The 72,089-nt window shown below is 46.4% G+C and overlaps 2 protein-coding genes across 4 annotated transcripts; one reads left to right on the top strand and one right to left on the bottom strand.

Moving 5' to 3' along the window:
- Positions 1-1,203: 1,203 nt before the first annotated feature.
- AIDA (axin interactor, dorsalization associated) lies at positions 1,204-29,152 on the bottom strand. 2 transcript variants are annotated; one of them, XM_044291393.1, is made up of 11 exons: positions 28,871-29,151; positions 24,231-24,300; positions 18,745-18,798; positions 17,112-17,166; positions 16,674-16,737; positions 12,021-12,133; positions 11,415-11,426; positions 10,582-10,704; positions 8,250-8,372; positions 6,164-6,281; positions 1,204-1,604 (listed from the first exon to the last, which is right to left on the bottom strand). In XM_044291393.1, exons 1-11 carry the CDS (start codon positions 28,975-28,977, stop codon positions 1,508-1,510), a joined length of 936 nt encoding a protein of 311 aa, XP_044147328.1. In that variant the 5' UTR covers positions 28,978-29,151; the 3' UTR covers positions 1,204-1,507. The 2 variants fall into 2 exon arrangements, with proteins under 2 accessions (XP_044147328.1, XP_044147329.1); XM_044291394.1 differs by lacking the exon at positions 11,415-11,426 and having other exon boundaries at positions 28,871-29,152.
- A 409-nt stretch (positions 29,153-29,561) lies between these two features.
- On the top strand, positions 29,562-55,055 carry BROX (BRO1 domain and CAAX motif containing). Of its 2 annotated transcripts, none has more exons than XM_044289340.1 (13): positions 29,562-29,692; positions 37,504-37,641; positions 38,795-38,901; positions 39,661-39,757; positions 41,782-41,877; positions 44,209-44,281; positions 46,440-46,545; positions 47,318-47,407; positions 47,864-47,949; positions 49,758-49,839; positions 50,763-50,913; positions 51,061-51,220; positions 54,442-55,055. In XM_044289340.1, exons 2-13 carry the CDS (start codon positions 37,541-37,543, stop codon positions 54,526-54,528), a joined length of 1,236 nt encoding a protein of 411 aa, XP_044145275.1. In that variant the 5' UTR covers positions 29,562-29,692; positions 37,504-37,540; the 3' UTR covers positions 54,529-55,055. The 2 variants fall into 2 exon arrangements, with proteins under 2 accessions (XP_044145275.1, XP_044145274.1); XM_044289339.1 differs by having other exon boundaries at positions 29,566-29,692; positions 37,489-37,641.
- Positions 55,056-72,089: the final 17,034 nt, after the last annotated feature.

The following is a 72,089-nucleotide window of genomic DNA, read 5'->3' on the forward strand; positions in this document are numbered from 1 at the left end:
AGCTGAGACACGCCTCCTGAGCTGTCATAGGGAGACCTGAGACACGCCTCCTGAGCTGCAGCAGAAAAGACACTCCCTGTGATCTGTCAGCTGGATATAAATGTAGCAAAGCAATGAATAGGGAGATCTCTGGATCCATGCGAGGTGCAGGGCTGGTTCTATAGACTGTAATCTGTAATGTCCTATATTATGTCTGATTTTCATTGTTTACATTAGTCATGGGTTAACCACTTTAAGTGGTGGGCCATTTATGTTTATTTTTTTGGCCAACCTGGGCAAGACCTGCAAGGGGAAAGCATACTTACTTGCTCCCCGCTGCTGGTTCCCCAATACTTCACTTGGCAGCCTCAGCTCCCTCGCGGTCAACATCTGCTTTAATGCCGATGACCTGCCCCTCTTGTGTCAAGTCAATTGGTCACATGATGAATGGGGGGGGGGGGGGGGGCACACCACCACTGCAGCCCATAATTGGCTGCAGCAGGGGGGGAACCCAAGCAATGCAGTAAGGGACCTAGTGGCAGGGAGCAGGTAAGTATTCTTCCTTTTGCAGGTCTGGCTAAGAGAGCAGGTTTGCTTAAAAAAAAAAAAAAAAAAGTGGCCAACCCCTTTAAGAGTGGAGTCAGTGACCACCGGGACTAGAGGTGGATTGAGACTGCTCAATTTTCATGCAGATTAATCGGGAAAGACCGTTCATGTAAATCTGTCCATATATATCCACCAATCGCTCAACAAACAAGTGAAACGCTCATTCATCGAGTGATTCTGTTGTTCGTGCAGACACTCCAATTCTTTTTTTCTAGGCGGCACAATGATTCTGTGTGGGGGTGAGCGATCGCAATAGCGATCCCTCGTCCTCATACAGTGAAGGACATCGCAGTCTCCTTCACTGAGCCAGCAGCTGACTGTCAGGAAAGACAGTTGATATAAAATTACAGCAAAAAAAAATAAAAAATACCATAACAAAATCCAATATAAAACATTTCACACAAAAATAAAGATAAATATCCAAGTCTGAAAAAAATAAAAAAAAGTCTGGAATATGAGTTACAAATCGCTTTATAAGGGGAATGTGATCAGAAACAAAACATGAGGAATATTATAAGTGGATGTAGAAAAGAAAAAAAAAAAAAAAAAAATGTACAAAACTGTAAATCTTCAAGTCTGTAAAACATATTTTTTTTTTCAATTTTGAAGAGCGAAGTCTCAGTATAAAATTCTGGATTTATTTTTTTTCAATGGCAATTATTTTAGTTATGATGTGGAAACGGGGGATTAAAACAAAAAACAACCCACTGCTGGCGGTAGAGGCTCTGGCCGCAGCGTGTAAGGAGTTATATACAGAAGTGAACCGGTCACCAAAGTTCTATTGTGGGCAGATGGCTCGGGTCCTGCGGGCTCTTATTGCTGTGGGACGTCACGCTGCAGGGTTGGCACCAGTACGTCCTGGAGGAGCGCGACCCGCGAGAGACACTTCTATGGGGTAGAGAGGTGGAAGACGGCAGAGTGGTCAGTCCTTGTGCAATGTCTGGTGTAAATGGAGATACAGTGGCTTCTTGGTTAGCAGCTGCAGTTTCTTCCGTTTAAAGTCTGTCGGTTTCTTGTAGCTGCGATTAAAGGAGGAAAAACAAAAACCTGTTATATTTTTTATTAAGTGCCGATTGTCCTGGTATAGTGCAACAGCACCACCAGGGCCATCTTTTTACACATTATTTCAAAATTGCAAGACGTGTCATAAATTAGCAATTTCTGTTATATTAAGGAAGGGATCAGCAAAAACCCTTCCGTTTCTGATAATACAACGGTCACACCTTTGAAAGTCAATGGGGACGGATCCGTTTTTTATTGTGTCCGCTGTGGTTTGCTCTCCGGTACGGAAACACAACTAAATGGAACGGAATGCATTTTGGAGCATTACGTTCTCTGTTCAGTTATGTTTTGTCCCCATTGACAATGAATGGAGACAAAACTGAAGCGTTTTTTTCTCCGGTATTGAGATCCTGTGACGGATCAATACCGGAAAAGTTAAATGCAGGTGTGAAAGTAGCTTTAGTTAGGTAGATCTCCCAATTGTGGAGAGAGAACTTTGTACTGTTCTTACTGCAGTACAGGATTCAGACAGAGGCCCTGGGTGTCCAAAGGGCTTCTCTGCCACATAAAACAACAATACTAATATTATATGTAATTTTTAGGGAGTTAGGAAAAAGTAACCTTCCCTGTAGGTGGTCCAGTAACCCTCACTACAACGTACTGTACACAACTCATGAGCTATAGCCCAAGATATTGAAATGACTGTAAAATAGGTGGTCAGTGAATCATGTTGTAAAAATAGGATTTTTTGTGCTTTCCTGTAAAATCCTTTTCTCGCCGAGTTCATTGGGGGACACAGAAGACCATGGGTATAGCTGCTGCCACTAGGAGGCGACACTAAGCAAAAAAGTGTGAGCTCCTCCTCTCAGCTACACCCCTCCTGCAGACACTGAGCTAATCAGTTTGTACAAAAGCAGTAGGAGCAGCCAGGAGAAGCCAACAGAACACAATAAAAAGGAAGAAAACCGGAATATAAGAAATAAGAAAACAGGGAATATAAGTCACGGCTTAGGAAACTTCAGAAGAAGTGGAGAGCACACAGACTAATCCACAAGATAGACAAGAACGAGGACATGTCGGTCACCAGAAGCAACGGAGCGATTGTGGAAGATACAGGAGAGAAATACATAGCCTGGATCTAGAAGACTGCTATGGAGTGATGCCCATGGATCAAAACCCCAGGAAGAAAAAAACACAGTGGAATACCGATTGGCCCTTGATATCCAGGCGCCATTTTCAGTTTGTCTTCTTCCAAAGAACTGCAGATGTGACAAAACTTGGGGGAAGTAGTAGGGATGCCTGAAGGCAAAGGCCCCACACACCATACCGAACTGCCAGAAGAGAAGAACACTCCAGCGGGACCATGACAAACAAGTGAGGGCTAGAGAACCTGGAAGTCAGGCATGATAATGGCCCACAAGGAAAAAATTATTGAGAGAGTAAAGAAACCCAAAGGGAACAAGGCAGTGGAACCGACCTAAAAAAAAAGTGTCATCCAGGATCAAAAACGTCCCCTTCAGACCTACGGCCAAGGGAGTTTCTTCATAAGACTGTTCCCCCAGGAAAACACCAATGTGGTAAGCAGAGGCATGTAGAGGAGGACCTTAAATTCCAGAATAAGGGGGAGGCGATAGCAACAACTATGGCCTCTAGGGTCAGAGGAGAGACTCCACCTGAAAATGAGGACAACAGCAATAGCCACCAAGAATTGGTGTAGCGCAGAAGGAAGAAAACTGGCAATCAGAGCAGACGTTCCACCTACAGGAGTGTGAACGCCGGGCGTGCCAATGACAATCAACCAAATCATATTGCCCCTCATGGGGACTCAAGGCACGAGGAAAGGTTTGAGGTATGCCAACGGCCTGTTAGAAGCTGCGACGTAGGCGCCAGACACCAATCCAAACTAAGATTACCTGAGGAAGGGGGTAGTGTGAAGCAGTCACAGTATCCAGCAGTAGTGCCAAAATACCACCTATAACAGAGGATAAGGTGACTGTAGGTACTATGTCTAGCTAGCCACTAGGCCACCCACGGAACGGGATGCCATGCGACAAAGAACAAATGAGAGTAGTCGCGGTATACAATGTTGAAGCAATTACTCTACTTAAGAAAGAAGGACAGTGTAATAGAAGGAACAGTGGAATTACTCTGCTGACGGAAAAAGGGGAACCGAAAAGATGCACTACCAGTGGACCCTGTACAAGCACTACTGGTTGTGCAACTACTCCGTCAATGGGGGTAGGGTAATGCTACAGGATCTCTAACATGCAATTGTGGTGCAACTAATCCCCCAATAGAAGGGGAAAGCTGACAGGACAGAGGATATCCAGTAGGAGAGTAATCACTCCGCCTGCGGAAGGGTTAATGCAACAGAACGTATGGTATCTGGTGGAAGTGCAATACTCCGCCTAAGGAAGGAGGGTAATGCAACAGTCTGTACAGGATCCAGTGGTAGTGCAATTACTCTATAGAAGGAGGGTAATGCTACAGAATGTACAGTACCCAGAGTAATTGCAAACACTCCCACTACAGAAGGGAGGTAATGCTACCGGAAGCATAGGATCCAGTGGTAGTGCGCCGCCTGTGGAAGGAGGGTAACGCTACCGGATGTACGGTATCCAGTGGTGGTGTAAATATTCCAGCCATGGAAAGACGGCAATGCTACCGGACATATAAGAACCAATGGGAAGTAAACACTCCGCCGATAGAAGATTACTCTGCCCATGGAAAGAAGATAATGCTACAGGCTGTACAGTACCCAGTGGAAGTGCAATTACTCCTCCATGGAAGGAGGGTAATGGCAAGGGCTGTACAGTACCCCGTGGTAGAGCAAGTACACTGCCTAGGAAGGAGGGTAGCACTACAGGCTGTATGGTATCCAATGCAAGGGCAATTACTCCGCCTATGGAAGAAGGGTAGCACTACAGCCTGTACGGTATCCAATGCAAGGGCAATTACTCCACCTATGGAAGAAGGGTATGCTACAGAATCTACAGGGTCCAGTGGTGAGAGCACATATTCCGCCTAAGGAGGGAAGGGAATGTGACAGGACTCATGGAATTCAGTGGTAGTGTAACTACTCCGCCTGTAGAAGGAGGGCAAGTTACAGGGAGTGCGGTATCCAGCGGTAGTGCCAAGATTCCTCTTACGCTATAGGATGTATGTAACCAGCGGTAGGGTAAAGAAATTCAGCCAACAGAATGGCGTGGGAACTAGGTTCAGAAGGACCAGATAGCTCCAAGGGTTAATAATATATAAATATATATAGGTTTTTTTACATATAGCTCAGTTCTAACAAAACAGAGCTAGGGGAACTGAACCCACATCAGTATGTACTAATGACCAGCACTGTAAGCCTCAGCAGAGAGCCCAGTAAGCTCTTTCCTCAGCACAGTAGTACTGAGGCAAGGAAGGGGTTAAGCAGAAGGCAGGGGCGGAGCTTATTGGGCAGCTGGTGGGGTGAAGGCATGGGCGCGAAATTTGCGCACTCTGAACATACAGATCCCGCCCCCGAAACACGCTAGGAGATACGGCCTGGTAGGCTGCAAAGCCGGGGCCTCGAGTACAGACGGGGCCGACCGCAAGAACTTCCGGTTGGGGCGGTAATGTTGGGAGCGGCGCGTACTGGGAAACAAGGAGGCGGGGAGCAGGCGTACCGATGCTCCGAGTAGAAAAGCGGCAGCCGCCCAAGGAGACATGCGACCGCTTGGGATTGGCTCGCATGGAAGGGGATGGGGCCGGGGACTGGAGGTGGGACCGAGGCAGTGAGTCACCGGATAAAGGGGCCAAGGTCTGGGAGAAACAACATATATTCCTGTGTTCACTTAGAGAACACAGGGGAAGAGGGGCTCAGGCACATTGGGGCAGCAGGGAAGGTAGGTAATATACTTACCCAGACGGTTTCTGCCCACAGCAGTGTCACCTTCCTCAGTGTGCTGCCCCTTGGGGAGGGCGTCTACACTGGTAATACACTGGTAACAGGGGGGGGACTTCTGGAAGTAGCAGATAAGGTGACACTGTAGCTGGTGGGCAACAGCGGATTTGAGATCCACTGTTCTTCCTTGTTTTCCAGAGGTGGGGAACGAGCAGCAGGCTTGACGACCCACTGGTCTCCCCCCTCAAGTGTGGGGAAAACAGGTGGTGAGAGCTGAAAAATAAAACAAAAAAGGAAAAAAACTTTGGCAGACCTGCAGAAAAAATGTCTGCCTCCTACAGACACTAAGCTAAAACTGAATAGCTCAGTGTCTGCAAGAGGGGTGTAGCTGAGAGGAGGAGCGAACACTTTTTTTTGCTTAGTGTCGCCTCCTAGTGGCAGCAGCTATACCCATGGTCTTCTGTGTCCCCCAATGATATGGGCGAGAAAAACTTTATATAACTTCTCCTGTACTGATCCTGAGTTACATCCTGTATTATACTCCAGAGCTGCACTCACTATTCTGCTGGTGCAGTCACTGTGTACATACATTACTACTCCTGTACTGATCCCGAGTTACATCCTGTATTTTACTCCTCTCGGCTCTGCTATCTTACCTGGGTCATATACCCTGTACACACTAGCAGTATGGGGGTCACTTACAGTTCTATTACTATCTGGCCTGGTTTGATTTCATCCATTTCCATGAAGCCAAAACACTTTGTGCTTGTAAAACGCTTCTTCGGCTTGTAGTGCTTGAACTCGAAAAAAATTGCGGCCCCTGGAAACCAATACACAAGAGGTTAATGAACCTGAAGGAGCAAAATCATTCCATCTTCTGAATGATCTCCACACACGTATTAAGTGCCTTGTATTAACTTTGTCTACCTAATAAATGCCATTGGCTGAAGGGACAACCCCTTTAAGAGGTGCTCCTTTAAAAGGGTTGTCCGGGTTCAGAGCTGAACCCGGACATACCTCCATTTTCACCCCGGCAGCCCCCCTGACTTAAGCATCGGAGCAGTTCATGCTCCGATGCTCTCCTTTGCCCTGCGCTAAATCGCACTAGGCCAGTGATGGCTAACCTTGGCACTCCAGCTGTGGTAAAACTACAACTCCCAAGATGCCCCCCTTGCTTGGCTGCTCTCAGAACTCTATAGAAATAAATGGAGCATGCTGGGAGTCGTAGTTTCAACACAGCTGGAGTGCCAAGGTTAGCCATCACTGCACTAGGCAAAGGCATTTTTTGGAGATCTGGTGACGTACCGGGGCTCTCCATGAGGCTGCCAGGAACCCTTTTGTTTTCAATAACACAATGCCGGGTGGAAACTTCCGCCCGGCAGTGTGTTCGGTGACGTCACCGGCACTGATGGGCGGGATTTAGCGCTGCCCTAGCCAGTAAAACGGCTAGGGCAGCGCTAAAGCACGCCCATCAGAGCCGTTGACGTCACCGAACACACTGCCGGGCGCAGGGCAAGGCAGCGCATCGGAGCAGGAGATGCTCCAATGCTAGCCTCAGGGGGGCTGCCTGGGTGAAAATAAGGGTATGTCCGGGTTCAGCTCTGAACCCGGACAACCCCTTTAATAGAAGAGTAAAATTAAGAAAAAAAAATTATGCAACTTTGCAAACTGAAAAATCTCCCGTTTTGTGTGCACAGCTCCCATTCAGTTCTGTAGGTTTCCATGGTTACAAACCACTGTTATCTGCTCCTGCAGTCGTGTCTTCGACCTTATCGCTTTTCTATGGTGCGTAGATAAGCATGAAGGTATGGACTCCAGAGAAGACTACACAGGCTTTGTTTGTAGTCTGTAACCATGGAGACATATAGGTCTGCATGGGGCCTGTACACACAAAATAGGAGATTTTTCTAAAGACCGTTCGCAAGGTTGCATAATTTATTTATTTATTTTTATTCTACTAACGGAGCACCTTTTAAAGAGGACCTCTCACCGCTCCTGACATGCCTGTTTTAATAGCTCCATGCAATAACAATTCTGGGGCATCTATTCTTATGGCTCTAGGTTGTGCCGTTCCTTTATTATTCCTACTAGAAGTTATAATTGAATGGCTAGCAGTCTGCAGTAAGGGTATGAAGGAGCGGTAACAAGTTGGGGGGGGGGGGGGTCCCTGCACAGTCTGAAAACAGCAGCACTGATTGGATAGAGTGAGTCTGTGCTGGTGCACCCCCCAACTGGTTACCACCCCCCCGTACCCTTACTGCAGACTGCTGGCAATTCATTCATAACTTCTAGCAGGAATAATAAAGGAACGGCACAACCTAGAGCCATAAGAGTAGATGCTCCAGAGTTGTTATTACATGTGGAATACGTAAAGCTATTAAAACTGGCATGTTAGGAACGGTAAGAGGTCCTCTTTAAAGGGGTTGTCTCACTTCAGTATATGGCTCTACCCCACTCTCTCCATTTGAATGCAGTGATCCGTTTTGACTGAGAAATTGAAAGGGTTAAACGGCAGAAATTAGCATCCTCCTAACTTTACAGCCATTGCTCCATTCCCGATTGCTCAGGCATGCTGACAGTTTCCACGTGATCAGCGCAACCAGCATGTTCGTTACAATGTGGCAACTGCCTGCTACTCACGACAAGAATGCTCGCCAACTTTCCTCAGTCTTTTCAGAATTTCTTTCTGACGCACAAGGACAACCCCCATCCTCCTGCGCAGCTCCCTGATCACAGCCCATCAGCCCCTCCTCCGCTCGTAGGAGGCATGGCTGGATTTATGGCTCACCTTTCGTAAGTTTTTCAACATGCTTCTGGATTTCAATTTCAACATTAAAATGCACGTATGTGTCCTCCTTCCTGGCCGCCATGGGCGTGTCCTGAACGGGCGTCAAATCAATGCCGTTAAGATCTTAAAAAATAAATAAAAAATAAAAAAAAGCAATAAGAAAAAAAATAAATAAATGGTTTCCACTTATTTCTCTGCTCTAATCTTCTATTGTTGATGGGACCGGTTTTATAAATAGCATCTATGTCGACTATTTCTTGCTTTGAAGGCGGGAAATAAGCGGAGCTGCCGTCATAGCAAGAACAGCAAAGTCATAATAAGATGCACCAGCTTCAACTAGCCTACTTGTTGATGGTTTCCATGGAATAACTTATGCACCATACTATAAAGAACTGTAAAATAACTAAATAGGTTAAGATATATTATGAGGATTTATAGGCCATAAGAATCAAAAGGTGAAGCTTGAAAAATTAAAGTAAACGTCCACTTTTTACCATCATGTCATTTATTTTTTGGTCAAACATTTTGTGCTCATTAAATTTCTTAATATATCTTTATAGAGGCCTTAGCTCCGTTTATCTGACACAGAGCTCCAAATAAACCCCTGCATAAACAAAACATGAAAAGATAAAAATCTGGCTTCCTGTGGCCACCACTAGGGGGAGCTCACTATATGCTGTGTTTACTCTCCAGACTGTATACAGTAAAGCTCCCCCTGGTGGCAGCCAGAATAGTATCATATAACTATACAGGGGACTTGGGGCTGTGTATTAGAAAAACAGAGCTCTGATCCTAACGATATATTAAGAAATGAATGCTGGGCCTTTAAAAGAAAAAGCTGGTGCTAAAGGATCAGGCATTGACTTTAAAGGGAGATGTAAAGGCTGCAGATTTCCATCCCAAGCACTTGTTGTTGTGTATTTTGTGCAGACCTGATCTTATCGGTCAAGCATGTCCAGGCTCGGACTGTACATAAATGCGTTACTGTCTCTTTAAGAATGTCAATTGAAAAAAAATAAAAAGCCTGCACCAAAAGCCTAAGCTGGGGAGTAGAGGTTATGCAATGCATTGCTCCAGCAGCACGTGGTGTCAATCTGAATCCAAAGGTGTGGAGCAGTGAGCTCGCCAGATGACGAGATCGAGAGAAAATCTTCTGACAGCAGCTGTGGGAGCTTGGACTGGGAGGGCAGGATTCCCAGAAAGGGGCAGCCATGTTATAGCGCTCCCGAGAGGATGGAGGGAAAGTAGAATAAACGGCAGAACATAGTATTACAGTATTGCAGACGCTGAGATATTATAATACAGGCCTCGAAAGATTTGTAATTTAAAAGGGGTTCTACAGTAATTTAAAAGTGATGATCTATCCTCTGGATAGATCATCAGCATCTGATCGGCGGGGGTCCGACACGCGGGATCCCCACCGATCAGCTGTTTGAGAAGGCAGTGGCGCTGGCAGTAGTGCCATGACCTTCTCACTATTTACCACAGGCCCAGTGACGTCACGACTAGTATCACTGGCCTGGGTGGGGCTAATCTCCATTCAAGTGAACAGAGCTTAGCCCCGCCCAGGCCAGTTGATACTAGTCGTGACGTCACTGGGCCTGTGGTAAACAGCGAGAAGGCCGCGGCACTACTGCCAGCGCCCCTGCCTTCTCAAACAGCTGATCGGCGGGGATCCCCGGTGTCGGACCCCCACCGATCACATGCTGATGATCTATCCAGAGGATAGATCATCAGTTTAAAATAACGGTAGAACCCCTTTAAGGAGCCGCATACATTATATCATTACAGATGAAGCAGAGCTGAACTGGTCCATTAAAGGGGAATTCCGGTCATAAGCAATTATCACCTCCCAGCAGGTTAACTGCTAGCTCAGAGGAGGTCTAATCACTGGGATCCCCATAATCATAAGAAAGGGGTCCAGTATCCAACCCCCTTCCCCCCGCCCTGTTTAAATGAAGTTGGGGGTCGAGCATGCACACTACCACTCCATTCAAACTCCGTGAGACTGAGGGAAAGAGTACAGCGCCTGGCCATCTCAGCTAGTGCCATGAGAATGAATGGAGCAGCAGTGCACACGAGCTGGGAGTCGGGCAGAGGAGACCATGCTGCTGCAGCAGCCATACTGATGTAATCTAAGATCTTGGCGCCCCCTGCTGGAAAAAGATATTCTCATTAATAAAAATAAAAAATAAAAAACCCTGAAGATATGGATTCAAGAGGAGAGCAGATTATATGTGTAATACCTCATACGTCATAGCTCCCTATACAATAACAGTCCATGCGGCCTCCCATACACAGACCACATGTGTGATGTCACCGGACCACTCACCCTTCACGCTGACCGTCATGTAGGGGTCAATACACTGACCAGCATCCTTCAAACCAATTTTCTCAATTCGGATGGTGAGGAGGGTCATGCCAGGCTCGGAGGGCAGTCTGGGCAGGAGAGTTCCTGGGATAGTAGGAGGGAAAAGTTTAAGATTTTGGTATTCCTGTAGGAAATTATTATTAGGCGATAGGATATGAAGCATTTACATCTTCACATGACTGCGTGGCGCTTACCGTCTACCAACCCCCTGCCCAAACAGGCATCCAAAAAAAAAAACACACATCAGAAAGTGAATTCTTAGTATTTATTTAGTGAGATAGGTATTTGCAGTTTCTACATTGGCCACTAGATGTCAGCACAACAAAGCCCTCATTGGAGAAAAACCTAACCTTGCTTTACAGCCTACAGTGAAACGGTCACTAGCAGGCTAAAGGTTTTAAGGGGGTTTTCTATGAACATACATGGCCATTGAAGGGTCCACCAGTGAACACTTTGGACCTTATATTCTGCTACTCAGATATCCCCAGCAGGCCCATAGAGAATGGAAGACATGGGACCCCATTCTCGTATGTGGAAGGACCCCCACTAATCTAGCAATTACAACTGGCTGTTACTGGAATACTCCTTCGGAATTTGGAGTAAAAAAACGGTGCTCCGATGCTCATGAAGATATACTGTGAACCTAATAGACCTTGTTTACGGCGGAGTTACACTTTAATCAATTGATTTGATTAAAGAGAGGCTTAAACCACCAATCTAGACCGCCTTGTCCAGAGCACACATGCTGGGGGGAGGGTTAAACTAGCAAAATAAAAAGCGTAATGTGTCCATACCTTGGATGGCTCCTTTAATGGGTGGGACACATGCAAATGAAGAGGCCATGCGGGGTGATAGGCGGCGCCAAACACAACGATGGGAGCACAACCACAGAAACGAGCAGGAGACAGAAACACAAGGAGGCAGATTGATCAGAACAGGCGGCATGACAGGAATACATGGCGTTACACGTCACGAGCTGTGAACCCTCCAAACGTGGTGACCCCGAAATACGCCATATACAGGCAGCCACGGCTACCCCCCGTAATAATAATGTCCCGTATATGGGAGGATTGTGCCCACTGCCGTAATACACATATTTGTATCGGTACTATGTCACACCTTCAGACTCCACTCTCACCCAGAGCTGCATTCACAATTCTGCTGTCTCCCCTTCAGGATATCGCAACGCCACTCCTGTAGTTCCTCGCACAGCAAGGATAGGAAAGTCCACGTGCAAGGATTTGTTTCAACTGTAGGGGTTGGATGGCATGTCACTATGATATGCCAACCCTGTATGATCGGTGGGGGTCTGATCGGCGTTGCCCCCCTCCCCTTCCCGCTAAGAACCCCAGAGAAGTCACCATGCAGGGCTCTGCTGGACCTAGACGACACATCCTTACCAGGTACTCGAGCAGGGATAGAGTCCGCAGAGCCGACCCCAGCGCCTCCTTCCTCTTCCTCCTCCTCCTCCTCCACTTCTAAATTCTCTTCTTCTCCTGGAGCCAAAATCCTCCTACGGAGCAGAATTATAAAAAATAAAAACCTAAATAAATAATATCAGTACAGAGCTGCACTTCTTACAGCGCCGGTCTGCTATATTAGCGCCCAGGACGCAGGTGGGCATTTCTAGTGTAAGGGCGCCACCAATTGTGCACTAAACCCAGAGGCAGTATAACATGGAATAGGTGAGAAAAGAGCAGCGGAGAGCCAACGTATACTTACGTGCAGGTGGGTGACCAGGTGACTGCAGAGAGTCCTCCCCCATTTCCAAAACGGCTGCAGCTTTCTGTGTTGTTCCAGTAGAAAGAGCAGCTCTGGAGCACAAACTGTTGCTCTCATTAGTACTGTGCAGACCGAGGAAAGAGAAGCCCTCGGCCAATGTAAAGCCGCTGTATACCAGGTGGGGGAGAAAGGTTAATACAGGGGCTACACAGCACCATGTTGGATCCGCATCCGTTTTGCGGTCCGCAAATGACCGATCCGCAAAATATGGATGCGGGCCATCTGCACCCCGCACTTTTCGCGGTCCTCATTGTAAAAATGCCTATTCTTGTCTGCAAAACTCATAAGACTATGCTCTACAATGTATGGCGCACGCATGTGGACGGCACACGGAAGACATCTGTGTTGTGTCCGCAATTTATGGGTCCACGTGCGAACCTCGAAAAATCAAGATGGGACCAAAAACATGGTTGTGTGAATGTCATGTTACTAATCGTGGGGACACGCTAGCCAAATGGTGTGTATACGGTACTTTTGCATCTGGTAATTTTATAGTTCTTTTGCATCAAAATGAATAGAAAACTGCCATGTCACAGATAGTTCTGATTAAAGAAAATCTACGACGGTGTATGCACATCTAAGCAGATCTATACGTTTCCATGGTGACGGACTAATATTAAACTATATAAACAAGAATAAACCGCAGTCACGTGTCACAGCACCCCCTACTGTCTGTATGTAACTAAGACGACTGCAGTGACTGCCAGATCAGACTACACGGGGGTTTGTTTGTAGACTGTTACCATGGCAACGCATAGGAGCTGCATACACAAAACGGTGCAAGGATTTTTCTAATCAGAAAAAAGATCAGTAAAACCGCTCTAATTCTTGTAAGAAGAGATGAAGGCGGTCGGGGATGACATGGAGGGGGACACCGGGGGAACAGACGGTGACGGACAGCGCCGGACACTGCGGTCTCTATGGAAGCGTCGCTGGTGACGTCGGGGCAGAAGATAATACGGATCACTTCTTACATGTATCAGCTTAATCAGCGGAAGGAGAAAAAAAAAAAAACACAAGGGGAATGTGATCCGATGACAGATGGGAAGCAGTAATCCACGCTGGGGTCTAAATAGGTCACCCACTGTGCAGGCTGAAGATCAAGGCGCACCTGTCAGGCTCCGTTCACACTACTGCTTGTCTTAACCCTTTAAAGGAGGATGCTGTCCAGGTACACGGGGGCTCCGCAGCCTGCAACACTGTTGTGAAACTACAAATCCCAGCATGCTTCAGTCACTTCTATGGGAGTTCTAAGAACGGGTGTGCCTGCTGGGAGCTGTAGCGTCACAACGAGTTCTGCAGGCTGCTGACCCCTGATGTGCACCAATACGGATATACTGCGAAACATGGCAGGCGCAGAATCCAAAGGGTGGAACATTTTTAATAAGATCCGAATCCAAAAATTATTTTATCCCAAAATATATCTAAATCAATGATATAAAAATGTAAAAAAAAAAATGGCTCAGAAGGTATCCATTAAAGAGCATCTATTAGCAGGATCAATCTTAACCACTTCCCATCTGGGCCATTTGCCCCCTTCCCTTCCAGGCCTAATTTTGCAAAACTGACATGTCTCACTTTATGTGGTAATAACTTTGGAACGCCTTTATTTATCCAAGTCATTCAGAGATTGTTTTCTCGTGACACATTGTACTTCATGATAGTCATAAATTTGAGTCAAAATATTTCACCTTTATTTATGAAAAAATCCCAAATTTACCCAAAAATTAGAAAAATTCTAAATTTTCTCAATTTCAATTTCTCTGCTTTTAAAACAGAAAGTGATACCTCATAAAATATTTATTACTTAACATTCCCCATATGTCTACTTTATGTTGGCATCATTTTGGAAATGTCATTTAATTTTTTTATGACATTACAAGGCTTAGAAGTTTAGAAGAAATTCTTCAAATTTTTAAGAAAAATTGCCAAAACCCACTTTATAAGGACCAGTTCAGGTCTGAAGTCACTTTGTGGGGCCTACATAGTGGATACCCCCATAAATGACCCCATTGTAGAAACTACACCCCTGAAGGTATTCAAAACCGATTTTACAAACTTTGTTAACCCTTTATGCGCTCCACAAGAATTAAAGGAAAAATGGAGATCAAATTTTAAAATTTCACTTTTTTGGCAGATTTTCCATTTTAATCCAATTTTTTCTTTAACACATCGATGGTTAACAGCCAAACACAACTCAATATTTATTACCCAGATTCTGCGGTTTACAGAAACACCCCACATGTGGTCATAAACTGCTGAATGGGCACACGGCAGGGCGCAGAAGAAAAGGAACTCCACATGGTTTTTAGATGCCATGTCCCATTTGAAGCCCCCCTGATGCACCCTTACAGTAGAAACTCCCAAGAAGTGACCCCATTTTGGAAACTAGGGGATAAGGTGGCAGTTTTATTAGTACTATTTTTGGGTACATATGATTTTTTGATCATTCATTATAACACTTTATGGGGCAAGGTGACCAAAAAATTGGTTGTTTTAGCACAGTTTCTATTTATTTATTTTTATAGCGTTCACCTGAGGGGTTCAGTCAAGTGACATTTTTATAGAGCAGATTGTTACGGACGTGGCGATACCTAATATGTATACTTTTTCTCATTTATTAAAGTTTTACACAATAATAGCATTTTTGAAACAAAAAAATTATGTTTTAATGTGTCCATGTTCTGAGAGCTATAGTTTTTTTTTTTTTGAGAGATTTTCTTATGTAGGGGCTAATTTTTTGCGGGATGAGGTGACTGTTTTATTGGTACCATTTTGTGGGACATACGCATTTTTGATCACTTGGTGTTGCACCTTTTGTGATGCAAGGTGACAAAAATTGCTTGTTTTGACACAGTTTTTTTTTTTTTTTTACGGTGTTCATCTGAGGGGTTAGCTCATGTGATATTTTTATAGAGCTGGTTTTTACGGACGCGGCAATACCAAATATGTCTATTTTATTTTTTCTATTTTAAATTCTTTTTTTTTTATTCCTTACTTGGGGACCTTTTTTTTTTACATGTGAAACTTTTTTTTATTTTATTTTTTCAACCCTTTATTTTTTATTTTATTTTTTTTACACTTTTCGTCCCCCATAAGGTCATACAAGACCTCTGGGGGACATTTGCTTCACTTTTTCTTTTCTTTTTCACTGTTGATTTCTCCTGTAACTGGGGCTGACATAGTAGCCCCAGTTACAGAAGAAATGCACCCCCCAGAGAGGCTGTACAGCGCAATACTGAGCTGTACAGCCTCAGTGCAGGGCTGATCGAGGTCTCTGAAAGACCTCACACAGTTCCTGCACGCTCCGGTCCCGGCAGACACATGACCGCCGGGCCGGAACAGGAAGCGCATAGCGCTTCCTGCTCTGCAGACACAGCGCTCGGGGAGCGCTGTGTCTGCAGTGATCTAGAAGGCAGGGACACCTGGGAACTGTCCCTGCCTTCTCTCTGGGTTGCCCTGCTGTCACTGACAGCGGGCAACCCGATCAGCAGCTGCACGATTAGCGTGCAGCTTCTATTTCTGAAAGGACGTTTTAAAACGTGCTTTCAGAAATAGAGGTCCACCCATAGGACGTTTATATCCTATGGGCGGACGTAAAGTGGTTAATAAACCAGGCATGCTGGCTGGTAGGGTTGATCCTGCCGAGTGAAACAACCTCTCTCTAGTTTAAATCTGTGGCCCTGTTTTTGAGAAATGTGCGTTTTATTGATTATGCTAATAAGGCCGTCAGCGCACTGAGGGGTGGGCCTAGCCCCTCGGAGCACTGCTTCACCTCTGCCTTCCCCCCTTGGCCACTCCCCCTCCTGCCCTTATTATTCCATGCATGCGCCCCTGATTCTTCAATAGGTGCATGCCATATTTTTTGGCATAATTTGCAACATTTTCTTACCACATTTCACAGATGGCGTGAGAAAGGGCGGTACTTAGTAGGTTGGGGGTGTGGCCTCCCGTCAGATTTACTATAATTTACACCAGAAACGGCCATAAACTACAGCTGAAATCTATGCCTGTTCATCGCTGGAGTAGATTTCAAAAATCCGCAGCATGGTGGATAGCATGAAGAGGCCGCGCCTCATAGGGAATCTGACGCATTTCGCGCCAATGGGCTTTTAGACTATATGCAATGCCGGTCTAAGCGTATCTGCCCGGCGGGTCTAATCCTCGGACGGATCTACAGGAGAGCAAAGTGAAAACCTGCGACGAACCCATGGCGCTGCAGCCCATAAGCCAACATGTCACCACTCACAGATACCGGAGTCTGCACCTACCTTAAAGAAACAGGTTGAACATCAAAGGGGAATTCTTTATTGTATGTCAGGAGGTTGTCCAGTACTAGAGGGTAAGAGAACAGAAAGAGTTAAGGGAAATCGAAAAAAACAAAAAACATAAACCACTGCATCAAGGGGCGGTCTGATTTATGGAGTGACCCCCTGCAAAATTATTTTTTTACATGTGATTACATTGGAGATTACCAGATAAAAGGAATTTCACTGTAGTATATGCATCTCCCGACCCGAAAATGGGCGGAGCTTTGCAAAACTAATCATGCCTCCAAACTGAGCATCACAGGGCAGGATCAGGACGGCCCGGGAGTATGAATTGGCTGTACAAAAAGCGATAAACCTTGAGAAGACCTGCACTGCCCCCCTTCACAGAAATGGTCGGCGGTGACAACGGCGCTGTGGACGCTTCTGGGAGACACTCACTTGGTTCTAGTTTCTTGATGTCCTCCAGCTTGAATCCTTCTTGAGACTGTGTGGACTGCAGAGAGGACAGAGAAAGGGTTAATGGATCAGTGACACATCCCTGCTGCAGTCACACAAACGCCAAAGCCCCCCTCCCCTTCCCCTGCAAAAGCCAACGTCAGCCCAAAAATCTATAGACGTCCTGCAGGGTCACCAAAATACCCACATGTGGGTGAAAACGTGAACGCGGCTAATCAAAAGTCAGATTTCGGCTGAGGTATGGCAGCTTCCGGAGAGGATGACTGATGCGATGTCCCGGTCCCCCATGACGACTATTTCACATCACATATCTCCAGCGCTGAGAGGTCTACATCCATGACTGATACCAGATGCAACTCTGATTCTGGGGGACTACTGGTATGGCGAGCCACGGGGAGCTCCGGCGGTCCTAGTAGCAGACATCAGCTATAACACTACAATAATACACTCCGTGCCCAGCACAATATTGGCTTTTCCTGGAGCCCACACCCTTCAAGCTGTGATTGAGGTTACACTAGGGGCCATTCATTCAGGGCCTGCGGTGGTGGCCTGCGGCCAGGCATCTGTCAGTGCATAGAGGCTGTCAGCAAGGAAGAAACCACTCCGTCAATGTATACACGGTTCAGCTCCACTTAGGCCTCCGCCCAGACCAGAGCCACTAAGACCTGTGGTGGAGAGCCTTGGTCCTGATGCACCTGACGTTTATGGCTTCCTAAGTCAAATGGATGTCAAAAAGGAGGGGAACGTCACTACAGAGACTGTCAAAGCAACCTATTTCTAAAAGGGGTTGTGTCATCTGGGACTTTGACTTTGGTGGCATGTCCTAGCGATATGCCATCAGATAGGTGCGGGTCCCTCCAGATCTCTAAAACAGGTCCCCGAAAGTGAAGGAGAGCGCACCGGAGTTCTAGAAAGAGCCAAGCTCGGCTATTTTCGGAAGTCCCATAGAAATTTACGGAGAGAGCACCGCACAAGCATGGCCACTGGAAATGGCAGAGCCAGCACTCGACTATGGAGAGCGCACCGGAGCCATGCACACACAGCTGCTCTCCGCTCACATCAGGAGTCCCGTTCTGGAGACCCGCCTCTATCTGATATTGGTGGCATGTCCTAGCGATATGTCGCCAATGCCTCAGATGAGTTAACCCCTTTAAGACAAAGCCATGTGACATAATGGCACTATGAATGGAACTTCCCTGGGGCCCGGTCACTGCAGTCACAGAGCTCCAAATACTTCACATAGACAACAGAATTGTAACTGGCTGCAGCCACCACTAGAGGGAGCTCACGAGACTCCTAGTGCAAGCTCCCACTGAACTCAACAGAGCTGCATAAATCTCTGGACAGTGAGACCCCTCCCTAGTGGCAGCTGCAGGCAGTCAAAACATTCACATTGGAAGGGGTTGTCCAACCAAAATGAAAAATGTATGCAAAAATAAATAAAAAATAATAAATTGAAAAAAATAAAATAAAATCACCTTTTGAAAACCCTGCCGTTCCACTGTGACGACTGCAGTCAATCACTGGTCCCAGCAATCTTGTGTGCAAGGTCGCATACGTTCAGAGCAAAATGAAAAAAAAAAAAAAAAACTGACTATGCAGACATAAAACCTACCTGCAGGGCGGCGCTGCGCAGCTCGAGGCATGTTGAAATTTTTCCAATTGTTTTCTGCAAAAAAAATTGTAAAAAAAAAAAAAAAAAAAAAAAACTGATTAGAAATATCTAGCGTGTCGTCATTCAGCTGTACACAGTCTATACATGTCTCCGCTCTACCACGCTGCCATATATCATCTGATGTGGACTAGACGCCCCTCAAAGAAAATCAGAGGCAGATAATTGGAAAGAGAGAAATATGAAGGCAGCTTTGGATGTGACTGGAGGCCAGGACTGAGATTTATCTTGTTGTATGACATCCAAAAGTAAAGTCACATTTTCAGAATTTCATGGTCGGGGACTGCTGCAGACCACCCTTATCCGAGGAGGAGTTGGACTCCTAAAATCCAGACTGTATCCTGACGGCTGGCCGTAGACATCAGATCTTTCAGCGTTCACGTAAATATCTCGACAGGATGGAGATAAGCGACCGACGGACACCTATGCTGCCGCTTATCCCAAAAGAAGGGTTCAAACCCAACCTCTCGACCAGGCGCAGTACGTAGAGAGAGCAGGAACAAACACGGATGCGTTTTTTTTTTGTAGAGGCCTATAAAGCATCTTATCAAAGGGAATCGGCGAAATCACACTCTCCGCTCTGCTACTCCGCTTAGTCTGATTAATACCAGGTTACAGGGGGAACGGGCAGATTCGGAGTAACATTAACCCTTTATGTGCCTGCAGAAAAGACATAAACTGATCCAAATACCCAGGTAAAAACCACTGAGAGAGGCCGGGGCAGAAAAAACAAATGCCCCATGACAACTCTACTGGTGGGTGCAACTGTGCCCTCCACCCCGAAAGGTGAAGATGAGGACTAGAAGAAAGGACCCCCCTCCCACCTTGCACCTCATACAGGGGACACAGTCCCCCTGTATTTTCTGTCTTATCTCCCGGGGACAATCTTTTCTTCTTCTACATTTGTGAGATTAGGTAGAGAACAGTGTTGGGGGAGGGGGTCTTCTCCGCCAAGACATTACTAATATCAAGCCTGCATCTTATTTAGGTCTCCTCGTGTAGCGATAGGACGAGAAGACAATTTAACATTCTTGAAAGATATACAGGGGGTCCTGCTCTCTGCTGAGAAGGGGATACATTGTATCCCGGGTAGACAATGCTGGACTCCAGACTGATACATTGTAGCAGCAGCTGCTGATGTGTTTAGCTCTCAGAGCATTGCCACCAGGACAGCAGCAGCGACAAGACTGGGGGAGGGGGTCCTGCCTATGTATATAACATGGATGTATACGGGCGCACCGGGTCCGTGCTGAAATGTGGAGAGGACGGCTCGCTTCATGAGGCTGGGTGCGGCCGCTCCTCAGGACACCGATGAATAATGCCTACTGGGGGCCTGCCAAGATCTGATCCACTTTCCATATACATTCGTCTCAAACAAATCTCCAAATCCCTGAAAAGTCATAAAGGCTCGGAGCTCTCGTGGTGTGCGGAGAAAGGCTGTGTGTAAAAGTTCACGAGAGCGGTGAAAGCGTTTAGAAAGCGAGTGCGAGGGTTCAGTAACTTCCTCCAGACGCCCCCACCTCTAACAGCAACTTATCGGGGGTGTCCGATCTCTATGGCCCTAACTATCGCTAATAACTACAGGAGTGTAGCTAGGGGGCAAACAGGGCACGTGCCACAGGCGGCATTAGGGTGGCAGGGAGGCGCCGGCCAGGCAGAACAGGACTTCAGCCAGTGTCGTATGTGCCGGCTGTGTCCGCTATGCTGGAGGGTAAGTGGTATGTTTCACTGGATGGTTCTGCAGTCTCCTCTCTGTGTTGGGCATGGCTGGTGTCAGCTCGGGCCCCTGCATGCTGTGCTCCCCGAGCCCAACATGGCCCCCTGATCAATAGCTGCGCGCCGACGGGAGGACAGCGCCCGAGCTGCGCGCCGACGGGAGGACAGCGCCCGAGCTGCGCATAGAGCAGAGGCTCGCGCACGAGCTGCGCATAGAGCAGAGGCTCGCGCACGAGCTGCGCATAGAGCAGAGGCTCGCGCCCGAGCTGCGCATAGAGCAGAGGCTCGCGCCCGAGCTGCGCATAGAGCAGAGGCTCGCGCACGAGCTGCGCATAGAGCAGAGGCTCGCGCACGAGCTGCGCATAGAGCAGAGGCTCGCGCACGAGCTGCGCATAGAGCAGAGGCTCGCGCACGAGCTGCGCATAGAGCAGAGGCTCGCGCACGAGCTGCGCATAGAGCAGAGGCTCACACACGAGCTGCGCATAGAGCAGAGGCTCACACACGAGCTGCGCATAGAGCAGAGGCTCACACACGAGCTGCGCATAGAGCAGAGGCTCACACACGAGCTGCGCATAGAGCAGAGGCTCACGCACGAGCTGCGCATAGAGCAGAGGCTCACGCACGAGCTGCGCATAGAGCAGAGGCTCACGCACGAGCTGCGCATAGAGCAGAGGCTCACGCACGAGCTGCGCATAGAGCAGAGGCTCACGCACGAGCTGCGCATAGAGCAGAGGCTCACACACGAGCTGCGCATAGAGCAGAGGCTCACACACGAGCTGCGCATAGAGCAGAGGCTCACACACGAGCTGCGCATAGAGCAGAGGCTCACACACGAGCTGCGCATAGAGCAGAGGCTCACACACGAGCTGCGCAATGCCCTGCCTTCATGTATGTAGGAGGAGCTATCAGTCATCTGAGGGCAGTCCACACCTGATCACACCACTGGTCGCGAGTAGAAAATGGCTCAGCTCCACCTTCCCTCCAAGCAAATGTCACAGAGCATGCCCCCAACACCTTCACAAAACAATGAGTTAACATAAAAACTGATAATATCTCTTTAAAATTTTAGGAAATCAGGACTTGCAATTTCCAAGTGATGTCTGATACTGTAATAAGAGCGTTAATGTTCCCAAAGACGTGGGCGGCCGGATGACACTAGGATGAGTGGTCATGCTATAAATCTCACTTATCCTCAGGTTTCCTTTGGACAACTGCATGTAACACAGAAACCAGAACCATATGTCCCTCACACACAATCTGCAGGTGTCAGTCAAGTCCTGGCCTCCTGACAAAGCATCTATCAGAGGCTCAGCAAGGGCCCGACCCTCAGGAGCCCGTGGGCCCGTCAAAGCCCCTAGAGGAATTATTACTTGATGTGTCTTTCCTGTCTAAGTCCTTTCAGGGTCTGAGATAATCTTTCAAGAATGTTACATTGTCTTCTCGTCCTATCGCTACACTAGGAGACCTAAATAAGATGCAGGCTTGATATTAGTAATGTCTTGGCGGAGAAGATCCCCCTCCCCCAACATTGTTCTCTACCTAATCTCACAAATGTAGAAGAAGAAAAAGAAGACCGTCCCCGGGAGAGAAGACAGAAAATGTTTGACCCGCAGGGCAGTGAAAGTCTGATAGACACCTGATGAGCCTACAGGAGAAAAGCCACAAGCCTACACCGAAATCTTACTACTGATATCATACTGACACAAAGGTCATCACCTACACGGTATAATTCCAGTATTATATTATACAGGCAGTATTATAGGAGTTATATTCTTGTACATACGAGCAGTATTATAGTAGTTATATTCTTGTACATAGGAGCAGTATTATAGTAGTTATATTCCTGTACATAAGAGCAGTATTATAGTAGTTATATTCTTGTACATAGGCGACAGTATTATAGTAGTTATATTCTTGTACATAAGAGCAGTATTATAGTAGTTATATTCTTATACATAGGAGCAGTATTATAGCAGTTATATTCTTGTACATAGGAGCAGTATTACAGTAGATATATTCTTGTACATAGGAGCAGTATTATAGTAGTTATATTCTTGTACATAGGAGCAGTGTTATAGTAGTTATATTCTTGTACATAGGAGCAGTATTATAGTAGTTATATTCTTGTACATAGGAGACAGTATTATAGTAGTTATATTCTTGTACATAGGAGCAGTATTATAGTAGTTATATTCTTGTACATAGGAGCAGTATTATAGTAGTTATATTCTTGTACATAGGAGCAGTATTATAGTAGTTATATTCTTGTACATAGGAGCAGTATTATAGTAGTTATATTCCTGTCCATAGGAGGCAGTATTATAGTAGTTATATTCTTGCACATAGGAGGCAGTATTATAGTAGTTATATTCCTGTACATAGGAGGCAGTATTATAGTAGTTATATTCTTGTACATAGGAGGCAGTATTATAGTAGATATATTCTTGTACATAGGAGCAGTATTATAGTAGTTTTATTCTTGTACATAGGAGCAGTATTATAGTAGTTATATTCTTGTACATAGGAGCAGTATTATAGTAGTTATATTCCTGTCCATAGGAGGCAGTATTATAGTAGTTATATTCTTGTACATAGGAGGCAGTATTATAGTAGTTATATTCTTGCACATAGGAGGCAGTATTATAGTAGTTATATTCCTGTACATAGGAGGCAGTATTATAGTAGTTATATTCTTGTACATAGGAGGCAGTATTATAGTAGTTATATTCTTGTACATAGGAGGCAGTATTATAGTAGTTATATTCTTGTAACTCACAGTGTAAATTCTCTATCAGTTTGCCTTTGGAGTGTGAAAGGTGCAGGAAGAACATGACTCCATGCATATGTTGCCCTTGGTCATATCTGAACCCAGGACAGTGTGCTCTAAGGCAAGAGCCTTGATCGCTGAGCCATTCAGTGGTAGTTTGGTAAAGACATAAAAAAAAAAACCAGTCTAGCTGTTGAATACTCTTGAAAAGAAAAAAGTTCCCAGAAATCAGAACATTAAATGTTGTCATCAGAATGTCAGTAGTGCAGCCTCAGGCTGTGGGCCTGCAGAGTCTTACAATCACATTTCACCATAAAGGCAAGTTATTGAAAAACAGTTTTCACAATTTTAAATGGTTAAGATTTATGCACACTGAGAACGACCACAGTTAAAGGGGTATTCTGGTTACTGTATATTAAGTTATCCCCTATCCATGGCCTTGGGGATAACTATTATCCTATCGCTGGGACCCCCACTGATCACAAGAACGGGGGGCCCTGCAGGGCTCCCGTTGTTGTGATGGGTGGGGGTCTCAGCTGTGGATAGGGGATAACCTAAAGTAATCGGAATACCCCTTTAAAAATAGGTCGTCCCATCTTGGACATTGGGGGTATATTGCTAAACGCACAGAGCATGTGTGGAGAGACCCATAGACGTGAATGGAGCGGTGGCCGCCAAGGGGCTTCCCATTAGTTTCAATGAGACTTCCGATATTAGCAGAGTGCTCTCCCATAGAAAAGAATGGAGGGTGGCCGCGGATGCACGGTGTACCCTCCGTCACTTTACTGGACTCTCACTTATTAGACATTGGGGTCATATCACTAGCAATATGGGCCACATTGTCCGAGATGGTACAACCCCTTTAAGGGTAGAGTTTCACTGGCAGTTTGGAGGGGATAATTTCGGATAATAATACCACGTTGATGACAGACATAAAACCACTTGCCTTCTGGTCCTCGGTGAAGTCGGACGAGTTGGCCGGCGTCTGCGCTTCCTTCTGTAACTGCCGGGCTAATCTATAAAGACACAAAGCACACGTGTGACCAGATTTTCAGTGACAGGCAGTATTCAGTAACCAGCTCCAAGTCTATGGACGCCCCCTGCGCTCTGCCCTCCCAAGAATGTATGACATTAGGGCCTCATTTGCTCAAAATGGAGACAAAAACAGGCCTTGTCGCCTATAGCAACCAATCACAGAGCAGCTTTCATTTTTCCAAAGCAGTTTAAGAAATGAAAGCTGCATCGTGATTGGTTGCTATGGGTGACTAGGCCTGCTTTCCTCTCCCTGTTATAGAATCTGACTTGACGGATTTCACCTCATTTTCCATCACTTTTCGAGTCAGGAAAGCTTTACTTAACGACACACAATTGATGCAATTTTCGAAGCCACGCCCACATTTCCTTCATGACACAGGCGGGCCGTATTGACGTCAGAAAACCCTGTTTGGTCGACTTGTTTTATCAAGAAGCTAGAACCAGTGGGTGACAATTAAAATGGCGGTACTTCTCTGTTCACATAGGGGGAGATTTATCAAAAATGGTGCAAAGGAAAACTGGCTTAGTTGCCCATAGCAACCAATCAGATTCCACCTTTCATTTTTCAAAGCTCCTTTGGAAAATGAAAGGACGAAGCAGATTGGTTGCTATAGGCTCTATACCATACAACCAATATGGCCGCCCTTACAGCTCCCACTTGGATTGTCACCAGCTTTCCCCAAATCAGATAGCTCTCTGGAACTAGTTTTTACACAAGAAGACTCAAGGATTCCAACATGGCCGCTCTTCGCACACTCACACAGCTTGCCGCCACCCAACTTTGCCATAGACACACATACCTAAGCCAAAGACTGTCTCATATAATCCCCCTCTCTTTTTTTAAATGATCCGCTGCAGTAATGACAGCAGATCTCGCTAACCGCTTCGTAGATGAAGCACCGATAGCTGTGCGCACGCTGTCCCTTTTAGGCCTTTTTCACACGACCGTATGGCTCTTTCAGTGTTTTGCAGGCTTTTTTTTCTGGATCAGTTTTTCCGTTTTTGTTTCCGTTGTGTTTCCGTTTCGTTTCTCCGTTCCGTTTTTCCATATGGTATATACAGTATACAGTAATTACATAGAAAAAATTGGGCTGGGCATAACATTTTCAAAAGATGGTTCCGCAAAAAACGGAACGGATACGGAAGACATACGGATGCATTTCCGTATGTGTTCTGGGTTTTTTTGCGGACCCATTGACTTGAATGGAGCCACGGAACGTGATTTGCGGGCAATAATAGGACATGTTCTATCTTTCAACGGAACGGAAAAACGGAAATACGGAAACGGAATCCATACAGAGTACATTATGGTTTTTTTGCGGAACCATTGAAATGAATGGTTCCGTATACGGAACGTGAAAAACAGCCGGTAAACGGGGGAAAATAAAAAACGGTCGTGTGAAAGAGGCCTAAGTGTGATTCAGCGGTGGCTAGTGGCTGCATAGCAGGGATGTAGTGTGAAAACACGCTGCCCATCTGTGTGTGGATTTCTTCTCTTATTCACATCCTGTTGAAAGTCTCCACCCGAAAACAGCCAGAGAGCCTGGGTGGGAACCTGAGCAAATAATCCTGCAACTGACAGGACTTCAGAGGCTGGAGGAAATGGCTGTGCAGATAGAGTGTTACTGTGTGCAGCCCGCTCTGCTATGTGCAGGGCGGACAGAGCGCTGCCAGCAACGCAGGGAGCTGATCAATGGCCGCCAGTGAGTCAGGATCAGACAAGTCTGCCATTCGGAAGCCCGGGAAAGCTGGGTGGTCGTCCCTGTGGGAGCGGAGAAGAATTTGGGAAGATTTGGATGGACAAAATAATAGCGGTTACCAATACCCAGTGACAGGAAAGTGGGGAGAATGCAGCATAACTGGGCAGAGTGGAGAGTCAGGACTCTGGGAAAGCTGGGTGAGAGCTGTAATGAGATATACTGATTGATTAGCCTGAGTCATGTCTGTATTATGGCAGGACAGACGTGACCAATCAATCCTAGAAGCACCGCTCCCCCTGACCCAGTGACTAGGACCCTTCAATGGTTATTATCCACGGGCCGATAATCGGCCAAACAGCGCTCGTTCCTAACCCATGGCCCGTGTAAATATGGCGGCGATCAACTCGTTCATCAGCCGATCACATGCCTAATAATCAGTGTGGTCAGCAACACATCCCTAAGCAGGAAGATGTGCTGCAACAATATGCAAACTGTATGGGGGAACGAATGATCGCACTTACGATCATTCATCCTCCATACAGTCTGCATCAGCACATGTAAAAGGCTGTTTAATTAAGCCACTAGCATCAATCGGTGCTCGTTCCAGACTGAAATCGCCCCAATCCTCATGGTCACGTGAGGGACACAGGTGAAAGGCTTGTCACAGATAACGGTCCTGATAACGAATAAACCGCGTACCTGTGTGTCCATCACGTGACCAGCACAGATCCAATAATGAAGGTTCTCATTCACTGACAGTAAGCAGATGGTTTGCTAAGAGCCATTAAGAGCAACCAATGAGATGGAGTTGTTCATGACCAAGTATTAACAGGCAGCGGCAGGGCTTTAGCTGCTCCTTCCTGACCTCATGCTGGTCTAAGCTTCCAGAAAACACTGCACAGGTGAGTGACTTCTAATAAAAAGGTAGGTGTGTCCCAGCATTCATTACAGTATCACTGCTTCATGTCAGCGGGAAGCAGGATTAATTACCCGGGAGAGTCACTGACCCGGCAAAATGAAAGGAATCTGAACAGTACATATTCACATATGGGAAGATAACCCCCAGCATCCTATAGCTGCACCCATATAATGACAGGACAGAGAAGGGTGAACTGGCGTCTGCCAATATCCGCTTATGGTCAATGGGTACAGGTACAGGAAACCAGTATATACCCCATAAATCACACCAGTACACATACAGAAGTGGAGGGCCAGGGTAATAACTGGTACCCAGCAGAGGCACTGGGACTAAGGAGGGGGCACAATATCATAAATATGGTGCAGGTAACCCCCAAAGTGCCTCTGTACCCCAGACGTTACATTGTATACATATAGAATGGGGGGTAACCTCTGTACCCCAGAAATTACACTATATATATAGAATTGGGGGGGGAATAACCTCTGTACCCCAGGTGTTAGATTGTATACATATAGAATTAGGGGTGGGTGACCTCTGTACCCCAGAAATTACACTGTATACATATAGAATGGGGGGGAGGGGGTAATATTAGGGTTGAGCGAATCGGGATTATCTGTATCCAAACCCGGTTAATTTAACAACGTTGTTAAAAATCTCATTTCCGTCTTACTGTAAAATGTATGTCCTCCGCGGAGGTCTTTCCGAAGTTTCTGCAAATATCGCGAGTCTTACTTTATGTCGCCTCTATCACACGTCAGTTCGTTTATTGGTAGAAATTACTGTAACAAAATACGAAGCTGATCGCGGTTTCATTAATGAGGCACGAAGGCGAGTAGTTTCCTACAGTAATTTATGCCAATAGATGAACTGACGTGTGATAGGGGCGACAAAGTAAGACTCGCGATATTTGCAGAAACTTCGGAAAGACCTCCGCGGAGGACATACATTTTACAGTAAGACGGAGATGAGAGTTTTTACGTTTTTAAATGAATCGGGTTGGGATACAGCAATACAAATCTCATTCGCTCAACTCTAGGAAGGACCCAGAGGTATATGGAACAGGAAGGATGGGGAGGGGGTCTCCCCCTGCAGACAGGGAGTATTGGGGAGGGGGTCTCCCCCTGCAGACAGGGAGTATTGGGGAGGGGGTCTCCCCCTGCAGACAGGGAGTATTGGGGAGGGGGTCTCCCCCTGCAGACAGGGAGTATTGGGGAGGGGGTCTCCCCCTGCAGACAGGGAGTATTGGGGAGGGGGTCTCCCCCCTGCAGTGACACCTGTAGACAGGGAGTATTGGGGAGGGGTCTCCCCCTGCAGTGACACCTGTAGAACTCCCCCTGCAGACAGGGAGTATTGGGGGAGGGGTCTCCCCCTGCAGACAGGGAGTATTGGGGGAGGGGTCTCCCCCTGCAGACAGGGAGTATTGGGGGAGGGGTCTCCCCCTGCAGACAGGGAGTATTGGGGGAGGGGTCTCCCCCTGCAGACAGGGAGTATTGGGGGAGGGGTCTCCCCCTGCAGACAGGGAGTATTGGGGGAGGGGTCTCCCCCTGCAGACAGGGAGTATTGGGGGAGGGGTCTCCCCCTGCAGACAGGGAGTATTGGGGGAGGGGTCTCCCCCTGCAGACAGGGAGTATTGGGGGAGGGGTCTCCCCCTGCAGACAGGGAGTATTGGGGGAGGGGTCTCCCCCTGCAGACAGGGAGTATTGGGGGAGGGGTCTCCCCCTGCAGACAGGGAGTATTGGGGGAGGGGTCTCCCCTGCAGACAGGGAGTATTGGGGGAGGGGTCTCCCCTGCAGACAGGGAGTATTGGGGAGGGGTCTCCCCTGCAGACAGGGAGTATTGGGGAGGGGTCTCCCCCTGCAGTGACACCTGTGGACAGGGAGTATTGGGGAGGGGTCTCAGCAGGCGGCGCCCGGCAGCACTGTCTCCACTTACATCTGATACTCATCTATGGCCTCCACCAGTTGCCCCCACGAGTCGAAGTCCGTGCCCTTCCTGAAGCTTGCGTTCCACTTCTGCAGGGTCTTGCTCAGGTCGCTCATGGCTGGGGCAGGACACACCCAGCCCGCCAGGGACTAGCTCGCCACCACTCAGCTGTGCATCGTCCAGGAAAGGTACAGACGTCCCGGGACCGGTCCCGCCGCTGCCTGCTGGTGATGCTCTCGCTGCCCCTCCTCCGCGGCCAAGCCCATCACATCGAGAGACAGGAAGCTCCACCGCCCATCCCCAGACCCAGCCCTTCCCGTCCCTAAGCCAAGCCTCGCTGTCATCACTAGCCCCGCCTCTCTTACCTCTCCTAGTATTCTTATTGGCTGAGCATCTAGAACACGCCTACTGCCTATAGAACCTTTCCCCAAGCCGCATGGTTACCCTGACAACCGACGAGCTTGGTTCCCATGCGCATGCGCTCACCCTTGGCCGACTAGGGTATGACGTCATGGTAACCAGGAGGGGCGATGCTTTTCGAATGATTGACAGAGAGGTGTGTATCCCGATAACACCGCCCACAGCTATGTAACATGGTGGTGTGGGAGCGGCAGCGATGCCATTGCGCATGCGCAGAGACGCCCCAGTCCATATTTACCTATGTGACGGCATTCGTCACGTGTCTCTCCCTCCCTCAGCGGTGGCCGGGCCCTGCAGGGCGGAGACTTCCTCCTTGTGTCACAACCAGGAAGACATTACTGCTGCTTCCACAGTTGTACCTGAGAGCCGAGGATATTGGGGGGGCTACACGGTGCTGCTGACCCTGCAGTGGTGAGTATGTGCTGGGCGTCATGTCGTCACACTGGACAACCACTTGTTGCTGGGTATAGCTGTAGTGGGACTACAAGTCCCAGTATGACTTGTCCTACAGCTGCATGCATAAAGGTGCCAAGGCATGCTGGGAGTTGTAGTGCAGCAGCCTCGAGGTCACTGCTGTATGATATCTGGCGGACATGGGAACGATAATATAATTTGCTGGTAAAATCGTCAAATGTATCATTAATAAAACGTAAAACAGTTCTGATAAATGACTTTCAGAGGATTGTATCCAATTGCTTTGGCTTCATAGACTGCGGTCAGGAAGGGGTTAATAACAGGTCTCTCCTTAAAGGGGGTTTTCAGGAGTAAAAATATATAATATATATATATTAATATTCTTAAAACATTTTTCTATTCCTGTCCCCACCATCTAAGTCCCCTGCCAGTTGTGGACACGAGACCACGGTGGCAAACACAACATGACGGCGTCTTGTCCATACTCATGGCACCGCTGTGGGCAGTGATTGTCCGCCATGGTCATGTGACTACCTGTACGACACACACGAGGGTCTAGGGAAGGTTTGGAGGAACAGGAAAAACCTCACAATTGTGGTTTCAATGGGAAAACATCCAGCAATTGGTCTTCTGTGGATGTCTCTAGACATGTCCATGATCGGTGCTGTCCAACCGGTGACACCCCCACGGTTCCACCTCTTCACATGGGGGGGGGGGGGGGTCTGGACAGTCCTTAGTATCCGGTGGAGCCCCGTTCCTTGTTTTACTGTTCATTCCTTTCTATTGAGATGTTTGGAGGCCCATTCTTTGGCATACATTGATTTGGTGGCCCATTTTCCTATATCCTATGTTTTGGTGGGCCATTTTTCGATGTTTTATGTTTTGGTGGGCCATTTTTCGATGTTTTATGCTTTGGTGGGCCATTTTTTGATATTTTATGTTTTGGTGGCTGATTCATTGGTATCCGATTGTTTGGGGGGCGATTCCTTGGCATCCAGCGGTTTGGGGGGCGATTCAGACCCCCTGATATTTAGGTAAGACTAGTTTCACACCTGAATTCACTGGATTCGGCACTGCTGGAAACAAACATAATTCCCGCTGGCCCCAATAAAGTATTATGGGGTCCAGTGTAGATCCGGCAGACAATACCGGGAATCAGCCGGACACAAATCGCAGAGTGCAGCAGTTTGTGTTCGGCCAATTCTCTGCATGCTTGCCGGAAGGCGGCTGGATTTACGCCGAACCCCATAATACTTTATGGGAGCCGGCGGGAATTTTTGTTTCTGCCAGTGCCAGATCCAGAGAATTCCCGCAGCCGTTCTCTGCCAGAATTCACACCTAGCCTTACAAACTGCTCCTGGTTTGAGGCTCCTCACGTGGACCTGCCCCTCGCAGTTATACTTGCTGGGTCTGTGTGTCCAGGATGCTGTTGTCTTCCTCCTGCAGACTGTGTGAGATGTGCTCCTTGGATCCTCAAACCCTCTGATCTGCCGTGTACAGCCTCCTTCCCCTCACTGCTGCCATCTCTAACACAGTGAGAAGGGAGGGGGAGAGCAGGGAGCATACAGGCAGAAGACCTAGAAATCAGCGTCTGAGGCTGTCCGACTGTGCAGGCGCAGCTGGCCTGGTTGGGGGCTGGTTACTAGTCTATGCTGTAACAGCGCTGGCGAAGATTCATTCACACGCATGCGCTGTGATGATGGAGCGCAGGGGTCAGGTCATGAACTGTAACCGGGCTAGAAATGTGCACATTGTACGGCACGTGATCCAGGAGGCGCTTGGAGCATAATCTGACCGGAGAGCGCAAAGTTGTTACATGATTTTTTTTGGTGTAATTCTCAGAATACCCCTTTAAAGGGTTAATAAATGGCCGGTGCTTCTGTGACGCGTTTTATACCTATGCCCTCTACTACTGTAATATGTGCTAATTGTTATTACCACTCGTCTATAATTAACCAGTGATGACATCACACCATCACATGCCGCACCTGGAGACGTAGCAGAGCTCTGCATGTGACTGCTGTACACACTATTGCTGTAGGTGCATATTCGGTATAGTGGGGGCCACGTCGTTTCCCTCACCTCTGCTTGGTTTCTGTGAATTCACATCTGATCTCTCCTTCTCCCCTCTCGCAGCATCTTGGGGCAGCTGCATCCCCCTCCTCTCTCCTCTTCTTCTCATTTTACACCTTAGGGCCCTAGCACCACGTGACAACATGTGCTGCCTCCCCTCACATAGTCCAACTCTGCTCTAATGGGTGGGCAGTTTTCTCTTTTTGCATCCACAGCTGCATTCAGAATTCTGCTCTGAGAACTCCTCCCGTAATGTTCAGTGACTTACAGTCCATAAATATTGGGACAGCGACACAATTCTAAAATTTTTGGCTCTATACACCACCACAATAGATTTGAAATGAAACAAACAAGATGTGCTTTACCTGCAGACTGTCAGCTTTAATTTGAGGGTATTTACATCCAAATCAGGTGAACGGTGCAGGAATTACAGCAGTTTGCATATGTGCCTCCCACTTGTTAAGGGACCAAAAGTAATGGAACAATTGGTTTCTCAGCTGTTCCATGGCCAGGTGTGTGTTATTCCCTCATTATCCCAATTACAATGAGCAGATAAAAAAGCCCAGAGTTCATTTCCAGTCTGCTATTTGCATTTGGAATCTGTTGCTGTCAACTCTCAAGATGAGATCCAAAGAGCTGTCACTATGGGTGAAGCAAGCCATCATTAGGCTGAAAAAACACAACAAACCCATCAGAGAGATAGCAAAAACATTACGTGCGGCCAAAACAACTGTTTGGAACAGTCTTAAAAAGAAGGAAAGCATCGGTGAGCTCAGCACCACCAAAAGACCCGGGAGACCACGGAAAACAACTGTGGTGGATGACTGAAGAATTCTTTCCCTGGTGAAGAAAACACCCTTCACAACAGTTGGCCAGATCAAGAACACTCTCCAGGAGATAGTTGTATGTGTGTCAAAGTCAACAATCAAGAGAAGACTTCACCAGAGTGAATACAGAGGGTTCACCACAAGATGTAAACCATTGGTGAGCCTCAAAAACAGGAAGGACAGATTAGAGTTTGCCAAACGACATCTAAAAAAGCCTTCACAGTTCTGGAACAACATCCTATGGACAGATGAGACCAAGATCAACTTGTACCAGAGTGATGGGAAGAGAAGAGTATGGAGAAGGAAAGGAACTGCTCATGATCCTAAGCATACCACCTCATCAGTGAAGCATGGTGGTGGTAGTGTCATGGCATGGGCATGTATGGTTGCCAATGGAACTGGGTCTCTTGTATTTATTGATGATGTGACTGCTGACAAAAGCAGCAGGATGAATTCTGAAGTGTTTTGGGCAATATTATCTGCTCATATTCAGCCAAATGCTTCAGAACTCATTGGACGGCGCTTCACAGTGCAGATGGACAATGACCCAAAGCATACTGCAAAAGCAACCAAAGAGTTTTTTAAGGGAAAGAAGTGGAATGTTATGCAATGGCCAAGTCAATCACCGGACCTGAATCCGATTGAGCTGCATTTCACTTGCTGAAGACAAAACTGAAGAGAAAATGCCCCAAGAACAAGCAGGAACTGGAGACAGTTGCAGTAGAGGCCTGGCAGAGCATCACCAGGGATGAAACCCAGCGTCTGGTGATGTCTATGCGTTCCAGACTTCAGGCTGTAATTGACTGCAAAGGATTTGCAACCAAGTAGTAAAAAGTGAAAGTTTGATTTATGATTATTATTCTGTCCCATTACTTTTGGTCCCTTAACAAGTAGGAGGCACATATGCAAACTGTGGTAATTCCTGCACCGTTCACCTGATTTGGATGTAAATACCCTCAAATTAAAGCTGACAGTCTGCAGGTAAAGCACATCTTGTTCGTTTCATTTCAAATCTATTGTGTGGTGTATAGAGCCAAAAATGTTAGAATTGTGTAGATGTCCCAATATTTATGGACCTGACTGTATATTCTGGGAGTCTTTTAGTCCTTTTTAAAATAAGATTAAATGAACCAGTCACCTCAAAAACACATATAAAGCCGCCAGCATTCCCTCATAGTAGCCCCCAGTCTGTTACTAATCACATGTTTGATCCGGTAATCTGATGCTCCATAGATTCAAAAAACAATGTTTTAAGCGCCATCTTGCCGGTCAGCTTGAAGTCAAGAGGGCAACGGCTTCCTTGCTTCAAGTCAAGGGTAAGCGAGCCCCCTAACCGTCCCCTCTTTTGTTAGATTGGAATCGCATAAGTCTCGCTCAGGCCCAGTGCGCCGAGGAAACCCGGCTAACAGCGGCAGCCAGAGACAGGATCACACCGTACCAAGGAGCGCAACGCATATGCGCGAGACTTATTTGATCCTGCCCGCACTGCAGGCTGTCAATCTAACAAAAGAGGGGACGGTTAGGGGGCTCGCTTACCTTGACTTCAAGCTGACCGGCAAGATGGCGCTTAAAACATCGTTTTTTGAATCTATGGAGCATCAGATTACCGGATCAAACACATGACTGGGGGCTACTATGAGGGAATGCTGGCGGTTTTATATGTGTTTTTGAGGCTACTGGTTCCCTTTAACGTACACTGAATTAAACACCACATCCCCCTATAATGTAAAACGGACGTTTTCTGCCCGGACACTGAAGCAGCAGGGGATGCGAGAGAGATGTGAAGTCAGTGTCTGTATAATTATTATAATTTTTTTTATTAAACTAAAAAAAATTGTAAATAAATTGTCCTCGTTGTAATGTAAATGCCCCAGAGATGAGATCACAGAGCGGTCTGGTCACGAGCCTGTATTTAGCACAGATGCTATTTCAGCGCTTCCTGTTCTGGTTACTGGTTACATCACTAGTTCTGCATTGACCTGATTTTCAGGTTGCACTGCTTTTCCTCAATACAGCCAGAGAGAGACATTTTTTTTATGCTCCCACTGGGCCAATTTTTACTCTCTTCCTCCTCAAACTCACTTGGACCCCCTTTGAAATTTTGCCTCCTTAGGCATGTGCCCACTTGCCAGATTCTTCTCACATGCTGCACCCCAAGGCCGTCCTAGTGGTAAATATTATGGACGTACCCCTTAGACCCCTTAGACAGACCTGAATCTTCAATTTGTTTTGTCATATAGTTTTCCCATTAGACCCTCATAGTGTCGCCATATGGATAGCTTGCAGGGAATGCACAGTCTAGTACCCATGTAGTCGTGCTAACCATGTCAGGCCAGTACAATAGATGGCGCCATCCACCACAGTGCCTATAGACCACTGCCTCCTTCATGCAAAATCTCATATTTAACCTCCACTTCTGCAAAAATGCAGCAGCACCCCCTGCTGGAACAGGTCTGTTTGGTGGACTTCCCTTCTCAGTTATCCTAGGTATATAAAACCCCCTTAATTAACAAGAGAGAGGACCCCATCTGACATCACAGAGGAAACACCAGTGATGTCACTGCTGTGTATTACTAGTCGCACTGGCCCCCTGGGTCCTAGAGAGACCCATCTAGCTCGCTAGTCATACTCTGTCTTACTTTCCGTCTCCTGTATCCTATGTTTTTGGCACTTGATATGTTACCTGTGGATATCCAGCAGCCTGTACAGTAAGGTGATAAGAATAATCAGGAAATACAGGTCTGCGCTCCTGAGATAACGCCCGGCACAGTCATTGTGTGCTGTGGTCACGTGAAGGAGACATCACGTCATAGACATGGCTCTCCATTGACCTGGGTGTATTCGTCTTAAAGTGACAGCTGCATTAGTTTCCCAGGTTGTTCTTTTTATATTTTTCCAATTTTATATATTCATAGCCCCCCCTCCCTCTGCTCTTAGGAATACATAGGCTTTGCTTTCACTACTGGGGGGCAGTTACTGTCCGCTAAGGAAAAGGGGAAAACCTTGCTGTGATCACTAGTCAAAGAGGGGTCCATAGTGGACAACTGGCTGCGTAAGTGGGTTGGGCCTGCTGTGACTACTGAGGAAGTGCGGAGGCACCTGCTGTGACTAATAGGGGGGCAACTCAGTGAGGCCTACAGCTAAAGCTGGCTAAGATTTCACTACGGCCCATGCCCCATTGTTGGGTCGAGGCTGTTACGGACATTGCAGCAGCTGTAAAGCAAGGGGCGGGTGAGAAGAAGAGGAGACCGGGAAGAGGTTTCTACAGGATCCCCTTGTACTACTGTCAGTGATGCCCCTGCCTATCTAGTCTCCAGCAGTACAGTAGGGGACAGTGTATGAAGTGTATTGCAAAGTTTATGGTCACGCCCTGTAATTCAGAGCTGACCTTTGAGGGCGGGGGCGTATCCGGTAACATTTCTGGAATTAATAATATTTTTATTATATAATACGAAGCCTGAATAATCTCATTCTGTAAAGTCGGTGACATTCCCGCCCCCCTCCCCTCAGTAGAAGAGCGGAGCCATTAATGCGGCAGAGTCCTGTAATAATTCATCCAGGAAGTAAAGTGACAGTGGTGGCATTGTCTGCGTGTACCCACTGTAATAACCAATGCCCCCCGCGGACAAGGGCGTCATTCACGTCTACATAATAGGGGGTTTGTGATGAAGTCATGAGGGGGGGGGGGATGGGAAATCTTAAATCTGATCCTTTGTGTTATTGGGTTGGTTCCATCTTTTTGTTTCTGGGAAAGCTGGGTGAAAACCAATATGGCTTTCAAAAGGTGGAAGGGGGGAGCGCACAGGCATCCAGCTTTTCTATTTTGACAAAGGATAACCGCACTCTGGGAAAAACCTCTAACTTGAAGGGTTATTCTCATCTCAGACAATGGGGGCATATCGCTAGTATAAGCCCCCATTGTCTGATAGGTGTGGGTCTCACCTGTATCGAGAACGGAGCCCCGAAAGAGGTGGAGAACGCACTGCGCATGTCGCCCTCCATTCATTTTCTATGGGGTCTCCGAAATTATCGGTTGGGCCCATAGAAGTGCACTCCTATTCACTTCCATAGGAAGAACGCTTGGTGGTGGCCGGACGGGAGTCCTCCAGCCACCACGGGCTCTGTTCTCGATCTAGGTGCGGGTCACAGCGGTGGGACCCACACCTATGAGACAATGGGGGGCATATCCTAGCAATATGCCCCCATTGTCTGAGATGAGACGACCCCTATAAGGCATGTGGCAGATATGGGTCCTGCATACGACAAGTGCTCACCCTCCTATTTAGGGTGCCAGTTAGAGTGCTTTCTATGCTACTTGAGTGTCCTGCTTAGGGTAGGTTCACATCACCTTTGATGCCTCAATTTGACATATACATTAGGGAAAAAAAGGAAACAAAAACACAGCACAACACGTTCTTGTATCCTGCGAAGTCCGGTAACAAAAAACATACGTTTTTTTTTTCCAGTTTTTTTTACAATGGAACTCTGATGAACAGATGTTACCGTATGGCATCAGTCAGAGGCATTCGTTTAACATATAAGTTAAACAGATGGGAAAAACGTGATGCGAACCCAGCCTTAGCGGATTGGCCACACAGGACCATGTGACTGTATGAACGCTAAATAAACGATAAAGCGCCATGGCATTGTGGACCCATGAAGGTGCTAATCAGCTCAGTGGGACTCTCAGTTGGCATAGAGGATGTGCCATCTTGCTGCACTCCTATCCAGGGGGCCCCCGGGGGTACAGTATTGTGGATGTAGCCTCAGCCCTGGAGCTGAGATGGTGACATCATAGTTCTACCTCCACATTAGTTAATTGATTGCTGCCGGACTGTCGCGCTCATTAGATGCCGCCACCGCTGCTCTGATGTCTCCATCTTTCTAACACAGGTATTCTTCTTCCAGGAGACTCACAGTTTGGTAAAGGAACCATCTCCCCAAAATGACCCACTGGTTTCATCGTAACCCTCTCAAGGCCACGGCGCCGGTCTCCTTTAATTTCTACGGCGTCGCCTCCACCCCTGCAGCCTCAAAGATATGCAGGTGAGATTGATTTCTGCAGATTTAGTCTATATCTTTAGTTATGAATCCAGGGGTGGGTTTACAAATGAATGTGGCCACTGTCATAGTGGGGCCCCTACAGGCTGACAGTCATGTTACAGAGCTCCAGAGCATAGACCTAATGACAAATGATACAATTCTGCTGCACACAGCCACCACCAGGGGGAGCTTATTGCATAACACTTAAAGGGGTTGTCTCACTCAGACAATGGGGGCATATCGCTAGGATATGCCCCCATTGTCTGATCGGTGCGGCTCCCGCTGGGACCCGCACCTACAATGAGAACGGAACGGGGAGAGCTGTGGCTTGAGGACCCTGGATATCCCAGCTTCCGTCCACCACCAAGCGCTGCTCCCGTAGAAGAGAATAGGAGCGCACCGCACAGGCGCGGACCATGCTCCCATTCATTTCTATGGGGCCCCATAGAAATGAATGGAGGATGGCTGCGCATGTGCAGTGCACCCTCCGTTCATTTCCCTTCTCCGTTCTCATTTTAGGTGCGGGTCCCACCCTATCAGACAATGGGGGCATATCCTAGCGATATGCCCGCATTGTCTGAGATGGGAAAACCCCCTTTAAGCCTTGTGCATGCAACCGGATTTTGGGTCCATGTTTAATCCGAATTTTTTGAAAATTGCACGTAGACCCATTTAATTTTATAAGGAGCTGCGGATGGTTGTCATCCGTGTGCTGTCTGCATCCGTGTGGCTCTTCTGAATATTATAAAACATGTCCTACTCTGATCCGTTTGGCAGACGAGAATATGCATTTCCATAATGGGGACCGAGGAAAGTGCGGGATGCACATGCCCGATATATGTATTTTGCAGATCCTGAGTTTGTGGTCAGCAAAACGGCAACAGCCATGTGCATGAGGCCCTATATAGTAAATGCACCTGTCTTCACTAAGCGTCTGTGCTCCCTCTAGTGGTGACAGCAGGCACAAGGAATGTTATCCTGTACCTCTATGGCTGTCTGCAGAGAAGCAGAGGATTTGGAGCTCTGTAAAAGAGAAATAGCTCTGATTGATACAAAAATACATGGTTTGTATGGGGATTCACCAGTCGGGATGCATGAAGGTGTAAACCAGTGAATCAAGTGACGATATTTCCATTTCTCCCATGTAACATTCAAGTGATTTACGAACATCAAGAGCGCGACTCCTGGAACTCTTCACAGACCCGACCTGTAACCCCGAGATGATGAAGAACGCCTCGGATGTGTACTTTTCTCTGCTACTGGGTGAGTGGAGAAAATGAAATAGTTTCCATTTTCTGGCACACAGGAAAAAAAAGCCCCCCCCAACTAACCCCTTAAAGGGGTTGTCCATATTTTGATATTGATGGCCTATCCTCAGAATGGGCCATTCATATTAGATCAGCAGGGGTCTGACATCCTGCACAGCTGTAACCTGACCCCCAGGACTTGGACTTAAAGGGGTATTCAAGTTAAAAGAAGTAATTCCCCATCTACAGTATAAAGGATACCTATTAGATCAATGGGGTTCCAGCTGCTAGGACCCCCACTGATCACGAGAACAGGGGTCCCATGCCCCTGAAATGTACAGCCGGTTGAACATGAGGACTGCCGCTCCATTCACGGGACGTGTGGAGTAAGCTAGGTGCTGTACTTGGCCATCTCTGGCGGTCCCATAGAGATGAATGGAGAGGCAATGCGCACGCTCGACCTGGTGCTTTATTCATGTGGGGGACATGGGACCCCAGTTCTTGTGGTTGGTGGGGGTCCGAGCATTCCTTCCCGATCTAACAGTTATCTCCTATCTTATAAAGGGAAGAATAGATTTTTCAATGTAGAATACTTCTTTAACTGTATGTCAATTTGCACAGGTAAACTGGACATACAGTTACAGCCATCTGTGGAAGGGGTTAAAATTAAATAAAAAATAAAAATAAAAAAACCTACATAACACACACACAAGGTACAGGCTGGGCGGACATCTTGGTCTTATTACTGTCTGTTCCTTTTTCTCCTGGACTTTAGGCTTCATTAATTCACTGGATGGAGGAACTCAAGACAATAAGCTGCGCTACATCCAGAACTTCAAGTGGACGGACACCCTGCAGGGCAACGTGCCCAGGTACAGCCTGATTGTGTGCGTCCCCCAGCAGATGAGGGGCTGAGGTGATCGGCCTTGTCTGTCATATGGGTCGAATGCAGTGCTGTGTATTAGTGTTTTATACCACCGCCTTCAAACACAATGTCACTTTTAGGTCCAGCTGTTTGTGCTGATTCATTTATCGTCAGTCGGAGCTCCAAATCTGAGTCCCCTGCAGCCACCACTAGATGGAGCTCACTGCACACAGTTCAATAGGAGCTTTAGAAATGGCTTCAGTGAGCTCCCTCTGGTGGTGACTGCAGGGCTCCGATATGTTCCTAACAGGAATATATTGGCTAAAATCTAATTTTTTCACATCAGTGTGAGGGTTTAGCCTTGTATTGTCAGTTGCATATTATTGTGGTGCCCCATTTGCAGTGATCTATCTGGTGACTGCAGGCATGACACAGTTTTACCATGTAAGGCTGGGTTCACACGGGCGTCACGTTTTGGCTCCGGATGCATTGCGGCAAACCCGCGCGAGTAGATACACAATTGCAGTCAGTTTTGACTGCGATTGCGTTCTGTTGTTCAGTTTTTATCGCGCGGGTGCAATGCGTTTTGCACGTGCGTGATAAAAAACTGACTGTGGTACCCAGACCCGAACTTCTTCACTGAAGTTCAGGTTTGGGTTCGGTGTTCTGTAGATGTAATTATTTCCCCTTATAACACGGTGATAAGGGAAAAATAATAGCATTCTTTAATACAGAATGCTTAGTAGAAGGTCAATTGAGGGTTAAAAAATAAATAAATTATTAACTCATCTCCTCCAATTGATCGCGTAGCTGCCGGTCTCCTGTTCTTTCTTCAGGATCTGTCAAAGGATCTGTGGTGACGTCACTGAGCTCATCACATGGTCCATCACCACGGCGATGGACCATGTGATTGGACCATGTGATGTGACGTCACCACAGGTCCTTTAGCCGGCAGCTCATGATTAAAGAATTAAGAAGAGATCGGCAACTATGCGATCAAGAGAAGGAGGTGAGTTAATTTTTTTTATTTTTTAACCCTCAATTGACCTTCTACTAAGCATTCTGTATTAAAGAATGCTATTATTTTCCCTTATAACCATGTTATAAGGGAAAATAATACAGTGAATAGACTGTCGCCTAGCAACCATGCGTGAAAATCGCACTGCATCCGCACTTGCTTGCGATTTTCACGCAGCCCCATTTACTTCTATGGGGCCTGCGTTGCGTGATAAACGCACAATATAGAGCATGCTGTGCTTTTCACACAATGCATAAGTGATGCGTGAAAATCACCGCTCACCTGCACAGCTCTATAGAAATGAATGGGTCCGGATTCAGTGCGGGTGCAATGCGTTCACCTCACGCATTGCACCCGCGCGGAAATCTCGCCCGTGTGAAAGGGGCCAAAGCCTCTAATCAGTGGACTGTATCAGAAAAAGTTCTGACCACTGTAAAGATGTGCTATGAAATGAATCATCACAGAATTTAGTTTGGCCCTAAAAACGTTACGATCTTCTTAGGCTACTTTCCGTCATGAATCTGCACAATCACATCCGTTTAGAACTGATCCGTTTGTATTATCTTTAACATAGCCAAAACGGATCCGTCTTGAACACCATTGAAAGTCAATGGAGGACGGATCCGTTTTCTATTGTGCCATATTGTGTAAGTGAAAACTGATCCGTCCCCATTGACTTACATTGTGTGTCAGGATCCGTTTGTCTCAGTTTCATCAGACGGACACCAGAACGCTGCAAGCAACGTTTTGGTGTCCGCCTCCAAAGCGGAATGGAGACGGAATGGAGGCCAAACTGATGTATTATCCTTATCCATTCAGAATGCATTAGGGCAAAACTGATCTGTTTTGGACCGCTTGTGAGAGCCCTGAACGGATCTCAGAAACGGAAACCAAAACGCGAGTGTGAAAGTAGCCTTAGTTGGAGGTTCTTTATTTATGAAGGTCCCGTCATCAGGCACATATATTTAGGTTTTGCACTTGTGTATCGTTATTCTTTTGTGTGCTCTTTGCAGTGCTCAACAAGATGCCGTTTTTGAGTTGATTTCAATGGGTTTTAACCTGGGTCTTTGGTACAGCAAGTACGCTTCACGGCTGGCTGGGAAGGAAGAGTGAGTACCGATTGTCCTTGGTCTGTATCTGTTAGTTATATTACTCCAACCCTGCTAAACATCTATTGATTTGTATATACAGCTCCTGTATAGACCTGTGTGTCTCCATGGTTACAGACTACAAACAAACCCTGTGTAGTCTGATCATGTGGTTATGTTTTTGCAAGTTCATACACATTAGCCAAATTTCATCAAAAGCTGGCACGTCGCTCCCACTTGTCATAAGTGCCCAGAGTGTTCCTTGTGAGAGCGAACCTGGTGAAGGCCTTAGAGGACATTTCACATCGCTTACCACCTATCCCACTCTGTGCTTAGGGCTGGTGAGAACAAATCTGACCACAAATGGTGTCCTGATGAGCTAAGGACACACACGCTGTTGATAAATCTGGTAAAGTCCCGCTTATAGAACATACGGACAGGGATTGCCCTGATGAGATACCCTCTATGGACACCTCTGCACTAATCGTTTTTCCTAAATGCAAAATGAAGCAGCTATTTAAAAATTGTTTAATTAAAATGTCCTACTCTTTTGTTTGCGCAGAATGTGTGTAAGGCTTCATTCACATGACCGTGAAAAAAAAGTCTGTTAAACACAGATACGCTGTCAGTATTTCATGGCCATTTAGCATCAGTGTGTGCTTTAGTTTTTGGGCCGTTCTGCATCCGTTTTTAATGGCCATTAAAAAATGATACATTTCATTGGCTTTGTTTTTGTTTTTTTAACATCCCATCCCCTGCAGTGCCCTCAGTATACATAATGCCCCCATAGTTCCCCCTGGACATCAGATGGCCCCCATAGTGCCCTCTAGTATCTATAATGCCCCCCTTAGTGCCCCCCCGTTAAACATATGTGCTCCCCATTGGGCCCTCAGTTTAAATATGTGCCCCCACACCTGTGAGTTCTTTAAAAAAACAAAAAAACTCAACTCATTCACTTGCACCTGAGGGAACACTTGCTCCGCTCTGGAGGCACGGGATGTGACGTCACGACACTGGGAGCTTATAAAGCTCTTTTTTTACATAGGGTACCCATTTTTAACGACCATCTATATGACCGTTGAAAATGGGCCCATCGATTTTAGTGGGGTCCGTCTGGACATTTCCTATTTTTGACGGCTTTTATTCAGTGGCTCCATAGACTTTAATTGGTTCTGAAAACATCCATCACACGGCTGTTTTCCAGTGGTGTAAATGAGCCCTAAATCCTTCACCAATCTGTTGAATCTGACAAATCTATCGGACCACTGCTCTTGTTTCTGATGGCTCTCTCTGCTCTCCCCATCCCTTCTCTCTGTGTTAGAGATAGCAGCAGGGAAGGAGAGGAGGTTGTACATGGCAGATCACTGGGGTGGGGGCACCTCATTCAGATGAAGGAAGGCACACAGATAGCAGTCTGCAGGGGAGAATCACACAGACTGTATACATGTAGAGAATGAGGAGAGCATCCAGGGCAAACTCTGCAGGGGATGGAGGGGCAAAAACAGTCCTCAGCAGGAGAAGAAATCAGACCAGGAATGAAACTGTGTGGATACATGAGTTAGTGAAGACAGCAGCATCCTGGACACACAGATCTGAAATCCAGCATGTTGTACTGGGAGGAACACATCCACATGACAATAGTGTGACATGAGGAGCAGGTTATAAACTGAATATCAGGAGAAGCAATGAAGAACTTAAAGGGGTTATCCCATCATAATGGTCACTGTTAAATATGTTAATGATTTGACAGTGATCATTTTTGTAAATATATTTGATTAACCAATTCCCACCGTTTAGGAGAAAATTCATCCCCACTTACCTCATTGTTGTCATTCGGTCTCCCCTGGTTACGGCCACCAATCTTCTCCGGATTCCCGGTGGCCGCACTTGCGCAGAAGACTCCTTTTTTTTTCTCCCGGCCGGGCTGCTCGCTGTCCTGAACGCACATGCGCTATGGTGACTTCTTCCTGGCCAGAATAGTACAGAGCCGCGAACGCGCACGCTGGCTCTGTACTATACTGGCCAGGAAGAAGTCACCATCGCGCATGCGCTGCGGCGTGCGCATTCAGTCCAGCGTGCGGCCTGGCCGGGAGAAGACTTCAATCAAGATGAAAAAACACTTTTTCTCTATGTCAGAGGTGTCCAGAGCCTTTAAATGTATACACGGGGTAACCACCTATAGGTGGAATAACTTTAGTAAGAAGGTGAAGAGATCTGATAAAGTCTCCCTGCTTTACTGTCTTCCCAGTAGTCCTAGTGAGGAAAACCTTTACAATCATTTCACATTTTTTGTCCAGATCTTCCATTTTCTCGTTTTGCGTTTATTACATAACGCGTGATGTTTCGTTGCAGCATTACAGAAAATGAGGCCAAAGAAGTTCACAAGAGCCAGAAGATTGCAGCTGGCATTTTCAGCCATTTGAAGGTAAAGGCCCATTCACACAGGTAGATAGTCCACCCTCAGGCGAGCGCAGATCGACCATACAGCCTGTTGATCAGCGTCGTTTAGTGAATTTATATGAAGCCGTCTTTACTGTTGTCCCCGTACAGTCTGCATCTTGTGGGGAGAACATTCTCTGTGCACAGGTGAGATAATTGCAAATAATGAATTTCATGCCCACATGAAAGATACAGCCAGCTTACAAATGAGGGTTTGCTTGTGGGCAGTGATCCGAAATAAACATTTGTACCAACGTTCGTTTAGCCGGTTATTGGCCCGAATAACAGATTTGCACCTATGACACTGGCTGACCTGTTACATGTGCGCTTGGCAGCTGAAGGCATCTGCGTTGGTCCCATGTTCGTATGTTTTAAAGGGGTATTCCCATCACAGACAATGGGGGCATATCGCTAGGAGAATGGAGCGGGGAGAGCTGTGGCCGGAGGACCCCAGATTTCCCAGGGTCCGTCCACCACCAAACGCTGCTCCCATAGAAGTGAATGGGAGCACACTGCAATAGCCAAGCCAGCGCTCAGCTATTTTAGGCAGCCCCGTAGAAATGAATGGAGGGCGGCACCTCTGGGACCCGCACCTAGCGATATGCCCCCATTGTCTGTGATGGGAATACCCCTTTAATATATGCAAATGAGCCTCCAAGGAGCAACGGAGGTGTTGGGGACATATATTTACTGCCTGGTCCTGTCAATCAAAGTGGAGAGAGCGTGGCAGTTGCAGAGAGAGCAGAGCCTCTAGGTGTAACGGCAACGCCCCTGTTGCTCCTAGAGACTTATTTGCATATATCAGAACATGATTTTTCTCAGCAGTGCGGGCACATATGAACATGGGACCAACACAGATGTCTTCAGCTGCCAAGCGCACATGTAACAGATCAGCCAGTGTCATGCTACAAATCTGCTGACAGACAGACGCCCTTTAAAGGGCTTTTGCACTAAGAACACAGGATAGGGGATAAGTGTCTGATTATTGGGGACCAACAGCGATCATGAGAACAGGGGACCTAGAGTCGCCTATGTGAATGGAACGCAGAAGTGCATGCGTGGTCACCGATACTGGCACTATCTCCAGCATTCCCATAGAAGCGAATGGAGCGGTGGTCACACATCCGCATTACCGCCCAAGACCCCCATCGCTTTGGGTCCCAGTGTTCGGACCTTAACGATCCAACGCTATTCTGTTAGTGGGAAAACCCCCTTAAAGGGCTGGTCTAGGATTTTACAATTGATAACTTATCATCAGGATAACCATCAATATCTGATTGGTGGGCGTCTGACACCCCGCATCCCCACCCATCAGCCATCAAGTAGTTCCCATGGCCGAAATACACAACTTCGCCCATTGTGTAGAGGATGAATATGGTTACCACTCGCTTCAGTGGACTGAGCTGTGTAGTCCTGGAACCGGAGCTACTCGGAGTGTCGGATACTAATGACGTATCCTGAGGATTGGCCATCCGTTGTAAAATCTTGCATGAGGCTTTTCCTAAGCTCTTTCTGGGAACTTAATTGGTTTTCTCCACCTTTATTGTGTCGGGTTTTGCCCCCCAGGACACAAGGGTCAAGTGTTTTGTTTCTGACACCCCATGAAGTCTATGAAACTTTATCTGACACCTGAGCGGGCTGTGCTGTTCCCCGGTGTGATAGGACGAAGGCTAAAGTAACCTGCGCTTGTGCAGAAGATTACCAGCAATGCATCCTCTGTGCAAGCAAACTGGTTCCTGCCACCAGTCGTGCTCTCTTCTCCGCTGCTGTCATGTCTGCAGCCCGATGTGAAGAGCAGCTCGTGTTCTGGGCAGATGCAGGGGGCAGAGAACAAGAGACCCTGTCTGCGCACAGGTGGGGACCCCCTCTATGAGCGAGACGCACTTGTTTTACATGGATGTCCATTCATTTGTATTGCTGCCTAGTAAAATAGGCAGCTTTTCCAGGGTTCCATGACCAGGTCCTGTGCCATGGTGGCTGCATTATGAAAGGGGGGGCGGGGGGCAGGGGGGTCTCTCTGATGAGACAAGCAGCTTAAAGAGGTTTCACAAATCTGGATCAAACATTGTGCTGTGACCGAAAACTCAGCATTAGTGTATATCATATGATATTACTGAACTTTCTATAAATTTTGTGTTTTTTAGGAGAGTCACATTCCTAAACTCATCTCCCCAGTGGAGAAAGGACGAGATTTAGAAAGTCGGGTGATTGATGCTTATATCATCCAGTGCCAGGCCGAAGCACAGGAAGGTACGTTGGTCGTCCGCCATCTTGTGGTATTACTGCAACCCTTTGTTTTAAACCTGTGAGTGATTTGTCAGGTGTGTATTATGAGGTTCTGCAGCATCTGAGGTGTGTTTTATGAGGTTCTGCAGCATCTGAGGTGTGTATTATGAGGTTCTGCAGCATCTGAGGTGTGTATTAGGAGGTTCTGCAGCATCTGAGGTGTGTATTAGGAGGTTATGCAGCATCTGAGGTGTGTATTAGGAGGTTATGCAGCAGCTGAGGTGTATATTATGAGGTTATGCAGCAGCTGAGGTGTGTATTAGGAGGTTATGCAGCAGCTGAGGTGTATATTTGGAGGTTATGCAGCAGCTGAGGTGTATATTTGGAGATTCTGCAGCAGCTGAGGTGTGTATTAGGAGGTTCTGTAGCAGCTGAGGTGCATATCGTGATGTTCTGCAGCAACTAAGGTGTGTGTTATGAGGTCCCTCACCAGCTGATGGGTGTATTACAAGGTTCTGCAGCAGCTGAGGTGTGTATTAGGAGGTTCTGCAGCAGCTAAGGGGTGTATTAGGAGGTTCTACAGCAGCTGAAGTGTGTATTATAAGGTTCTGCAGCAGCTAAGGGGTGTATTAGGAGGTTCTACAGCAGCTGAGGTGTGTAGTGTGATGCTCACCAGATAGTTGGCTTCTACATGAAGAGATAAGCAGCTCCTCTGTTCTGCCGCTCATCTCTCTATAAGCAGTGATATTCCTACAGATGGTCTCATTATAACAAGTCCTCTCCTTCGTGTGTGCAGTGACCATCGCTCGGGCTATTGAACTGAAGCACAACCCTGGTCTGATAGCAGCTTTGGCCTACGAAACAGCAAACTTCTACCAAAGAGTAGGTAAGTGTCTTTGTGTTTCTCTCCTCTGTTGACCAAACGGTACAAATGGCAGCAACACAAGCAAGTGTTTAAGGTGAAGGAGTAACGGCTGCTGAGTGTACTACGTCCATTCCCGTAGTGTCCACTAGAAGGCGACAGTCACCACAACATCTTCCAAGTGCAGCAATGATGAGAGTCCACTGGCCGGCCAAGGGATGACTGTATGGATAGGTTGTGAGTTTAATAGCTGGGGGTTTCACCTCTGAGATCCCTTCATTTACAAAGGCCCCACATTTCCGGCCAGAGTGTTAACTTTACATGCACAGCCTTCCTCCATGTGTGGAAAAAGCTGATTTCCAGAAATCGGCAGTTTCCTATGGTCTTATTCTTTTCCATTAGGAGTCTGTGCACGCATGGGGGCCCCAGAGGTCAGATACCATCTCCACACGGCTGTACTGTTCTTTTCTCCATTTTTAGATCACACGCTCATCAGTCTGGATCCGGTGTACGTAGCGAAGTGGAGAAGTTACACCCAACTGAAGATGTGTTTTTATATGGCTTACGTAAGTACACGACCCATATCCATAGTCCGGAAATCCTGCTGATCGGCCATGCTGCCCAATACCAAAAATTCTATGACCTTTAATTCCTGTGTGCCCAGCACTGTAATAGTAAACCCCACAAGCTACGATACTATTACAGCACAACGATGGAGTGGATACAGAGACGTCACTCGCGGCTACTGGTCGTATTATACATCCCCTCCATCCCGAACAGGATCATAGATAACTCAGCCAATCCCAGCCATTTAACACTTTAGTCCATGCTAAGGGTGCCAATGGTATGCTGTGGCAGCCCAGGGATTCACAATGTCCTCCAGGTATTGCAGTGTATTATGGCAGAGATCAGGAAATCAAATGTTCAAGTCCCATAGAGGGACCAAAACAAAAAGTAAAGCAAAAATGTGAACAATAAAAAAAATTCTTTATTTTTGAAAATGTAAAAACTGTAGATACCTGCACATTTGTAATGGCCCAGATGATAAAATATACAGATTTTATTTATCCTGCACTTTTTGGGTCCATTGTGCCTCATTAAAAACATTGACCCGCAAAAAAGCACCCCCCCCCCCTCCAACACACACAGCTTCATCGTGGTCTCTCTCAAGAAAAAGAACCATCTTTCCAGCGCCACCTATTAGAAGTGTCTCCCTATGAGCCAAGGACTAACTTTATAACAAGCCATGGCATTTGACAAGGGAATATAGCCAGGCCAGATATCCATCTGTAGACAGCTGTTTCGGGGGGCATGCCCTTCATCAGTACGGAGTAGGATTCTTCCTGGCTCGGTCAGATGTCTTGGTAGCGACTTAGGCGCGGTACTGAATCCCCTTAAAGAGCCCTGTATGGAGACTTACTGGAAGTACTCCTGACTTCCAATAGGTGGCGTTGGCGAGGTGGTTCTCTTTCTTGGGAGATACCTCTTTGTTTATTGGTTTCCCATGCAGCTTTGCCAATAAGTCTCCAAACAAGACTGGTCTCTTCAAGGAGATTCAGCACCTCGCCTCAGCCGCTTCTAAGGCTAGAATCCTACTGATGAGGGGTACGCACCCCGAAACAGTCCACGTTTGGTTATCTGGCCTGGCTATATCAAATCCCATTGTTTGTCGAAAAGTCAGATCTTAACTCATAGGGAGCCACTTCCAATGGGTGGCGGTGGCGAGATGGTTCTCTTTCTTGGGAGATACCTCTTTGCATATTAGTTTCCCATGGAGCATTGCCAATAAGTGTGGAGTTCTTCCAGTAAGGCTCCATACATGACTGGTCTCTTATCTTATGGAGATTCAGCACCCTGTCTAAGTCATATATCTTTATAATAGTTGGAGCGCCGTTTTTCGCATACAGACCCCTCAATCCTCTGCATAGTCTTAGATTTAAAATATAACACTCTGGTTGCCTGCAGCCACCACTTGAGGGAGCTCAGCAGCTTACTGTATGCTGTATTAACATAGTAGACAGTAGGCACCCCCTAGTGGTGACTGAAGGAACCAAGAATGTTACTTGTGAAATCTACAGTCTACGCAGGGGATGTGGAGCTCTGCATCAGAAGAACGGATATATTAAATATAAATCTGCATCGAATTTGGGCTTGAAAACCATCTAATCAGGATTTGTCTAAAGCGGGCTGCCATTTTTAAGTAAGCTACTGCCTAGAAAAATGTGAAACCCATGCTTTTGTTACCCATCCCAAAGAGAGGGTTTCTTAGGGAATTGAAGACTGGTATCTCCTTAGTACATTCTGTAGGTGGATGGTATAACATGTGTTCATTCTACATGTACATTTGTTATTAACCCCCTGATCCCCTCCACAGGCCTTCTGTTATCACGGTCAGACTCTCCTGTCCAGCGACAAGTGCGGAGAAGCAATAAGGTCCCTACAGGAATCTGAGAAATGTGAGTCCATGTTGTTTGGTTTGTGCCAGTGATCCATTTACGTTAGAAAGCACAGACGAGAGCCAGAGACAGACCTGCATAAGACTAATCCAGAAGGAGGTTGTGATATTAGTACTTATTACTGGGGGTCCGACACCCCGCCGATTTAGCTGAAGAACTACACGGCTACATCCATGCTGCGGTGGACATTCCCGGTTACTGCAGCTCCCATTGAAGTGAATGGTAACCAGCTCCATCCACTAGACAATTGACGGAGCTATGTTGTTCTGGCGCTACTCCCTAACACCTGATGGGTGGGGTGCCGGACCCCTGCCAATCAGATATTGATGACCTATCCTGAGGATAGGCCATCAGTATAAAGGAATGAGCAAACCCTTTAAACAATATTTTGGAGGACAAAATAAAATGCAGATAAGCAATGCCTGGCAGCTGCCATTACCAATAGTGTGTAAAAGGGTTCCCCTATTCTCCCCCTATAACAGAGGAATGAAGGCTTGGACATGTTGGATTTCAACATGCCTGATCTTTTGTCTTCATGGAACATAAGCCACCTCCAGAGGCTTCTGTCAGCATCTTATTTGGTTGTCTAAGGTAAATGACTAATGTAGGGACTATTGGATGATTTTGGACCTACTGTATATCAGGACGCCTGTAATCCTCTTATATATGGGGTACCCTCCTAACAACAAGGACTGTCTAAAGCAGACAACCTTTTCATGGCCTGAACGATTCCCACATCTGCTCCCCCTCTCGCAGCATCAGCGAGAGAGTCGGCAGCTGCATACCCCTCCTTCCCTACATTTATGGGAGGATTGCAGTTACTTCCGTCTATAGCTCTATCCTCTAGTGATCATACCTGGCACACATTTTCAATAAGTACTGAGAACTGTTTTATTTCTTTTACTTTTCTCTTCCCTGTTAAGTTTTTGGCAAGGCTGAAGCTTTGTGTAAGGAATATGGCCAAACCAAAGGCCCAGGAACCACAGCTAAGCCCTCGGGACACCTCTTCTTCAGGAAACTGGGAACACAGGTGAAGAACACCCTAGAGAAATGTCAGCGGGAGAATGGCTTCATGTAAGTCAGAGCTTTCATGGGGGATAGATCCGAGTCTTTATGTTCTTGGAGCATATTTGTGGTTGGGAGTCTTCTGTGTCCAGGTTGTGATGTTGTTATGTACTCATCGGTGCTGTCTGCCAAAATCCTATTCATTGTACATTTCAGCTATTTTCAGAAGGTTCCTCCAGAGGCACCAGAGTTGGAATTAAAAGCAAATTATGGTCTGGTACAGCCCGTGCCTTTTGAGTTCCCAGCTATGAGCCCGCAGTGGACCCCAGAGACGCAGGCGGGATTCGACCTTACAAAAAGGCCAAAGGACGACAGTGTAAGGCACTATTTCTAACCACAATGTCACCTGAATCATGTAGTTTTCACCGGTTTTCGCTATCTGCCAGCTTCATCTCTAATTGTAATTTTTTTTTCCAAAGTTCAGTTCCAGAAGAGGAGGTCACTAGCTGCTATGATCTTCTCCCATGCTCAGGGGCTCTGCACCCCAGCCTATAATTCTATGCCTGCTTGTAATGCACAAGGAAAGAGTCCTAGTCAGTGTTGTCATAGAGCTCCTCACTGTAGTCCATCATGGACTCTCAATTAAGCTGGACTTTGATATAGCCTAAAACTTGAAGGAACACCAAAGAAAATGCATACAAAAAATAAGACATCCGAGCACATTTCCCTTATTCTTCTACTTTCCTGTAATCCTAATTGATCACATATTACAATGAAAGCCGAGATACATAAAGAAATGTTCTCTGTGTGTCACAGAAGGTCCGTCGTGCCCCCCTCTGTCAGCTCCCCTCTCTGCAGTAGTACACAGAGATCAAAGAGTACCTATTATATTACCAAACTTCTGCTATAGTGACATGTTAGAAGTTTGATCAGTTTGGGTGTCTGGGTGCTCAGATCCCCTAAATCACTAAAATGAATAGGCAGAAGTTCTCAGCTGAGCGCTGTGCACCCTTATTTCTGATTGGCTCTCCAGGGAGCGGCGATGTTCACTGTGTATGGATTGTAGACTCTCTCTGAGCCTGTAAACTGCTTGCTTCACTCTCCAAGGAAATCTATTTACGGACGAAGGGGCACAGTGCTCAGCTGAGCGCCTCTGACAGTTCATATTAGCTATCAGTGGGGGTCTCGGCACCCGTACACCCCGTGATCATTAACTTATGACATGTCACTATGACATTTGCAAAGTTTTATAAAATGAAGGGTCCCCTTTAAGACCTGCCTGCAGCCGTCCCTCGTCTAAAAGGTTTCCCTCCAATCCTCACACTGTGTAGTATGGTCCTTCATTGAAATGCTCCACCAACTTGTATGCCTCATAATTATTGTGTTTTTTTCAGTGAGTGCAGAGATTCTGAGCAAGTACATACAATGTGTACATTAACCAAAATACACTCAGACAAAAAAATATACAGCACTAAGAAGGAGTTATTGGAATGGAATGCAACTTTCTATCTCTAATGATAAATGAGAAATTTATTGGGGACACTGTAAAATAGAAAGGAGGCTCTAGGATCCTGTTGGGCCGTCTCTAGCCTGGATACAAGGTGAGATATGGCCTCTACTCTGGCTACAAGGTGAGATACGGCCTCTACTCTGGCTACAAGGTGAGATACGGCCTCTACTCTGGCTACAAGGTGAGATACGGCCTCTACTCTGGCTACAAGGTGAGATACGGCCTCTACTCTGGCTACAAGGTGAGATACGGCCTCTACTCTGGCTACAAGGTGAGATACGGCCTCTAGCCTGGATACAAGATGATATACGGCCTCTAGCCTGGATACAAGATGAGACACGGCCTCTAGCCTGGATACAAGATGAGACACGGCCTCTAGCCTGGATACAAGATGAGACACGGCCTCTAGCCTGGATACAAGATGAGACACGGCCTCTAGCCTGGATACAAGATGAGACACGGCCTCTAGCCTGGATACAAGATGAGACACGGCCTCTAGCCTGGATACAACATGAGATACGGCCTCTAGCCTGGATACAACATGAGATACGGCCTCTAGCCTGGATACAAGATGAAACACGGCCTCTAGCCTGGATACAACATGAGATACGGCCTCTAGCCTGGATACCAGATGAGATACGGCCTCTAGCCTGGATACAACATGAGATACGGCCTCTAGCCTGGATACCAGATGAGATACTGCCTCTAGCCTGGATACCAGATGAGATACTGCCTCTAGCCTGGATACCAGATGAGATACTGCCTCTAGCCTGGATACCAGATGAGATACTGCCTCTAGCCTGCATACCAGATGAGATACTGCCTCTAGCCTGCATACAAGATGAGATACGGCCTCTAGCCTGCATACAAGATGAGATACGGCCTCTAGCCTGCATACAAGATGAGATACGGCCTCTAGCCTGCATACAAGATGAGATACGGCCTCTAGCCTGCATACAAGATGAGATACAGTTGTGCATGGGGTTACACAGGTTCTGTATGGTATCCTGCAGCACATTTGCCCACAGATGTCACAGCTGGGCCTGTAGATCCTGCACACTTGTAGGTTGCTGAAGCTGGCGTCCCAGCTGGTCTCATAAATGCTGGGTTGGTGATAAATCTGATGACTGAGCAGCCAAAGACATGTTATAATCTGGCGGGGACCTTTCTGGGAAACCCTTGCAGTGAGGTCGAGCATTATCCTGCTGAAAAATGCAAGTTGGAAGCATTGCCATGAGAGGACCACATGTGGTGTCAGGATGTCCTGCACATATCGCTGAGCTGTTAGTGTCCCTTGTATAACTACTAGGTGTGACCGACTGTCGTATGTGATGGCTCCCCAGATCATCACACCAGCAGTTGGGGGCAGTGTGTCGCTCCACAGGAAAGGCAGCGATCACCATGAGTCCTGCATAACCAATCCAGACCATCATGAGATCCCAAACAGACACTGGATTTGTTGCTAAAGACATACATTTTCAGTCCATGTTTCTCATTCACAACACCACTGCAAATGAAGGCAACTGGCTGTCAATGGAAGGACACGTAATGGGTGCCATGACACTAAATTTCCTTATGCTAAGAACATGGAAATGGTTGAAGCAGAGACCGGGGGTGTAATGAAGGTGCCATCTGTGTCTGGATGGTGGACCATGAAACTGTGGGAGCCAGCCAGCGCCTAGTCGCCATGTGTGTGTGCCCTAACAGCTAGGTCGGCACAGCCTAGATGACGGGCAGTTCAATCAACACAACCATCCTGCTTCTCTCAGACCAATGATGCGCCCCCTCTGTCAACTAGGCAAAATGTCTTTAAGTGCCTCATGGAGACACATCTAGCAGTCACTACCCAAAAGTAGTCTTTTTTTCTTTTTAATAAGACAGCACATTTGCTCCCTCTTGTGTCAGACCACACCTGAGATAATATAAAACTCCATGCAGAGTTTTGTAGCATTCCGACATTTCTATTTGAGTGCGGTATTTTTTTGTCAATGAGTGTATATTATATAGTTTGCATACAGCGTTGACAGCAGGTACCATTTAAGGTTGGATACTCTCAGTACTGACATTTCCCGTAAATTCCTTTCCAGGCCAAACCGAAGAAAGAAGAGGAGGTGAAGCCTATGAAGGAACCGGACATAAAGCCCCAGAAGGACAGCGGCTGTCAGATCTCCTAACACACCACAGAATTATAAAACGCCCAAATCCCAACCACTCCTGACTCCTTCCCCGGAGAGACTCCCCGCCTGTACTCCTGGAGGTGTGGAGATTACAACCGGGTCTCGAGTTAAAGAAACGAGACCCTCAGTTTCTTCTCCTTTTCTGGATACAGGACTTGGACGTGGTCTCTCCACCCATCGTGGGTATAGATAAGCACCTTACCTGATATATGGGTGTTCTTCTCCTTGACCCTTGAGGGGGTGAACCTCTCTATATCCAGAACTGACACGTCTACAGCCATAACCCTTCACTAACCTCATTTAGCGGAGTAAGCAGAAGCTGCTGTGTGTAATTACAATCAATTGTGAGAGGAGCCGGTGTCTACTGTATCGTCACATTACTAAATGTAAAGAGGATCTCCTCTCTCCAGCCAGGTCTGTTTTAGGAAATATTTGCATTCTCCTTTACATAAGAAAAAAAACATCTGGTACATGTTGTTCTTCCTAGAAATGTAAGAATAAACTGACAACTCGATGTTACCGTTCTCCTAAAGGCCCCCATAACATTCAATAGCGGTCAGCTAAACAATCGTTCGGCCAGGGGCTATCACTCCCAAATCCCTTGGCGCTGCCAAGTGTATATGTGTATAGTATGGGGAGAGCGGAGAAAGCAAGACACTTCTGGCGGGGGCTTATCTCCAAGGAAAACAAAAGGAATTGGTGAAAATTTTCAGCGTTTTGCAGACCAGAAAATACATATGAGCCCTTAGGGCTCATGCACACAAACATATTTTTGGTCCGCATCAGATCTGCATTTTTTGCGGGTCGGATGCGGACCCATTTACTTCAATGGTGCCGCAAAAATGCATCCATATGTCCATTCCATGACATCAGCAAAAATATAGAACATGTCCTGTAGGACTGTTCTTCTGTGGCCCGGACGTTCCATTCTGCAAAATGCAGAACACGCGGCTGGTATCTGGTATCCGTGTTTTGTGGATCCTCAATTTACGGACCACAAAATTGGCTATGGTGGTGTGCATGAGCCCTAACCCTTAGAATTCTGTATGTGTAGACCCCCCCTGCCTTGCTCCCCACAGAAAAAGCTGCAACGGCATCCATATTGGTTGTCACCCAACTTTACCAGGAAGAGATTGACATTCTACATCACAGAAGACAATTAAAGGCCCCTTTTCCTGCTTCCCATTTTTATGCATCTGTCTTGGAATGAGGACATTCATATTTAAATCATCTCATTAGTAACTCCTTAAAGGACCCGGATATACCCACGTTTTCAAACAGGCAGCCCCCTAATATGAGCATCAGAGCATTTCATGCTCCGATGCTCTCCTTTGCCCTGGAGCTGAATCACACAGGGCAAAGGCTTTTTTATAAAAGATCCGGTGACGTACCGGGCTCTCCATGGATAAAGCCAGGAGGAGGCTTCCACCTAGTAGTGAGTCCGATGACATCGCCGGCGCTAATGGGTGGGCTTTAGCGCTGCCCTAGTCTGTATAATGAATAGGGCAGCACTAAAGCCCATCAGAGCGGGTAACTTCACTGAATACTCTGCTGGGTGAAAGCCTCCACCTACTAAAAACAAAAAAGCTGTATCGGGCAAGGGCGAGCATCGGAGCATATATCATGGGGGCTGCCTGGGTGAAATTGTGGGTATGTCCGGGTTCAGACAACCCTTAAAGAATGTCACACCAGGGCCGTGCCTATCGCCATGTTGTTCTAATCCTGGCCAATCTGTAATAAAATTAAATGGTTAATTTTTTTTACGGTCAATTGAAAATATATGATGGGAAAACAGGGTCTGTGTCACTCACTACTGAAAATGTCACATTGTGAGTCTGGAGCCTCCGCTGTTAGATTTGACAGGAAGAATAGCACTACGTACAATGATGGTCTTCCTGTCAGGGTGACGGAGACTGGCAGACCCCTGCTCCTGTGAACAGGTCTGCAGCCCACATCTGTGGGGGGCGACGGCTATGTAAAGTCTATGGTGGTCTCCTTTTATATCTACGTAATGCTTTGTATATAGAGAGTATGTGTACAGCAGCACACGCAGGCATCCCATGTACATAAAGAAGTATACACATTAACACACACGCATTTTACATGATGTCACGTGTGCAGAATATATGAGCTGTATAATATATAAAAGGTAATATAAATAATAAAGATCTACTTCCAACTAATGCGGTCTGCAGAATGTGAGATTGAGTTGGGGGAGGGGTGAGTCCTTTCACACATGCCGTTTTGAAGGGAAAAATAACGGTGGGTTCAGAAAAGGAGATGTGGGATCTCTTCTGTAGACCGCCCCTCCTTTTATCATTCACCCTTAAAAAAACTGCATCAAAATGGCAAATGTAAAGTCATCTAATAATGGACAATGTCTAATTCTAAGGCCCCTTCCAGACGAGCGTGAGTATGCAACAGTTCCTGTCCTGATCTCCAGCACTGCCGGGGTTGGATTGGATTATATATTGATTTATGATGCTATGTAACCCTTACAGTTCTGTAATGTATTGGATAACACTGACAGCATTAAGTCAGTGGTTCGGAGTTCAGGATGGGTGCTCTCCCTGACACGCTGCAAGTCCAGTGCGTGGGACTCGCTCGTGTGAAAGGGGCCTAAGCAATACGTAATGTCTGATAGCAATTTTTATACGCAATGGCGCCCGCCGCATGTAAAGTGCTGACAGAGGGAATGGACATCCCATCGGCACCCCGCAAATGCGATCGCGGGGTGCCGATGTGTGTGAAGGCTGCCTGGGATCTGATGTAGGCCCCAGACCAGCCTTAAAGAGGACCTTTCACCTGGAAAAACATTGTGAACTAAGTATCATGACATATACAGCGGCGCCCAGGGATCTCACTGCACTTACTATTATCCCTGGGCGCCGCTCCGTTCTCCCGTTATGCCCTCCGGTATCTTCGCTCACTTGGTTATAGTAGGCGGAGTCTGCCCTTGTTCTGCTGGGCGTCTCCTCCTCCTAGGCTGTAGCGCTGGCCAATCGCAGTGCAGAGCTCACAGCCTGGGAGGTTTAGCGATTGGCCAGCGCTACAGCCTAGGAGGAGGAGACGCCCAGCAGAACAAGGGCAGACTCCGCCTACTATAACCAAGTCCCCTAAGTCTCCGCCTACTATAACCAAGTGAGCGAAGATACCGGAGGACATAACGGGAGAACGGAGCGGCGCCCAGGGATAATAGTAAGTGCACTGAGATCCCTGGGCGCCGCTGTATATGTCATGATACTTAGTTCACAATGTTTTTCCAGGTGAAAGGTCCTCTTTAAGGCCTCTTTCACACAGGTGTCGCGTGTGAGGGCCGGACAAGATGCGGGTGCGTTGCGGGAAAATGCGTGCTTTTTCCACACGAGTGAAAAGCGTATTAATGCGTTTTGCACACGCGTGAGAAAAATCGGCATGTTTGGTACCCCGACCCGAACTTCTGTGAAGTGTTGTGTAGATAAGGGAAAATAATAGCATTCTTAATACAGTAAAATGTCCATTGAGGGGTTAAAAATAATAAACAAATTTAACTTGCCCCAACCACTTGATCTCCTCTTCTTTCTACTTTCTTCAGGACCTGGCTAAAGGACCTTTGATGACGTCACTGCGCTCATCACATGGTCCATCACCATGGTGATGGACCATATGATGAGCGCAGTGACCTCACCACAGGTCCTTTTCATTAAAAAAGAAAGAAGACATGCCAGGCTGAGCGTTCAAGTGGATTAAGGTGAGTTTATTAATTTTATTTTTTAACCCCTCCAGCCCTATTGTACTAAGCATTCTGTATTAAGAATGCTATTATTTTCCCTTATAACCATGTTATAAGAGTAAATAATGAAGATCGGGTCCCCATCCTGATCGTCTCCTAGCAACCGTGCGTGAAAATCGCACCGCATCCGCACTTGCTTGCGATTTTCACGCAGCCCCATTCACTTCTATGGGGCCTGGGTTGCGTGAAAAACGCACAATATAGAGCACGCTGTGATTTTCACGCAACGCATAAGTGATGCGTGAAAATCACCGCTCATGTGCACAGCCCCATAGAAATGAATGGGTCCGGATTCAGTGCGGGTGCAATGCGTTCACCTCACGCATTGCACCAGCACGGAATTCTCGCCTGTGTGAAAGGGACCTAAGTCTTTTTCAGCAGGCTGCGCCTCTCTGGCACAGCCTGCTGGTCAATGTCAAAATATCGTTGCCATTAAAATGAAATGCACTATATGGTTGGTGCATTGCATTTTAAAAGCAATCAAAAAGCTGTCTGTTATAGTCCTCTTATGGGACTATTGGGTGGTAAAAAAAACCTCATTTAATTAAAAAAAAATCCCAGAAAAAAAAATTACGCTTTTTTTTCCCATTGAAAATACGCTTTAATTATCCCCTACGGTGAATTATCCCCTACGGTGAATTATCCCCTACGGCCTTAGAAAAAAAAAAGAAAAAAAAAAAAGAATTGCTAATTTATTCTTAGTTGCCACCAAAAAAAGCGCCATTTACTACAAGATGACACCAATGAAAAATACAAGTCGTCCCCCAAAAATTAAGCCCTCACACAACTCCATATAAAGAAAAAGAAAAAAGTTATGGGTCTTGGGAAGTGGCAATGCAAAAACATTTTTTTCCTTTAAAAAAAGGGTTTTATTGCAAAAAAGTTGTAAAACGTAAAAAATAAAGGATGTATTTGGTATCACTGTAATCGTACTGACCCAGAGAATAAAGATATTATGTTATTTATACCGAACAATGAATGTAAAATTTATAACGTAAAAACGCAGTGGCAGTATTGCTGTTTTTCCCATCTTCCTCCCAGAAAGAGTTAATAAAAGTTAATCAGAAAGTTATGTGTACCCCAAAATGCCGCCATTAAAAACTACAACTTGTCCGGCAAAAAACAAGCCTTTATAAAGCTATATAGACAGAAAAATTAAAAAGTTATAGCTCTTGGAACGCGACAATGAAAAAAGGAAGAAAAACGCTTGGTCAGTAAGGCCCAAAACAGGCTGGTCACTAAGGGGTTAATATTAGGACACAATAGCCAGTGGGGAGCCACATGGGTTGGTATTGGAGGGGCTAACAGTCACCAGTGGGGTGCCACAGGGGTCCGTGGGGTTCCGACTGCTGGAGCCACCACCGACCACGAGAACAGGGGGCCCTGTCTTCTTGTTTTAATGTCGCAGCAGTCCCGCATGTGCGTTGCTGCTCCCATCAACTCTGTGGGACTGATGGAGACAGCCAAGAAATGTATACTGGGCTGGATCTTTAGTGCGCCTGTGTGACTGCTGCTCCATTCAAATAGGGGAACACAGGGCCTACATACCTGTGATCAACTGGAGCACCAGGAGTCGGACTCCCACAAGATCAGATCCTGTATACTGTGGATCGGATTACCCATTTAACATATTGTATTTTGTGGTCCGCAAAAAATAGGGAATGGATTGGAAAAAACAGAACAGCTGGTCCCTAATAGAAAAGTCCTATCCTTGTCCTTAATGCGGCCAATAATAGCACATGTTCTATTCTTTTGCAGAACAGACATACGGAAACAGAATGCACACAGAGTAACTTCCGTTTTTTTTGTGGACCCATTGAAATAAATGGTTCTGCCCCCCCCAAAAAAAACCGGAAAGAAAATATTTCCGTGTGCATAACCCCTAAGTGTCAGGGTTTGGTTGGTATTAAGGTTAGGGTCAGTTTTACAGCTCATGCACACGACCGTATTTTCTTTCCGTGTCCATTCAGTTTTTTTTGTGGACTGTATGCAGAACCATTCATTTCAATGGGTTCACAAAAAAAAAAAAAGGTACCCCGTGTGCATGGGTGGCAGAGGACACATTTTACTGAACTTATAACTTTACCAAATAAATAATTCCACACGAGGCAAAATCAGTTTTGGAATAAATAGGCCGTGTTGCTTTATTTGGGGTTTACCAATTTATCATACCAAATATTGAATCAATAAATAAACCAACCATAAAATATAAATAATTGAATAAATACTTAAAAACTCATTAACTCTTTATGGACCATTAAGTCCACCCAGCACGAGCTGGGTGACCGATCACCCCCAAATTATGCAACACGACAATAAAAGGGGAGGGAGGGCGGGGCGCTGCTCCTTTCAGGTTGCTCCACTTGAACTGACAGCTGGGCACCTGTGCGCTGTCATTTTATCCATGCTGATTCCCGCTCAAAACTGACAGCTGCCAATCAGCTGTTCAGCATTTCCTGCCTCAGAAACAGCTGGCCAATCCCGACAGCTGTTCCCAGCATCCCGTATCCAGGCAGATCACTAAGGGAACCAGCCCAAACTGGATTCCTGTCAGGAGAAACCTATAATTTGAAATAAAAGAAACAGGGGAGGGGGGGAGAGAGAAAAACCACCAAAACCATCTTTTTCAACCCAAAACCTTGAATTTATTAATAAAATGACTCCAGTGCCCCTGCCACCATGTGCCCCCCAAGCTATACGCTCTGGGGGGGCCCCTTCATGGGTGGCAGAGGACACATTTTACTGAACTTATAACTTTACCAAATAAATAATTCCACACAAGGCAAAATCAGTTTTGGAATAAATAGGCCGTGTTGCTTTATTTGGGGTTTACCAATTTATCATACCAAATTAACCAAATATTGAATCAATAAATACCAATAAATAAACCAACCATAAAATATAAATAATTGAATAAATACTTAAAAACTCATTAACTCTTTATGGACCATTAAGTCCACCCAGCACGAGCTGGGTGACCGATCACCCCACAAGCCAATGCCTAACAGGCATGGCCCCCCCCCCCCCCCAAACAAGCAACACAGGCCAACCTCAATAATATTTTGCAGCCCCAGATTAAAAATGTCCAGACCGATATCTGATAGATGTACATTATCCGATCTGAACAGCCCTGGGACAAAACCTTCCAAATCGATGTGACGATAACTCTGCCCCCCAATTGATGGCATGAACTTAGACATAGCTCTGTTAACCCTTTTCCTTATCTTTTCTAGTTTCCGATGCTCTGCACCTGCCCAAACCATCCTTTGAATTATTTCAGAGAAAACCAAGAATGTCTCAGGAAATATACCTTTTATCAAGGCTAGATCCTGCTTCATCCTTGATATTAGATCTAAGGTCTTAATTTTCCCAACGTCATTGCCGCCTAAATGAAAAACAATGACGTCGGGTAAAGGCCACATTGAGCATAACTTCTGCATTACAGTAAGCAAGTCATTCCATTGCAGACCCCGTATACCAAACCAAAGAACTAAAAACTGTTTAACATTAAACGATAGATTTTCAGTGTACTGCCTCTTCAAAGCTCTCTTCTGAGCCCAATAAATAAATGAATGTCCCACTAACCAAATAACCATACGGGAACCTGCAAAACAAAACATTATTTAAAATGAAAGAAGCTGTGGTCTAACATATAATCTAAACCTATTTGAAGCCCATCTACCAATTCTTTTTATAATTGCATCTTCAAGACCAAGATTTGCAGCCTCAGTGGCAGCCCCAATACGGAATGAATGTGATGACAACTGCAAATGATCCATCTTGAGAGCCTTCAAGCATTTCTTAAAGATGGAATTGAATTGAAATTTAGTCAATGGACTGTGATCTTCATGGATTAAGAAAGCCCCATTAATTTTCGGCCGCATTCCTAGCCATGAAGACACTGCGCCAACTGGACAAAGCGGGGAATTGAACCATTTGTTCAAAGTGATTAATTGCCCCCGACCCAACTGATCGGTTTTTGATCTATTGATTCTAATTTTAACATTCTCCTGATTCAAATATACATCAGAATGGAGCAGACTCGGATCCGCTTTTTTCGAGTCAGCCACCAACTCGCCTAACCTAAAGGCTCCAAAGAAGGCTAAAATAAACGCAGTTTTAAATAAAGACGCTTCAAACAAATTTTTGGTAACACTATCCAGCACATCAACTAATTTCAATAGCAGGCTCAGCGATACTGGACAACGCTTATCCTTCTTTAGATTGCTCCTCTTTACACCCTTCAAGACCTGTTTAATAATAAAAGAATTCGATAAGCATGGCTGACCGTACAACTTCTGGAAAAATGACACCCCCGCAACTGTCTTTGAAATGTGCGAAAAGGAGCAATCATTCTCTAGCATAGATGAAATGAAGGCTAAACCTCCATCCTCAGTGTTAATTATTGCAGTCCCACCTACCCTTATTAAAGGAAAGCCACCTATTCCATGCGGATGAATAAGCATCCCATGTTCTAGGTGCCAGAGACTTTTGGAGACTTTTGATTATTAGATCATAACTAGATCCCACAGATGCTCCGGGCACGGGACTCCCTCCAAGTCTGCTTCTGGCGCGAGCTCCCGGAATCTTTTCCACTGAAATCGAGATAATGCATCTGCAATGTCATTCTTTTTACCTGGAATGTATCTAGCCTTCAACCAAATGTTAAATTTCATACAACACAATACTAGATGTCTCAATAAACGAACAGTTCTCTCACACTTTGAAGACAACGTATTTACTGCAAAAACCACCCCTTGGTTATCTGTGAACAAAAGAATCCGTCTATTACTAAAGTATGAACCCCAAATAACAATAGCTACAACTACCGGAAATAACTCCAATAAAACTAAATTAGCTACAAACTTATTTACAATCCAAGACTCAGGCCATGCCCCAGCGCTCCATTTATTATTCCAAAATGCCCCAAAACCTACACTACCCGCTGCATCTGTGAACAATTGTAACGAATCCGAATCCATAAACTCTTCCTGAAAACAAACCTTACCATTAAATTTCTTCAAAAATTCCAACCACAACGATAAGTCATCTTTCAAAGGTCTAGATAATCTAATGTGCGCCTTGGGGGACTTTAAACCTCTTGTGGCAAAATATAACCGCTTTGAAAATACTCTCCCCATAGGAATGATCCTGCAAGCGAAGTTTAAGGAACCTAAAAGAGACTGAAGTTCCCTCAACGTACATTTATTCTTAGACAATAACCTTAAGATAAACAATCTAAGATCGAGCAACTTCTTTTCAGGCAAACGAAATTCCATCCTAACGCTGTCCAATTCAATACCCAAAAATTCTAAACAACAGCACGGGAATATAGTTTTTTCTTGAGCTATTGGGATACCAAATTTCGAACATATTCTTAAGAACCCCTGCAATAACTGCTCACAGCAATCTGACTCAGCAGAACCTACAAACAAAAAGTCATCTAAATAGTGCAAAATTCCGCCACCTGGAAAAGATTCTTGGACCACCCAATGTAAAAAGGAAGAAAATGCTTCAAAATAGACACATGACTTAGAAAAACCCATAGGTAGGCATTTATCAAAGAAGAATTCTCCCTCAAAACTAAAACCAAGTGAATTAAAACCAGACGGCTTTACAGGGAGCAATCTAAATGCAGCTTTAACATCAGCTTTAGCTAACAATGCTCTATGACCGTATCTCCTTAATAAATCTACCGCCTCATCAAAAGAGGCATAAGAAACAGCCGCCTCTTCCTTTGTGATTTCATTGTTCAAAGAAGAATCCTTGGGATAGGATAGGTGGTGAATCAACCTAAATTCCCCTGGATTCTTCTTTGGGACTACACCCAGAGGGGATAACCTGAAATTCTTAAAAGGTGGGTGCTGAAATGGACCCGCTAACCTACCGTACTCTAATTCTTTATTAATCTTATCTCTAACTACATCAGTAAAAACATTAACAGACTTCAAATTATCAACAAAATTACAACCAGAACCTCTAAACTGCGGAATATCAAAACCGGATAAAAAACCGTTAAACAACAAACTAGCTTTCTCCCTGTCTGGGTACATGCTTAGCCACGGTACCAGCTCTATTAATTTCACTGGCGTCCATGCTTTTTGATAATTGCTCCCTGGAGGCAAGAAAGGAAGGCTGATTCTTTTTAAAACATCGTATTAAAGGATGATTGCCCCCGCAAAGGGAGCATTCATGCTTATAGCGACAGCTGGCAAGCCACTTGCAAGTGGATTCGTTAAAAGCGAAACAAACTCCCTTCCTAAGAGGTTGATTCGCAGGAGTCTGCCTTTGCTGCACAGACCTCTGTGGCAGCATCAAATTTATCCATAAGCCTATGTCTTTAACACCGAAATTTAAAGACGGATGGATTGCCAGCTTCTGCCTGAAAGTCTCATCATACTGGAACCATGCAATACCACCAAAGTTCTTGTATGCTTCCAGTATGATATCAAGGTGCTGGAAAAGGCCCGAGCATTTCCCAGGATGCCTTTCTCCCAGCACCGCAGCGTATATACAAAACGCCTGCAACCAATTGTTAAAAGATCTTGGCTGCAGGCGCTTTCTTACATCCTCACTTTTTTCCTCCTTTTTTTCCACATTCTGTTCCCTATTGGAAGGAAGCAAAGGTAATAGATCCACAAATTCAAAGTTCCATATCTTCTCTTTGATCCCATTAGACAAATGGAAACCAAGAGGAGATACTTCACAGGGGAGAACCTCTTTTATACAGAGTTCTGGAACCCCTGAACCCTTCTCTAAAACGGGCAAGTTCTTCGACTGCGGCGCTGGCATGGATGACCACACACCCGCAGCCGAAGATGTACCCTTACTCTTTAAAAATTCAGCAAACAAGGAGTTAAGACCTGAAAGAAACTTCTCATTATTAAAGATGACATCAATGTTTACATGCTCACCACTGGAATGGACCTCCTGCCCAGAACCGGACTGAGGGATCTTCATCCGGATCTTCCCTGGATATTGGCCGGACATGGGTGCTGCACAGCTGTGCCAGCCTGTCCCCTTCTTCATGCCCTGCTAGAGTGGGGCACCCGGCTCCATAACTTTCGGGCACTGCGTTGGAGCGCCGCCGGCTATTCCTGGGAGCCTTGCCGGCAGGCGCTCTTTGATGACGACGCCGGGCCGTGACGTCATCAGCGGCAGACGCCGCCTGCGGCCCGGCGCATGGGGATGATGCGGCAGCGGTGACGTCTTCAGGGGGCGGGGTGTCGGCGCGCGCATGTCTCTTAGCTCTTTTGCTGCGCGGCGCCGCCACCTCCGCTTCCCCACTGGCCACTTGAAAGCCGTCTTCCTCCTCTTCGCATGGCTCCAGCGCTTCTTCCTCCTCCGGATCCGCCGCCGCTTCTCCGCTACCAGTTGCAGGCTGAGCGAGGCAGCGCCTCAGCCACTCTTCTCCTCCCGATGACTCCGCTCTCAGGATCAGGCTCCGCAGTAAGTCTTCCATCTCAGTCTTGACAGGCGCTGCTCCTTTCAGGTTGCTCCACTTGAACTGACAGCTGGGCACCTGTGCGCTGTCATTTTATCCACGCTGATTCCCGCTCAAAACTGACAGCTGCCAATCAGCTGTTCAGCATTTCCCGCCTCAGAAACAGCTGGCCAATCCTGACAGCTGTTCCCAGCATCCCGTATCCAGGCAGATCACTAAGGGAACCAGCCCAAACTGGATTCCTGTCAGGAGAAACCTATAATTTGAAATAAAAGAAACAGGGGAGGGGGGGAGAGAGAAAAACCACCAAAACCATCTTTTTCAACCCAAAACCTTGAATTTATTAATAAAATGACTCCAGTGCCCCTGCCACCATGTGCCCCCCAAGCTATACGCTCTGGGGGGGCCCCTTCATTCTGTTTTGCGTATGTCCGTTACGCAAAAAAATACTGTCATGGTTTGAATCTCTGTGACAATGGCCACACCCATCTGCCCCCCAGCCAAGCTCTTGAACTAATCCCTGCTTACCTCATTTGCATAGCCAATCAGAGGGGGTTTTACAATTTACCAATTGAAAGAGGTGTTCCAACTGTCAATATAAATATATGTGATGCATTCAATAAAGAATTTTGTCAGTTTGAACTCACATACAGCCTGACTGGTGTTAGTTCTGTGAGAATTAAAACGACACGAGCGGTCGTTTGAGGCCGGATCATCAACGGCGGAACCAGCAGATATTGTGGTCACATCAGGGAGTGCCGTGAGAGCAGAATAGAGCGAGCAGGGGCTCGTTACATTGGTGGCAGCGGTGGAATTGGCTCTCCAGTTACTGGGACACTCCAAATCACAACTAGGAATGACCAGCTACGCAGCCTGCAGGAGAGACACGCTGAAAGATTTACTTGAGAGCCGAGAAGAGATCGCTGGGACAAAGAACAAAGCCACCTTGATCAGTAAATTAGCTGAGATGGATCAGAGGGATGGTGATGCTGGACCTCAGTCTGTGGAAGACTTGTTTCAGCAACGAGTTAGAGAGCGGTTGGCATTATATGGTGCCAAACCATCCGAGACCGCCATACAGAATGCCATCAGAGACATCCAGCTGCAGGATGAGCGGCAAGAGAGAGAATTGGAGTGACAACATGAGTGGAGAATGGCGGAAATACGGCGTTTAGAGACAGCACTTGTCCGTAAGTTGCCCTTTCGCGCATTCAAATTATTTAAAGGGTTTCTACCACTTCGGTTTCACATATTTAGCTGTCAGACACTAGCGATCCGCTAGTGTCTGCTCTGCCCAACCATCCTAATATAATAGCTTTTGGGGCAGCCGTTTTGCTAAAAAAAGAACTTTTATTAATATGCTAATGAGCCTCTAGGTGCTATGGGGGCGTCATTAGCACCTAGAGGCTCCGTCTACCTTCAGAAACTGCCGCCACCCAGCGCGTCCCTCCAGCCCGCCCATCTCCTCCTGAATGCGATCCTCCTTGTGAGCGTATGTATTCTGCGCATGCGCAGTGAATGTCTGACAGCTTCCCTGCTCAGACATCTCCACTGCGCCTGTTCCTCGGAGCACTATGGCGTCATCGCGCAGGCGCAGTGGAGATGTCTGAGCAAGGAAGCGGTCAGACATTCACTGCGCATGCGCAGAATACATACGCTCACAAGGAGGATCGCATTCAGGAGGAGATGGGCGGGCTGGAGGGACGCGCTGGGTGGCGGCAGTTTCTGAAGGTAGACGGAGCCTCTAGGTGCTAATGACGCCCCCATAGCACCTAGAGGCTCATTAGCATATTAATAAAAGTTCTTTTTTTAGCAAAACGGCTGCCCCAAAAGCTATTATATTAGGATGGTTGGGCAGAGCAGACACTAGCGGATCGCTAGTGTCTGACAGCTAAATATGTGAAACCGAAGTGGTAGAAACCCTTTAAGGAAGGAGAGGAGGAAATAGGAGAGTTCCTCCAGGACTTTGAGAGACTGTGCCAGATACATAAAGTGCCGTCCCAAGATCGGGTCGCCTTACTGGCGAGTAACCTAACTGGCAAAGCTGCGGATGCGTATCAGGCCATGGAGGATGAGGACGCCATGGATTATAACCGGGTAAAAGAAGCCCTGCTAGCCCGATTACCCCTGAAGCCAGCCGGATTAAGTTTTGAGAATCCCGGAAACAAGGCAACCTAACCTACGTGGAGTGGGCACATCGTCTGCAGCGGAACCTCAAGGGCTGGTTCCAGGGAAGCCCTGCTCATACCATAGAGGACATCACCCAGCTAGTACTCTTAGAGCAGTTCTTTGACCACACCCCTCCGATAGTACGGGATTGGTGCGAGATAAGCGGCCACAGACGGTACAGCAAGCAGCGACTTTGGCCGATGAATATCTGGACTCTCGGAGATCTATTGGAGGCCAGCGCTATCCACTACCACGGCCCAGTGTACCAACCTCAAGCCCAACTCCAGTATCTCAGTGGGCTGCCTCTAGACCCTTAGCCCGATCAAAACCTTCTACCGGGCCTAAGTGCTATACATGTAATCAGACGGGTCATCTGCAGCGTTATTGCCCTAACCGATCACCGAGGTACCAAGAGACTGTCCAGTTATCCAGGTCGGCGACTTATTGCCTCCAGAATGAGGCCAACCCTCTAGATGTTCAGGAAGAGTTTGGTGAGCTGTTCGAGGCCGATCCCGTCCAGGCCGCAGCTGAAGATAATCGGCAACACCATCGTCAGGCGGTATGGGTTAATGGGCAATGGGCAGCCGCCCCAGGGACTTTGTGATTCCGGGGCTACGATTACCCTTATTCAGCCTCACATGGTTCCTTAGTCAGCCCGAACCGGCCATCCTGTGGCAGTCAGGGTAGCAGGGGGCAAGGTGCTGCGTTTATCCACCGCCAGAGTTCACCTGGATTGGGGCTCAGGGAAGCGACAAGTGCGAGTAGGGATACTCCGTGAGTTACCCGCGGAAGTACTTTTGGGGAACGACTTGGGGCATTTGACTTCTTCATTTGCACCAGAGACCGCCATGGCCGTGACCACCCGACAACAAAGACACCTACAAGGCAACTCCACTCCTATGGGGACCCAGGTAAGACCAAATCCTCCCACGTTACCCCGACTTGACAACCCCATGTCCTGGGATTCTCCTTCAGACGTTAGGCAAGAAACCCGGAGAGACCCTACTTTAGCGTGCTATCGGGACAGGGCGGGCAAGGATCCAGGGGGATTAGGGGAAGACAGAATAGAGTGGGAGGGAGGGCTTCTTTATCGTTACACTGAAGGGGTTGGCAACGGGAAGTGCAAGGGCCCCCACAAACAGCACAATGATGCATCTGTCACACAATCTAATGTGTCTACCAATGTTTTATCATGTAAAAATCTGGAATTGAGGGACAAAAGTCATTTTGTCCCGCCACAGAATAATCATGTGGTTGAAACCTACATTGGTTTTGTTAGGAAACGTATTGATCAATTGAGGGTTGAGGAAGCTCATGTGTACAGACACAATTTGCCTCAAGTAGAAAGACAGGCTATTTTTGAGCTAGAACATAATAAAGAATTGACAATAAAACCAGCTGACAAGGGGGGCGCCGTGGTCGTGATGGATACCTGCAAATATGTCGATGAGATCAGTAGACAGGTAGGTGACAGTGAAGTATATGAGATGTTAACAAAGGATCCCAAGTGGGATATAGCGGATGTCATAGGGGGGATATTGGATGAAGCCCTGAGTCAAGGAATCATCGATGATGATCTGAATAGCTACTTGCGTGTGAGCCATCCTGTCACCCCTGTGATATACATATTACCAAAGATCCACAAGAGCCTGGTGGATCCCCTGACCGACCAATTGTGTTGGGCAGGGGTTCCATCTTTAATACTGTCTCGATTTTTTTGGGACAAAATTTTGCGGATCCGCGCGATCACGGCCCCCTCCTATATCAGGGATACTGGTCATTTTCTAACAAAGTTGGGATCACTTAATATGCCGGCGAATTTTGTGTTGACCACTCTATTGACCACTCTTATGGTCTTAATGTCGTCGATGTGGCCCTGGCCGGCACGGATCTCTCTCTTGGAGCGCGCCGGCTGATCCTCGCCCTCTTGGAGGTGGCCCTGAGGAGGAATTATTTCCTCTTCAGGGAGTCCTTCTACCAACAAAAGTGTGGTGTGGGGATGGGGTCCAATGTGGGGATGGGGTCCAACCTACGCAAACATCTTTATGGCAGAGGTCGAGGATCGGCTGGTGTATCGCTCTAAATTTTTTTAGAGAGTTCTGTGCTGGTGGCGCTACATCGACGACATTTTCTTGATCTGGACAGGTACTACAATCGGAACTTGATAAATTTCATGCGCACCTGAATTCTGGAGTCCGGGACCTGCAGTTCACTGTGACACATTCGGTCCGTGAGCTGCAGTTCCTTGACGTCCGAATTCTTGTGCAGGAGGGAAAGATCAAAACCGATCTTTTCCAAAAACCTACAGACAAAAATACCTTATTGATGTATGATAGCAGTCATCCTCAGAATATGGTGAACTCCCTACCATTTTTTTTAAAAAATTCAATGGGATTATGTGTACTCATTTAAGTGAAGTTTATTATTGATATTTTTGAGTATCCCGGTAACAGTGTAGTTACTTATTCTGACCGATTAGGTATTGTTTCTGATATTTTTTCTGTTTTCCAGCAGATTTAAGGTCGACGACATGGAGATTGGAGCCAGGGAACAGGCGTGGCTCTTACAGGCAGACAGCCTTTTTAGTGGGGGGGTCTAATTCTATTTTAAATGACACAGCATTTCAGGTTGGTGAGGTCCAAAAGAAGTACAAAGCCTTATGCCACAAAAAAATTAAAATGTGGTGGAACAAAGCATCCCTACAAAATTATAGTGCCAAAAAAATTGTCCCTAGGGGATTGAGGATACAAATAATCCCTAGTTTTGGTCTAGATGATCAAGATTTGAAAGATAGGTGGGAAGAGGGAATTACCAGATGCTCCCTTGAATTTTTGGATATGCTGACGGAAGCCAGCAATAGGAAATTAAAAGGTTTGGAAGAGGAGATCCTAACTCTGGAGTCGGTTCTAAAGAGAGATATGAGTAGGGATAATTTCACCAAATTAGAAGAAGAAACTAATGATTCTTTCCAGGCCTGGGAGAAAGATATTACGGCGCAAAAGATAAAAAAGTTTCAGAGAGATCTTATGGACTATAATAACAAGAAAGTATATAGATGGCAACAGATGAGAGGAGGGCATGATACAAGAGCGAGGGCACCCTCTTTCTCATCTACTGGATCCCTATCCGAAACGACTTCAAGAACGGGAGATGAACCAATCCTAAGATCAGGAAGACCCAAAACTAATTGGAGGGGTGTAAATCAAGGAGGTAAAAGAAAAATGGATACTATTAAAAATGACAACAAAAATAAAAAAGGAAAAGAAGATTCTTTACAGGTAATAAATCTGTCTAAAGCCATATTGACACCTGACCAACTTAGAGTTTTATCTAAAGGATTAAGCTTTTGTCCTACAGCTAATATGGATCTCTTTACAGTGACCAAAGACGTACATCTGTATGCCAGGAAACTGCTTTTAAAACGATTACATTTTCATGGAGATGAACATCAATGGTTTAGTACATCAGCAGAGAAGGAAGCTCTTCAAATTTTGGAAGATTTAGAGAAAGAAAATGAGGGTGAGGAAAAGGTAAGTCCACTACCAGGAGGAATGGGGAAAAAGTCCACCACATTCCCGCCTTTCAACATTTGCCCAGCCCTGGATATTTTTGTCAAACTAGTCTGTGATGATCTGAAAAAATTAGAAAGAGAAACAGGGAGATTTAATTTGAGTAGAGCAGAAAATAATGCCTTACAAGACCTCAAAAAATTAAAAGGGATAGTTATAAAACAAGCAGACAAAGGGGGCAATGTTGTAATCTGGCCTTCAGAAATGTACGAAAAACAAGTCTTCAAACTATTGAAAGATAAAACCTGCTACAAATGTATGTCTAACAATCCCTTATTAATCTTTCAGGAGAACCTGTGTGATATGCTCAATCTGGCATTTGAAAATAATATCATCTCCAAAAAGATCTTAGAGATGCTACAAGTAATTCACCCCAAGACCCCAACCTTTTATATCATCCCCAAAATCCACAAAAATAAAGAAGATCCGCCAGGAAGGCCAATTGTGGCAGGTAATGAAGGGCTTTGTGAGAATATTTGCCGCTTCGTGGACTATTATCTGCAACTTCAAGTGGTTAATCTACCATCATTCGTACAGGATACCACAGCGGTGTTAAAAAGATTACAAAATATCCAAATGGAAGACAATATGTGGTTGGTTACGG

The sequence above is a fragment of the Bufo gargarizans genome, chromosome 4 (genome assembly GCF_014858855.1).
Source record: "Bufo gargarizans isolate SCDJY-AF-19 chromosome 4, ASM1485885v1, whole genome shotgun sequence".
NCBI classification, from domain to species: Eukaryota; Metazoa; Chordata; class Amphibia; order Anura; family Bufonidae; genus Bufo; species Bufo gargarizans.

Excerpts from the sequence above, each read along its gene's own strand:
- AIDA (XM_044291393.1), bottom strand. The coding sequence starts at position 28,977 with ATGAGCGACCTGAGCAAGACCCTGCAGAAGTGGAACGCAAGCTTCAGG. Across the intron at positions 16,738-17,111 it reads CATCAAGAAACTAGAACCAA|TACTGGACAACCTCCTGACA; the intron begins GTGAGTGTCTCC and ends CTTACCCTCTAG. Across the intron at positions 6,282-8,249 it reads TGTTGAAAAACTTACGAAAG|GGGCCGCAATTTTTTTCGAG; the intron begins GTGAGCCATAAA and ends ATTGGTTTCCAG.
- BROX (XM_044289340.1), top strand. The coding sequence starts at position 37,541 with ATGACCCACTGGTTTCATCGTAACCCTCTCAAGGCCACGGCGCCGGTC. Across the intron at positions 41,878-44,208 it reads CGGCTGGCTGGGAAGGAAGA|CATTACAGAAAATGAGGCCA; the intron begins GTGAGTACCGAT and ends GTTTCGTTGCAG. Across the intron at positions 51,221-54,441 it reads AAAGGCCAAAGGACGACAGT|GCCAAACCGAAGAAAGAAGA; the intron begins GTAAGGCACTAT and ends ATTCCTTTCCAG.